The sequence below is a fragment of the Nicotiana sylvestris genome, chromosome 1 (genome assembly GCF_000393655.2).
Source record: "Nicotiana sylvestris chromosome 1, ASM39365v2, whole genome shotgun sequence".
In the NCBI taxonomy this organism is placed as follows: Eukaryota; Viridiplantae; Streptophyta; class Magnoliopsida; order Solanales; family Solanaceae; genus Nicotiana; species Nicotiana sylvestris.
The window spans coordinates 135,623,871-135,695,959 of NC_091057.1; the positions used below are offsets into that span (position 1 = coordinate 135,623,871).

At 35.4% G+C, this 72,089-nt stretch overlaps 3 protein-coding genes across 4 annotated transcripts; 1 reads left to right on the forward strand and 2 right to left on the reverse strand.

The window, feature by feature from the left end:
- Positions 1-11,936: 11,936 nt before the first annotated feature.
- LOC104237784 (probable protein phosphatase 2C 34) lies at positions 11,937-15,477 on the forward strand. 2 transcript variants are annotated; one of them, XM_009792005.2, is made up of 6 exons: positions 11,937-12,211; positions 12,873-13,163; positions 13,403-13,711; positions 14,294-14,411; positions 14,492-14,715; positions 15,229-15,477. In XM_009792005.2, exons 2-6 carry the CDS (start codon positions 12,912-12,914, stop codon positions 15,439-15,441), a joined length of 1,116 nt encoding a protein of 371 aa, XP_009790307.1. In that variant the 5' UTR covers positions 11,937-12,211; positions 12,873-12,911; the 3' UTR covers positions 15,442-15,477. The 2 variants fall into 2 exon arrangements, with proteins under 2 accessions (XP_009790307.1, XP_009790308.1); XM_009792006.2 differs by having other exon boundaries at positions 12,050-12,214.
- Positions 15,478-17,196: 1,719 nt separating this feature from the next.
- Positions 17,197-18,460, reverse strand: LOC104237782 (deoxyuridine 5'-triphosphate nucleotidohydrolase). Its single transcript, XM_009792004.2, has 3 exons — positions 18,156-18,460; positions 17,980-18,071; positions 17,197-17,733 (listed from the first exon to the last, which is right to left on the reverse strand). Exons 1-3 carry the CDS (start codon positions 18,335-18,337, stop codon positions 17,489-17,491), a joined length of 519 nt encoding a protein of 172 aa, XP_009790306.1. The 5' UTR covers positions 18,338-18,460; the 3' UTR covers positions 17,197-17,488.
- An 848-nt stretch (positions 18,461-19,308) lies between these two features.
- On the reverse strand, positions 19,309-32,618 carry LOC104237781 (phospholipase D zeta 1-like). The gene is made up of 21 exons (XM_009792001.2): positions 32,245-32,618; positions 30,802-30,903; positions 30,564-30,679; positions 30,319-30,460; positions 29,690-29,860; positions 28,650-28,823; positions 27,581-27,823; positions 27,386-27,502; positions 26,481-26,620; positions 26,188-26,337; positions 24,979-25,135; positions 24,661-24,907; positions 24,433-24,575; positions 23,889-23,999; positions 22,225-22,371; positions 21,960-22,157; positions 21,581-21,682; positions 20,671-20,802; positions 20,414-20,479; positions 19,995-20,056; positions 19,309-19,853 (listed from the first exon to the last, which is right to left on the reverse strand). Exons 1-21 carry the CDS (start codon positions 32,437-32,439, stop codon positions 19,604-19,606), a joined length of 3,165 nt encoding a protein of 1,054 aa, XP_009790303.1. The 5' UTR covers positions 32,440-32,618; the 3' UTR covers positions 19,309-19,603.
- Between the last annotated feature and the right edge of the window lie 39,471 nt (positions 32,619-72,089).

Here is a 72,089-nt window from a genome sequence, read left to right on the forward strand (position 1 = left end):
TCGAACTCTTCCTTTTTTTGGCGAAGTCCCTTGGACTTAAAGGGTGTTATTTCGAACTTATCGAAATAACAGCCCATCGTCGTTCAACCTAGGTCAAACTCTTCTCTTTTTTTTTGGCGATGGCCCTTGGACTTAAAGGGTGTTATTTCGAACTTATCGAAATAACAGCCCACCGTCGTTCGATCGAGGTCGAACTCTTCTCTTCTTTTGCGAAGGCCCTTGGCTTTAAAGGGTGTTATTTCGAACTTATCGAAATAACAGCCCGTCGTCGTTCGATCGAGGTCAAACTCTTCTCGGTTTTTGTGAAGGCCCTTGGCCTTAAAGGGTGTTATTTCAAACTAATCGAAATAACAGCCCGTTGTCATTCGATCGAGATCGAACTCTTCTCTTCTTTAGAAAAGACCCTTAGCCTTAAAGGGTGTTATTTTTAACTTATAGAAATAACAGGCCGTCGTCATTTGATCGAGGTCGAACTCTCCCCTTTATTGGAGAAGGCTCTTGGCCTTAAAGGGTGTTATTTCGAACTTATCGAAATAACAGCCCATCGTCGTTCGATCGAGGTCGAACTCTTCTCTTCTTTTTTGTTTTGCGAAGGCCCTTGGCCTTAAAGGGTGTTACTTTGAACTTATCGAAATAATAGCCCATCGCCGTTCGATCGAGGTTGAACTCTTCTCTTTTTTAGCGAAGGCCGTTAGCCTTAAAGAGTGTTATTTCGAACTTATCGAAACAACAGCCCATCGTCATTCGATCGAGGTCGAACTCTTCTCTTTTTTTGGCGAAGGCCCTTAACCTTAAAGGGTGTTATTTTGAACTTATCGAAATAATAGCCCATCGTCGTTCGATCGAGGTCGAACTCTTCCCTTTTTTGGCGAAGGCCCTTGTACTTAAAGGGTGTTATTTCAAACTTATCGAAATAACAACTATCGTCGTTTGATCAAGGTGGAACTCTTCTTTTTTTTTTTTTTGCGAAGGCCCTTGGCCTTAAAGGGTGTTACTTCGAACTTATCGAAATGATAACCCGCCGTCATTCGATCGAGGTCGAACTCTTCTCTTTTTTGGCGAAGGCCCTTGGCCTTAAAGGGTGTTATTTCAAAATTGTCGAAATAACATCCCATCGTCGTTCGATCGAGGTCGAACTCTTCTCTTTTTTGGCGAAGGCCCTTTGCCTTGAAGGGTGTTATTTCGAAATTATCGAAATAACAACCCATCATTGTTTGATCGAGGTCGAACTCTTCTCTTCTTTGGCGAAGGCCCTTGGCCTTAAAGGGTGTTATTTCGAACTTATCAAAATAACAGCCCATCGTTGTTCGATCGAGGTCGAACTCTTCTCTTTTTTTGGCGAAGGCCTTTGTCCTTAAAGGGTGTTATTTCGAACTTATCGAAATAATGGCCCGTCGTCGTTCGATCGAGTTCAAACTCTTCTCTTTTTTGGCGAAGGCCCTTGGCCTTAAAGGGTATTATTTCAAAATTATCGAAATAACAGCCCATCATCGTTCGATCGAGGTCGAATTCTTCTCTTTTTTTTGGCAAAGGCCCTTATCCTTAAAGGGTGTTATTTCGAACTTATCGAAGTAACAACCCGTCATCGTTCGATCGAGGTCAACTCTTCCCTTTTTTTGGCGAAGTCCCTTCGCCTTAAAGGGTGTTATTTCGAACTTATCGAAATAACGGCCCATCGTCGTTTGATCGAGGTCGAACTCTTCTCTTTTTTGGCAAAGGCCATTGGCCTTAAAGGGTGTTATTTCGAACTTATCGAAATAGCAGCCCATCGTCGTTCGATCGAGGTCGAACTCTTCTCTTTTTTTGGCGAAGGCGCTTGGCCTTAAAGGGTGTTATTTCGAACTTATCGAATTAATAACCCATCGTCAGTCCTAGTTTCTGGAGAGTTGGACATCTTCCGTTGGAGTCCTAGTCCGTTTGATATTGCTTGCATCAGAAGGTGCAATGCCGGTGAATACGAGATGTTGATGTTTCACTTAGGTTCGTGCTGTGTACGCATTATAGTTTTCTTGTCTGACTCCTGCCATCCAGCTCGGAGACGTTGCCGGCAGGAGGTATTTCAGCTGTGCTGAAGCAATTTTTGTCCTTCAATTGAGATGTTCCTTTGTGCGTTCACCCGTGCGGGTCTTATGTGCTTGCTTGGACAAAGAGTGGGAGGTGAGAATGATATTTTCCTCGCTCCCGCCCGGTCGTTCGGTGGGAGAGAACAAGTTGGTAATACTGTTTTCCTTGTTTGGTATATTGATGGTTGATGGGGCGAGGATTTCTAAGCTTGGTAATCTTACTTGGCTCTCCTTCCTTTACTGCGCTGCTATCGTGTCTCGCATGGGTTGGATTCTCCCTTCGTGCTTCTTTTGGCGGGTGATTGTGTTTCTTGGCTTTGATCTGGGAGAAACTAGGAAATTTCACTAAGAAATCCCCACAGACGACGCCAAATTATTTGACTCGAAAGATACTAAAATCTTTTTGAACAAATCAATTCAAAGATGAAGGGGTAAATCTTAGTCAGACATAATTAATTCCAGATCGAAAAGCTAAGAGTAAGGATCGCACATGGGATGAAAGAAATATGAATGATCATATTAAGATTCAATGTTGTATCTCCCATCAATCGATGAGGAAGTAAGTTTACATATTTTTCTAGAGGCCATTTCTTCTGTCTCCAGAATACACGATGAGAGCTTTTTATTTTTTAGAGAGAGGTAGGAGGAGCAGCCCCCTGTTGAAAGTTTTCCTTGGCTATATATAATCAAGGCACCTTTGTCCTTTGCTTGACTCGACGTCCTCTTGCCACCAATGTGTCTTGGTCATGATTTTAGGCGCCACTCCTACCGACTCGTCGGATGTCAGAGAGGAGAAATGGAGTGGGCTCTTTTAACTTTCACTGCCCGGTTAATTAGGCAGGGCGTAGGTCAACTCGGTCGTGACGGTCCGATTTTGACCAATACATTATCGGTAAGATAACATTTTGAGTAAAAACTGCTTATTCTTTGTTAAGTTACCGAATACTATCAAAATTTAAAATTGAATTTTATTTATTCGTAAAATGGTACGACTGAATTTGTAGCGTGAAAATTACGCGTAGGAGAGAAATCCTGGGATCAAAGTAGAGTAGATCATCAACTTGTGAAGGAAAATAAAAAAAATATGAGGATGTTGATAATAGGTTATTCGCCTAATTAAATTTTCCACAAGAGGATACAAAAGAAGGTGCTCATGTGAATCATTGTTAATTATGATAAATGTAGCACTCTGTTTCCTTTTGCAATTGACTAATTGCATGGGAGAAAAGTTCGTACCATATCATTCATCTTTTTCTTCAGTTGCTTTGACAATGGTCTCCAGCTAGTGAAAGTATATTTGAGTAAGCATAATTGTGATCTTAACTTATGAGATTTTAATATCATATATTCGGTGCATACCTTGGTAGGATCTTGTTCACTGTTGTTGACTTGTCGTTTCCACCAAATAATGAAGATACAAGTGGCTATTTTACAAACTAAAGACCCGTTTGGCCATACAAATTTTTTTACTTCTTTTCAAAAAAAAAATTATTTTTTTTCGAAATCAACATTTGACCGTGACATTTTCAATTTTCACTTAAAAATGAATTTCGAAATTTTGTGAAGGATCAAATCATAGAAATAGCAGATTTATGAGGCGGAAGAAAAGGAACCTCGGCGACTCAGAGATCGAGAGTCCGCGCCCGCCCGTGTCGAAAGTGATGAAGCTTTCCTCTCCTTTCAGTCGAGCATGCCCGCCCCTTTAGTACTTCCCTTCCTGAAGTGGGAGTAGGAGAAAGGAAAGCGCACTGGATCAATTACCATGCCGTGTCGTAAGACAAAAAGTCGAAAATTTGAAAAACTCCTAAAGGCTATTTTTCAAAATTTTCAATTCAAATCACTCACAAAATTGAAAAAACAGGCCAAAATTTTATTCATATCCAAACATAACTCTAACTTTCAAATACCATTTTCACTTAATTTTTTTTTTAAAAACTTTTTTCCGAAATTTTACAATTCTTACGTCCTAACGCCCGCTAAATATACAGTACTACACTACACTGCTGTGAGTTCTTGTCTAAATTACCAGGTTCTAATAGTTCTTTGTGCTAAAATGTCCACTTTTTTTGCAGTCGAATGATCGTCATCCAATGAATAAATCTCTAGAATTCATCATCTTTGTTATACGTTTCCACTCTTAATTTTGTTATCATTTACTTTCCTCACTCAATTGCTATTTGCCTTAGCTTGAAGGTCATTACGAAATAACTTTTTAAGCCAAAGGAAAAACTTTAGTTTTCGACAGTCAAGTAAATAAAATCAATGTGCTACATACTAAATCCATTTGATTCCCAAGTCCCCACACACTAGCTTTTTCAATTTATTATTACCCTCTCCGTAGGAAATTATTTTAGAAATTGGATGGAATTTTTGTCATACAGAATATGTCTGTTCCACATATAAACCAATGATTTCACTCCAATCTAACCAAATCTTTAAGCATTGTAATCAATTGTAATTGGTGGAGGTGTGTAGTTTTATTGTCCACTAGGTCATGATAATACAATTTTTATCGCCGTCAAGACCTTAGAGTCAAAATGTTCATGATTCCCCTTAGAATTCTTCCATCAACTTCTCCCACTTCACTCAAAAGTTCTCAGAATTTGTCTTTAAGTTAATGTTCTTAGAAAGTACGAATAGAATAATCTGATTTTTGAACAGCTTCTATCGTCATTTTTAATCAACTTGCAATTTTGGAATAAAAACCTAATTCACTTGGTTGTAAATGAGGGGTAGCGCGCTCTTGGTTAATCCAACTACAAGTACTGTTAATACTTAATAGTGTTGCCAGACGTTTGGAAGAGAATTTCATAAATCAGTGCTTTCTTGGCAACTGAAGACGAATTCATTTTTCTACCAGAAGTGCTTTTGATGTCTTTTCTCTTGAAACTTTGGTCTTTTGTCCTGTCTTTTTCATTTGATGACAATTAACATGTCTACGTATTAATAGACTCTAGTTGCTAATTGTGCATGCTAAAGTGCAATCTCAGAATAAAGTGTTAGGAAAAAAAGAATTTGGGGAACAAGGAAAACCGGCTTTAGTAATATAATTACTGATTTACTATCTTTAAGGAATTTAAGAATTTACTTGTACGGGTTAAAATCTGATAAAAGGAATTCTATTTAAGGAAGAGCAACCAAGAAGCAACCAAGCCGAAGTCGCTTATAGGAAACACTATGCCGGCGAGTAATTTAGCTACGGTCGCGGTCGAGTATTCAATTCGATCCGAACGGCTAGTTCAACGCTTAAATATTTTAGAGGAATATTCTATGGGATATTCCAAGAACTTAGGTACTCTGGTTAAGGACCGCTGGGTAAGGAAAGTATTTGGTATAAATATCATAAGAAAGTGTGACATAAGAGGGAGAACACACACATACTACAACATATATATCCCTAAAAAGATAAAGATGCTCCCTAACCTCATGCTCCTCACCGAGAAAGGAGATATATAAGAGCTTAGAATCTCGATATGCATCAATAATTTAATTTTATCAAATGGACGGAGGGCGGTTTTGTTTAAGCATGATGATTCTTTTCCTTTATGTATTCTTCATTATCATTTGATATTAGTGGAGCAATTATCTATTTCTTACATTGTGAGATTCAATCGCTGTTGTAATCAAATTTTATGTTCAGTTATGCATGTTCATTCCTGTCATCTATCTCAGATCTAGAATAAATTATTTTTGGCTAGGATTTGCCCCAAATCTTTTTATTTAATTAGGTTAACAAAAAGGCCTAATACTTTTTAGTCAAACATTACTTTCTTTAAGGAATTTAAGACTTCCACTTACATTGACGCAGGAATGGTGGTAGAATTAACCCGCAGGATTTTATAAAGCCATGAAATCTAAGTTTCAGCAATTAACTCGAATTTTTTGCGGGAACACAATTGTGATGTGCAGTGAGCAATAACAAATTAGAAGAGATCTGAACCATCGTTCTTTTTTAGGAGAGTATTTAATATTTATATACCTTTAAGCACATATTAGTATTAACATACCTTATTATACCTATTTGTTCCAATAGGCACCTATTGAGCATATCATACTTCTCATTTGCGTTCTTGTTTCTTACTCCCTTCACAAAAAATATGGTCATCATACATATGGGGACTAGTGCATCATTTTGCATCTATACTGATCATGGACCCTCTTTTAAGTTGAAAATTCTCATCACAGTTTTAATGATGGCAAAGATAATGAACGCGTAAGACCAAGTTAGACACAGAAATAAACATGTACGTGTATTAGGTTTGTTGAGGTTCTGATAATTCAGTCTCGTCAAAATGATCATGAAAAAAGGGATATGTTAGATTAAGTAGGTTTTAGTTTGGATTTCATTTGGACATTATAATGAAGTGAATGCCGCGTGTGTAATAAATGGTTGTACTCGATCGGTTCGGTGGCCATTAGCCAATGTACACATCACAGAAACTTAAAGCGGCCAACTTCCATCTCCATGGTACCCACAATTCCTACACTTTTGCAGTGCCAGAATTTAGCAGTAATTTTGTCTTGACCCACTATGGGAGCTAGGACCACCAATGTGTTTTATCTTCTTTTTTTTTGGTTTTTTTGAGGTCCCATTAATTTGGATTTGCAATATAAAGGCTTATCAAATGATGAAGCGCTCCTTATCAAAATATTTTTGTTCTCGCTGTTTCGAGTCCGAAACGTTTGAGGTCTGATTAAAGTTGAAGGAATATTATATATTTATTTCACTATAGGTCTTGATGGTTTGCCATTGGAAACTTCTCGTGAAGAGTTAGAAAGAAAAAAGTACGTACTCGGTGAAATTTAAATCATGCACTTAATTATATGGTGTAAGGTGAAATTAGAGCAACTAGAGTGTAACTACAAATTCGATAATGTGATTACTCTATTCAATATTTTGTGGTGTAATGGGACTGTTTTTGCTATTTAAAACTCGAAGACGTGAGAACTTTCAAAGACTATATGTTGTATTGTGAATAGTTGCGACACGTATACATTAGAATATAATCTTTTTACATGTGTGTGTAGTGAAAGAAAGTATGGGTAATACATTACATTGTCATTGTCTCTGTTGTCTTTGAAGCAGATGCATGGCCTTGGATAATATCCATTCCTGTCATCAGTCAAGTCCTTCTATAGCTATATACTGCTTCACCGCGTGTCCTTATTCTTCTTCACTTTTCCGACATTTCACGTGGAAGTGGTTGATGACCAAATTAAATGATGATTAATCCCGCATCAAAAGTTGTACATTTTGCATGATTGGGCCAAGTTTTTGCCTCAGCTTCGTGGAAGCATCTCTCTTTTGACAAACTTTCGTTTTTAGGTAACAATGTTGGAGGTGGTTTAGATATGCTTTTACTTCTTTTAGATCTGCTCTAAAGAAGAACATACACAAATTAAAATGGAAAGCTAATGAATATATGAGCTATGAACAGACTTAAATTTGCACTTGGCGCACAGTTTATTATATCAGCAAGTTTCCAAAGAGATCTTTTTGCGTACAATTTTCGCACGTTTTGCGGCTGGGGGAAGTCATTAATTAGACGTGGAAAGGCAAACTACCCCCTCCAATGGATAGATGACACCCTTATTCTATAATTTAATAATTTTACTGCAATTATCAAAATGAAACTATTGTTGTAAATGGCCAAATTAAAAGGTGGGATCGATGTAAATGGCCAAAAGGTTTATATGAGAGCCTCGATCTGAAGAAGTTGTTTCCACTTGCCTATTGTTGTTATTCCTATACCATTATCATACTTAGTCAACACTTTTCTCGTATTTTTATGAATCAAGAAATTTCTAGCCCATAAACTTTTGATTGAGATGAACCCGATACCTTCCTCTGGGTCGCTAAACTGAAAGAGGAGGATGAAGGGTCAATTTTGCAATGCTGGAAAGAAGTAGATCGAGAGGCCACACTTGATTGTTGGCAGCTTACGTGTCACCATCTCTTTCTCCTTCTCAAATATTAATCAATCAGGATCCACACAAAAAAGTTACTACTTTTAAACATATTATTTTCTGCCCACAAAATACGTCTGAATTAACTTTGTGTTATAAATAATTTTCCAATTCCACCTTAAGAATAAAAAAATCTATTCTTCGTCCACACAAAAAATTACTTTTACTTTATTATTTTCTCTTGTGGATTAAAGGAAATAGTAATTCTACCCATGGGCATAAAAGTTTAAAAAGAAAAGACAAAACAAAGAAGTTCCTCTATTTATTCCTATTATTATGGAACAAACACTTCTCATTATGATTTTAGAAAGTATAAAAGTTTTAATTTGTTGAGCTGTGTAGGGGTTGGGTTGGATTAATTGTTACCGACCCACCGAATCTAGTGACAAATATTAGGGTCCACGATAAATCATTGATGGGAGAGTGTGACCATCTAAGCCAAATAAAAGGAATTGCACTTTCATCAATTTTTAGTTAAAATCTTTAATTGGTCGTCAAAGTGACATCAATTAAATTAACTACTAAATTAATTTTTAGGTAAAGTAAGCACATTGGGCCCTCTTTCCGACCTTTCTATTTCCTCCACACATTTCGTAGTTGATCAATATCTCTTTCTTCGTAATCGGCACATTTTATATTTCCCCTTTGGCAACTACAGTATGTCCATTTGTAAATTTTATATTCTCCAAGAAATGAAGTTTCCTATTAAGGAAAGATAATCTAATTAGAAGTTCTTAGAGGAGTTTAGATTAAATGTCATGTCTCACCTTTTTGGCACGCATCTCTTTTAGTTGTATCATAATTGCTATTCTGCAAATATTATAAATATATTTCTATAGTTTGAAGTAAAAGGTTTATAAACTGTGTGCACAATTTTTTTGACATTATCGATTGAAGAAAATTGTGCAAAACTTAAGAGCTAAACTTTGATTTCTAGTCTTCAATTTTCATTATTATTATTATCAATTCTTGCGGCATTTGTTAGGTGTGCTTGTATTTATTTGAACTGTTTATTAATTTTGACCAAGGAACAACTGATTTTTGTTTGCCATTAATATCTTCGATCTTGGAGGCCCTCAATATTTGGAATTCTGAATAATTGTCAAAGATGTTGTACACATTCGAACATTAGTGTGGTCCTACGTTATTGTGGTCCACATGCAAAAATGCACATTGAAAACGATACTACGCACAAAATGAATAATGATATCATAATACAAGAGGAGGGTCCTATGTTATTGTCGGATCTCATTCCGGGTCCCCGACCCCACCGCTACCCGCTTCAGTCTAGATCTTGGACTAATTGCATTTCAGTCCTTGGGGTATTACCTCTCTTTTTTTTTTAACTGTTTTTCCCTATTTAATTTTCTATTAGAATTATTATTATGGACGTTACCCAATTGGGTGTTTTGGTCATTTCATAAAAAATAACCTTGTGCCTAATTCGATCCCAAAAGTTAGTTCATGAAATTTCCTGAAAACGGCCAAAGGAGACCCATTATTTAACTCCCACCTGATGTGGGACTCAACGTATCGAGATTAGAAAACTAAATTTGATAAAACAATTATATATTATAAACTCAAGAGTATAGTCTAATGGTCAATGAAGTGGGTGGAGAACCATGAGATCTCATGTTCAAACCCTAGTAGAGACAAAAATACTAGGTTATTTCTTCCCATTTGTCCAAGCCTTTGGTCGACAGAGTTACCTGATAATTGTTGCTCGTGAGAGGTGATATGTATTTCGTGGAATTTGTCGAGGTACGTGCAAGCTCGCTCGGACACCACTATTATTAAAAAAAATTATATAATATACAAAAATAATTTTAGAGATTTTTCTTAAGATTTGTTTTTATAGCACATATCTTCATTGTGGTTTGATACGTTACATTTAGTATCTTATTTTGATTAATTGTTGGATGCTTCATTTAGTTACTCAAACCTCACCCCAGTTCCCCCTATGCTATAAAACTGGTGTAATATCCTTAAGTTTACTGGATTAATGATGTTTTCGTCATATTTCATTTACTAAATTAATATGGAAGTTTAAGCATGAAGATAATGTAGCTACATCTCTTTTTCTTCCGATTAATTCAATGAACATGACTCCCTTTTTTATTTCTTTCTTTTTTCGCATTAGATTTTCATTCCTACGCCATTATTGCTTATGTCAGAAGCGCAAGCGCAATACAAACCAAGGGTTGATTGGTAACTTAGTTGTAAAACTACTAGTACTATTACTATATACGAATATGTTATAGCTGCAGGTGTTACATTTGAATCTTACTAAGCTCTTTCCTTTTCTTATTTTTACCCTAAACGACTATCCTATTCAATAGTAGAACATAAATAATTAAAAATAATTTCGACCAATTATATGTTCGCCTATTACACGGCCCTGTGATTGGATGCAATGAAATTTACATTTTATAGTATCATTTTCTAGGCCAAGACAGTTACTGTTACTTGGACACCTTTTATTTCCTTTTTATAGTAACTTTTACTAATTCATCAAATTGTTGGCTAACCTTCAGCTATCTCTACAGATGCCATCTGGAGACAAAACTCTAATTTTGTGCTTCAAATAATTACTAGAAGTTATTAAACCAACACCTAATAATTAATCATATCAACATAATTGCATTATTTTTGAACTATAAAAAATAATAATAGAAGACTCTGCGATGTGGACAGCCAAATAATCAATTAATTGACTCAATCTTGTTTGGCCTTCCAAGTTTATCCACGTATTTTATTTAAAGAACATCTCTATCTTTTAATCATTTTATAATTGTTTGTTCGACATTAGTTAGAATTGTTCTTTCGTTTTATGAGAAAAAACTTTAGTTTGACAGCTTACAAGGATTAAAAAAATTGTATCTCAGCCCTTATCTCACATGGTGAGTTGAATGGCAAAATAAATAATTAGAAAATAATGCATATTCAATAATTCTCTGCTGATTATAACAAAGTATTTGACAACCTACATGCATGACTCCATCATGTTATGAAAAATGAGATTTCCATTATTTTTAACGAGAATGTTAAAACTCAATAAATCATACTTAATCTTCACAAAAGGCATCAACTGTTGCTACATGCATATCAAAATCTTTTCTAATTTTTTAGATGAAAGAAAAAAGTACTTAGCGTTAAAGGTTTTTTTAATATCTTCTACATTTAAATATCATCATATAAAATCAAAGGAAGGAAATTAAGTTTTTTCTTTGTGTGCGTGGAAAATTACTTGTATGAGTTTGCAAAACATTTGATGTTAATTTATTTGCACATGACTTCTATTTTAAAAAGTTTAAATTTTATGGGTAAAAAATATTATTTTCACTTAAAATACTTCTTAAATAAGCTTTTACCATTATTCCAAATACTAAAATAAAGATAGCTAAGCTTCAACTTACAAATAATGATTTCAATATTGCAAGTGAGTAGGATGGTTTGATATCCTCACCATATGCGGAACCAGAACTTTCATCAATATGTGTCAAATATAAATAATTAGCTATATCGAAAAGTCAAAGGAGAACGTATAGAGAATATACATAAAAAAAATTATCCAGTAATATAGCATAATTTTCTGGCGGAGGGGTTCTGTGTGGCTCCGCCAATGTTAACATATATAAAAAGTACAGTGCCTATCTTCCTCGCACTAGGACAAGTAAAATAAGATTTGAACATCATTACTTGTATCCTTTCTTTTTTGAGAATCAATAAATAAAATGTTCACCTAAATATTCGAGTTTAGAACTTATGAGTTCAAAACAATATTTGCAAGTGAGTCATGGCCAAATAATGAGAGAAAAAGAATATCTTGACGAAATCCAGGGCAATATAGACATTTGAGTAGATGTGCATATAATTTAAGAAAGAACTACAGGAACGAAGGAAGATGGACACCACATGTTTAACGTACACTCCGTGTATGTCACTGTACACAATAACCAAACTCCTCTTAACTTGTCTTCTCTTTCCCTTAAAAGGATCTACCAACGTAATCTTCTAATGGATTCTCATCTTTTCTCTCGAAATCTCAGCTCACCTCGTCGGAATTTCGTCATTTTCCGGCAATCTTTTTCAGCTTTTCAGTCTCCTCAATAACTCCTCTGGTTCTAGTTGAACACTCATTTCTCCGACCATATTCCACCGGAAGTATAACTTTAACCAAGGTGGTTCACATGGTCTTTCCTTTTTGTCAGTTCAAATAACATACGGGTGTTCTTTGGTTTATCAAGTTTTTTTCATTTCTGGGAAAATTTCTTTTTCTTTGTTTACCATAAAAATGAAGAACAATAACTTTTTGAAATTTCTAATAGTCTGTTCCATAGCTTTTTGGGTTTTGGTTGTTATAGGAGTTATTTAAGTCCTCTGCTTATCTAATTCTGTTTGGTAATTGAGAGAACGGTAAAAAAGGACAAACTTTTTAAAGTGTTACGCATTTGTCTTTGTCTTTTTTATGCAAAAATACCATAGGTGGAATTCTATAGATTTAGTGGATTGATGGGTGTCTGTTCATTCTTCTGACATTTTTCTTCTGATGGAATTCCAAGTTGGAATTTGAATATTCTCTGCTTTTCTTGCACTGTTAAAAGGTTCTTTACTCTCACTTCAGATTCATCATTTTTGGATATTTCTGTATTTTAAAACCTTCAGATGCTTAACTTTCTGAGTCAGATCACATCTCTTTTTACCTCAGCTAAGTATATCCAATTACTTGGCTTCATGTGATGGTGTATGTGTATATTAGTCACTTTTTTACTAAATATGATACGCCTAATTGAGGGTTGTTGTCCCTATAAAACTCAAGAATTTTTTGGCTTTCTGCTGCAGGGGTATTTCATATTTGAGTAGCTAAGGATTAAGCTCTAAATGGGGCATTTTTCTTCAATGTTTAATGGATTGGCAAGGTCTTTTTCCTTGAAGAAAAGAAAGAACTGTACTGGGAATGGGAAATATGATGGTAGAGAAGCTGTTGAAGCTATGGCTAAAGAAGCCAAGAAAAATGACTTGATATTAAGGTCTTCAGGGACAGTAAATGTTGTTGGCTCTAAGAATTTTACTTCATTATTCTCTAGGAGAGGTGAAAAAGGAGTGAATCAAGATTGCTTCATTGTTTGGGAGGTATGCTTCCACTATTATCCTATTTATGATTACTAAATCTCCTCTTTGTTTTATACTAGTCTGTGGATCTTTTTAATTGTGATATCTATGATTGTAGCAGTAGCTTTTGGTAAATTCTTTTTGGTAATGGGTGACAGTAAATAATCAAACTCAGGACCTACGTCTTGAAACTATATTGAAACTATAATGTCTCAACATTATATCCTAACCGATTGTTTTTGTCATTGTGGGAATGGCAGGAATTTGGATGCCAAGAAGATATGATATTCTGTGGTATATTTGATGGGCATGGTCCATGGGGTCATTTTGTGGCAAAGAAGGTTCGAGAATCGATAGTATCATCGTTGCTTTGCAATTGGCAAGAGAGTCTAGCCGAGGCTTCAGTTGATCCAGATTTAGATTTAGATTCTGATAAGAAACTTCAAAGGTTTAATATATGGAAGGACTCATACCTAAAGGCATGTGCAGCTGTAGATCAAGAGCTGGAACATCATCCTAAGATAGATACATTTTACAGTGGAACCACTGCTTTGACAATAGTCAGACAGGTAATTCTGTTAGCTCTAGTGTTTTTTTTTCCCTCTTCCTGTTTGGGAATCATCAGTGTTGTAATTCTTGTGTGGTTATCCTTTTTTTACCAGCTTGGCCTTGTAAAGTGTAAGCTTTTAACCTTGTTTTGTAAATCCATACTGTGTTTTTTGGATGTCCCTCTTGCTAAATTAGTTAGAACTGAGACTCAATGTAAGAAATATACTGAATTATTGTATTCTCAATGTGTAAAGGGAGCTCTTTTGCAATGCCAATAAAGACTAGTGTATGTCAGTTCTTTTTTTTACCCCTTTCTCTTTTTGAGTGCGGAAATGGTAGGCGAAATGATGTTTTCTCTAGAACTGTTTGGCATGTTCACCCTGAAAAATAGCAAAGCCAGCATCCTTTTTTGTTTTTACTTTATCTTTTTTTTAGCTTTTGGATGATGGGCATGAAGATAAAGATTCATAACTTTTTATGTCTATTTAGCAAAATATACTCCATAGTCCGCAGTTCTGCGATCAAGAATATTTGCTTAATTATTTGTAATGCCAATATATATAAGCTATATTCTAATTAGATTGGTGTTCGTTGTGTTGCAGGGCGAGGTAATTTTTATAGCAAATGTAGGTGACTCGCGTGCGGTATTGGCTACCACTTGTGATGACGGCAACTTGGTACCAGTTCAGCTAACTATTGATTTCAAGCCTAATCTACCTCGTGAGTCCTCTATATACCCCTCTCTGCTCTACTAGACACAAAACAGCCATATATAAGCTACTTCAATGTTTGTTTTGCAGAGGAAACTGAGAGGATAATACAGTGTAACGGTCGAGTGTTTTGCTTAGATGATGAATCCGGGGTGCACCGATTATGGCTACCCGATGAAGAATCCCCTGGATTGGCGATGTCTAGAGCCTTTGGGGACTATTGCGTTAAAGATTTTGGTCTAATTTCAGTGCCTGATGTGACTCAAAGGCGCATCACAAGCAAAGATCAATTTGTTGTGCTGGCAACTGATGGGGTATGTTTTGTGCATTCTGGGTTGTTCCTAATTTTAGAATTAGTCTAACAAGGACAATCATGTCTTCATCACTAATAGTAGTACCTTATTTCTTAATTAGGCACATAGAACAAAAAGTAGGTAGGTCAACAATTGTAAGCATAAGTCAATAGATCATCAGTTATTGCCCCTAGGGCTTTGGTTATCTCAAAGAAAAAAGAAACACGACATGTTTTGTGTTGGTTAGGCGCACATCATGTGTTTCGGACAAAATTAGGTATTAAGTCAGGAAAATGATAGAGGGATGTGCTCATAGTTGCCTGAGTTTGGATCCTGCGTGCCAAGTGAAGTTGCACCAGAAGCCCACAGGAGATTTCTCCGAGATAAAAAATTATATAGAATTGATTGAGATTCATCAGTTTAATATAAGGGCTTGGCCACAGTAAACGAACATTGTATTACGTAGGCTCGAGTTATCTTGTTTTAACTGTATATTCTTTGTTGACAACTAACGAGTAGACTTCATGTTTGCAGGTATGGGATGTTGTCTCCAACCAAGAGGCTGTAGAAATTGTATCCACAACTCCAGATAGAGCGAAGGCGGCCAAGTGCCTGGTTCAATGCGCTGTCCGCGCTTGGAAACGCAAGAGGAGAGGGATAGCTGTGGATGATATTTCTGCTATTGTACTCTTCTTTCATTCTAATCATTTCTGCCAGCATATTTACCCTGTAACTACACCAAAATAACTTAAATAGCAAAAGCTATTCTCTCTCTCTTGCTGACATTCTGCCTCCAAGAACTCATCCACATGCTTACATGTTAGAATTAACATAAAACCTTAGATTTAGGCGCTCTTTAAGTGAACCTCCTACTACATGAAGTATGAAAAAGATGAATCATTTATCGTTTCCAAATGGAGTAATAATTAATTGAATCTTTAACCTATCGGATGTAACTTCATTAATTCAGATATTGTTGTAGAGGATGCACTCCACTCCTAGTCCACATGGTTTGTGACAGAAAGAAAAATTGCATAAACACCATTAGTGGCAGATCCAAATGTAGGGTCGTTGTTCGGCAAAACCCAAAGTTTTTGGCTTGTACCCTATGAATGTGTGAACCAAATATTTATAGAGTTTGTTTTTTAACTTCAAAACTCATTCCCCTTCAGAATCCATAACATTTGAATTCTGAATCCGTCACCAAACATAGTTCCCGAGCAGTATTAATTGAGTTAAGATTGTATATATTATTCTAAAAGGCCATGTTAATATGGATCAGATCCATTTTTCTCCATTTAATAAAAACAACAATCACGCACTGATTAAGGCAGGTTTGAGATAGGCTTCAACCTCCTTGATTATGTTCTTCGACTTTTTCTCCGTCATTTCTCTTGCTAGTATCGGCTTTACAATGCTAGGAGGCTTTCCTAATTGGTCCTGCCAAGTTCTACTTACATAGTCTATTTTCAGTTGAAGAATACTTCCAAGTGGTGCAGAAATGATAGAACTAGGCAACTTGGATGATCAAGCTAAAGTTTAAAGAGCCGACATTCAATGAAGACTAACTGCAATTGGAGGAGAAGTGCCAAAATTTCCAGCTCCACAAGTTCAAGGAAGACTTCCAAACAACCCTAACATAGGACCGGACTAAATAAAGAGTTAAATGCACGTCTGGCTGAAAAGTCATTGCCCAAGAAAGTAAGAAAACAAATGCAATTTTGCTGCAACCTTTTGTAAACAAGTATTTTAAGGCCTATACTTGTATAATTCAATCATCCAATTCAAACAGCTATGATAGTGATAGTATTTGTCTTACACCATTAACACATCCTATAATATCAATACCTACATTCAACTTGGTATCTTAGAAAAATCAGAACTCAAAAAGTCCTATTCTGGCCACTAACTTCTACAAGCAACCCTTCTGATTCTATCACATTAGCTATATGGGTAGGAGTGGCAAACGAGCTTGTTAGGTCGGATATGATTCGGGTCGAAAACAGGTAATGAAAAAACAACTCAATTATCCGACCCAACTCATATTTAATACGGATAAAAAAGGGTTAACTTCTTGCATGTGATCACTTTTGGGAGAATTTTTGGTCTCAAGATACCCAATTTAAGACTTTACAAGTGTAAAAGTTAAACCCATTGATTAGGATAATATGATTCTTATCCATATTTGACCCATTTTTAAAAAGTTATTATTCAACCCATGTTTTAGTGGATAACATTTTTAATCATTTTGCCACCCCTAGCTGTGGGAGAGTTTAATGCTGAACCCAATTGCTTATCAAGTTGCTAATTCGATGTGCAATTTTAAGTCACTTTCTTCAAGAAGCATATTTTCACTTTGATGTTCTTATCTCAAAGTGTTGAAATTACAAATATGGCTCTGAATTGCAGCATTTAGCAGGCTGGCAAAAGTTGGAGCCAGGAATCAGAGCAAAGGGCACTTCTCACTCAAGCTCAAGCAGGAAAATGAAATGAACCAAACTATATGCGTAACAATTGTAGAACTTTTGATTAAAACAAATATAGTCGAGTTGAATGTGACTGCTCATAGAACAAAAGAGTAGATTACTAATTGATACTTACTATTTAAGATGAGTGAGATATACATTTGATCCCAATATACCTTCCAAAATCTCCCACTGCTTCATCACTAACCAAACTATTGGTTGTAGACTTTTAGTACCTAAGTAGAACCCAAATAACAGCCAAAACCTACAAAATCTAAAACTGGATAATACTATAATACCACCATTTTCTAAGTTGAGGACAAACTTTTTTATACTCCAGTGGATCCAAAGCCACCAGATCCTCTCACAGTTGAATCAAGATCATCAACCTCCTCGACATCTGGTGTCATAATTTTCTGAATAATAAGCTGTGCAATCCTATCACCAGCCTTAACTTCAAAATCAACATCAGAATGGTTGAACAAAATAACCCCAACTGGCCCTCTGTAGTCTGCATCTATAACTCCAGCTCCAACATCTATCGAATGCTTCCATGCCAAACCAGATCGAGGCGCTATTACCAAACAAAGAATAAAAAGTAACAGAAAACACAAGTATCAGTCCTGGTAAATCAGCACTTTGAGGGTGCCATGGGGGATATGATTACAAAGTAATACAGGAAATAACAATAGTGTTTTATATAAAATGTGTACAAGTTAAATGACTAAAAGTAACCAAACACTGGAAATTAATTTCATAAAAAAATGTTTTCCTGATAAAAAGGTCGGGAAAAATATCTCAAAAATGTCGAGGAAATTACCAATACGAGCATAGGCTCCTTGAGGAACAGCGATGCTGAGATCTGTGGGTATAAGAGCCTTGCCTCTGGCGGGAACTTTAGCCTCTGCAGCACTGTATACGAAGAAAACAAACAGTTTAGAGAAGTTTTTTGATCTTGCTAAATGGGTTCAATTAAAATAAAATCTGAAAACGAACCTGGAAAGATCGTAACCAGCAGAAAGAGGTGAAGCTCTGGAGGGCAAAACAGCATTTTCAGAGAGTTTCTTGACTCGGAAAAAGGGGATTTCAAGGAGAACGCCGTTCTGGGGTTTGTCCAATTTCTGGATTTTTGGAGAAGGCTCTTTGATCTCAGGGGAGTTTATATCATTTTCTGCCATTTTTGGAATTTGGTTTGTTGAAGAAAAGTTTCTGAGAATGCAAGGACTTTGAAAAGTGAATGGGAGGTTTATGTGGGGAATTTCAGCCGAGAAAAATGAAATGGCGCCAAATATTCCCGCCTTTTTCTGTATAGGGAAATGGGGATACAAAATTCCCATTTGCTCCACCTAGTATTTAATTCACAAACCAGAATGAAACTGCAATCAAATTTTGAGGCTGCTTCGAACTCTATTACTCCCTCCTCCAGTCCAATTTGCATCGGACACGCTATTAAGAAAATACTAAATTCTAGAAAAAAAATAGTTAGTGTGAATGAAGAGTAAAAAACTTTTTAGAGATGCTTATGTAATTTTGAAAAAATAAATTGAATACTTTTTTGATTATATAAATGAATACTTATTTTGGACCAAAATAAAAAAACAAATTGGTCACTTATTGTGGCCGGAGGCTTAATTCTCAACCAAAGGTCTTAATTTGTTTTTTTTTTCTGTTTGAAAAGTCTCAATCTATAAAAGCTGGTATGCTCAAGTCACTTATAACATGGTACAAATGTTTTTGTAAATAGAAGTGTCTAATATTTATTTGCTCAAAGGGACGTCATATTGCTTTTCTAGTAACCCTTGTATATTATAGAAAAACTAATCTATCAATTCCTAATATAAATCAATTTACCTTGGAGAATATCAAATCAAGCTGTTATGTTTTTGGTATTGTTCATGAGATGACGCCTCAATGATTTGAAGTTGCTTTAACCGAGCAACTTATTTCTTTTCCTTTTTCCCATGAAAAAGAAAATAAAAGAAGAGAAAAATAGAACCAGAACCAATAGCAGCTTCAAGTTACGCAAGCAAGTTAACGCAGTGAAGATTTTGGGGGTTTGGGTTACCAGGGATATTGTCATGTTTACACTTTACATGAGAAAGCATAATGTATACTGTACCATAAACTGTAAAGAAGATCTGAACAGCAATTCACATATATTTTTTTTTCATAAAACACAATTAAGTATAATGTAGGGTACAAGTTATAAACAATACTAATTGGAACCAGTCCGATACTAACTCTAAAAGAATATGGTTGGTTTCTAAAATACCCAGGGAAGACTTACAGCTTGATATCTTGATACAAAAGAATTTTCAGTCTAGTTTCCGTCCTACAATGGCTGCTAATATACACAAATAGGAATATCTGTACACTTTCGCACACACAAAGCCTATATCTACGTTTCGTTGCTGTACAGATGCTTCATGTCTTAAGTTTGTAGCTTAATGGAACACTTGAGGAGAAGTATAAAACTCAGTCTCGATAAACCCCGGTCTCAGATCTTCTTCACGCATGAACTCCAATGGAAAAGAAACAAGATGTCCTTTGACTGACTTTAACCTCTCTTTCGTATTCTCTACAGTTACTAGCCCATTATCGTGAAATTCAAGTTTATCAGGAGCGACACCTAAATCAATAGTAGTGTGCCCAAGCTTATCTTTCCAGTGATTCCTACATTGTCGAAGTTCAGATCTGCATTCCAGGATGACATTAGAAAACATAAGCAATTGAGCCTGAGTGAACAAGATCAACGAGTTATATCGCCCACCCACACCCCAACCCCCACAAAAGAGAAAGATAGAGGTGGAAAGTCATAGTGTGGCTGTCAAGTACCTTGAGTGAACAAGATCATTTGGGATGCAAGAGAACACGTCTTGGTAAATTGTGGCATTCGACTGTAACATAAAAAATACAAAATTAAGGAGTTATTGAAGCTTTGAGATGAAAATCTGAAAATCTAGGGGACCAGATTGTGCAAGTCTGGACAAGATCTCGCGCATGGCATACATAGAAATGATATTCGGTAATGGGCAGTTATAGAAAGACCAACTAAGTAACTAAAACCAGAAGAGAAGAGTGATAATGAAACTGCTGTTATACCAGAAAGCTTTCTTCCTATGTTAGTATGTCCATGCATCTCTACCAAAAGAAATTTTTTCTCTTTTTTTTTCTTTTCAAGAAGTAGTACAATCTTGTTTTGGTAGTTCTTTTAAGCACTTAACATACAGCAACATAAGAAATACCAGTCTCACCTCTGCAGTTGCCATCCATATATCTTTGTAAGAAGAGTCAGCAACGGGATCTTTGATTTGACAAATCTGGAAAAGAAAGGATAGCCTTTAGTTGCTATATCTCAAAACATATGCAAATGAAAAAGTATTGCATGTCAGGGCTAACAATGGCAAGTGCCAAGGAGCTCAGGCATTGCTAATTTTTAACGAAGATATGGTGACATCCAAGAGAGGAAGTTTTAACGGCATTCAAAGTCTGACTCTGCAACATCACTTACCTCTTCAGCATGTAAACCAAGGTGCTCTGCCCACAAAGAAATCCGAAGGCTAAAAGAAAATTTTCCAGCCTTCCAAGGCTTTCCGTCCATGGATGAATCAATGAAATCTTTATCTTCAATGACTACACAAATCTGGAACAACCGATTTTCTGTCAGAATTTTCTTTTTTTCTAAAAATACTTTTTTTTAAATCAAATGTTTAAAAGTATCTAAGAACAAGATACTGCTTTTGCAGATAAGTAGCGGAAAGAATTCAAGTGCAGATATCCAAGGTCGAAGTTAATATGTGCAGTCTCATGCAATTGAAAAGATGGAAAGGTCATACTTATCTTTTGACTATGGACAACTTTCATTCACAAGCAGCATGCATGGTATAAGCAGCATAAATGAATGAACCAACTATGTAAATCGACAGCCAGCAATTCAAGGTGGAAATGGGATGAATTTACAGTTTCCCATGATAGATGAACAAATTCACAAATGAAAGCAGAATTTATGCAGGTAAACGCCATATGTGCTTTCTTATTTTTGTGCAGTTTCTAGAGTTTTACTTCTACTTACAGGATAAAAGCATTGATTAGCCCTAAAAGCTGTATTCATTCCTATTGTTCTATTTAAAACATTTCCTTCAACGAAGAAAAAAGTCTACAAACTCCAAGTGACAAGTTCTTGTACACTACATTAGACTGCTAGCAAACAAAAGTCCGCAAGGGTTATAACTGCTTGACTAACAATTATCCCCATATTTATTTGTCCTACCACCTTTGTGAACTTAGACAAGCTATTCCGGGGAGTAATGCTTGTTTCTCTTCTTCCTCGAAGAGGAAAAGACTATCTTATAGAGACTAAGATTTCATGTTCTTCAAATCCTAAAAGCCTAGAACAGTAGTCTTACAGAAAAAGGATTTACCTCAGAGTCGCGAGATCCAAGCAAACTTCTGTCATTTATATTAGATGATCCAATCAAGGCTATACGGTCATCCACTATCATCACTTTACTATGTACATAAACCTGTGGTGAAATTTGAGAACTTTAGGTGCAATTGAACACCAAATCTCCGAAGTCCGAACAATCAAGATCAAGAGAACTTGCAATACTACATGATGCATATCAGAAAGTCAAGAGAAAACATTGACAAATGATGATGAACATTTCCTACGAATAAGTAGAAGGACATTGACTGGCTCTTAGCAATTCAAAGATAATAATTGCTAATCTATGGACAATCTTACTATATAAGTGAATTGCAGTTAATTGATTTTGTAAGTGTTAGCTCTTTAAGAATTACCTGACTGGTGAACATGGGACCAACATCAGAAAGCTGGCCATACGTCCTGAGACCATAAAAAGATATGTAATCACGGGTTTCTGGACCCAACAGAGCATTAAGATTGTGCAATATTGAACTGTTGCTCTTGGAAATTGTCCGGTATTGCCAGTGCATTAAGGCTCTCACTGTTGCTGCCCCAATGTCATCAAGACCTCCCTGTAATTTTGAAGCTAGATCAAAACCAACTTATAGTCAGTCCCCGATGTGAATGGAAGATGCCTACCTGAAAACCAGGTAATAGTGGGATGACTATTATAACCCTGAAACATCTATTTTCTTTGTGTGCTCGCCGTATACGTCTGTATAAAGCATCAGCTACACGATTGCTTATAGTTTCATCTCCAGCAAGACCCGAGATAAAAAATTGATTCTGAAAGTTTGCAAAAAAAAAAAAAAGGTTTCATTTAACACCATTAAGTGAGCTTCTTTACTAGAGTTTTGTACATAAAATCATAAAACATCAGAACTAAGAAAAACAAAAAGATTGTTATCAGTATTTAGGAAAACAAATCACAATTTCATATTGCTTCTCAATGAAAATAAACGAGAAATGTAATCTTCCACATTTGTGGCTTGACGTAGCTACTTGGTTAACAAAAGAATCAGTTTTGAATGACGATTGACATCAACCATAATTATCATAGGTTCCAGCTCATAAACTACTAGCTAAAACTTTGAGTAAGCTAGCAGCTGGAAAAAGAAAATGACAAAAGATCGTCATCACTAATCCATCAAGCTGAGAGAAAGAAATTGCTTGAAAAAGTACAGAAGCAAATTTGGAAGATCAGGTCAGCTCATGTTCTCATGGTTTGATATGTGTAGGCTGCTATAATATAATAGCAAGCACATGTGTGAAAACCCATTTGTATCAATCAGTCAGAAGCAATCAGGTGTTGTACTATTTAGTTAGTGGCTATATGTGACAGCCGACAGGGTGTATATAAAGGCCATTAGCAAATATTATGTCCAGCAATCCTCCCATATTACTTGGAAAGTTAGAGGAGGCTCCTATAAAGCACACACTTTCTGGGGCTGAAGAAGATCAATGAACACAGAAGAGAACATCAATTGACTCTTATTTGTGAATCTTCTTAAAATTGTAATGACTTGCAGATGCACATTCGGACATGTGCTTCCAAACAATGGTGTCATGCTATCTGACATCCCCTCTTGAAGGAGTAAGAACAGTTAAACTACATACTTTTGTGTAACTCTATCAATAAAAGGTTGATCCAGCTTGACTATAGTGTATGGGTAAATGAAACGTACTTTAGGAAAACTTTTTCCTGGTTATATTAGGCTATTCTTTTAAAATTACTTTTTATTGCTTGTACCTTCTACTTGATTCTTTTGCGGCCACAGAATGATTTGTCAATACTTGAGCAATCAGGGAAAACATGAAGGTGTTTGACTGAAATTTGAAGGAAATACTTGATTGTTCCTTACTACGACCTCTTTTCCAAATTAGTGGGAGTGCTCAGTGTAATTATTTATGATTGTACCTTATTCTAGCTTCCAGATTTCCATAACTCTTGTTTTTTTCCATGGCAAACTCACTTTAAATGTACAAACTTGTTATAGTTCTTTCTCAAGTATTTTTCTCTAGCAACTGCTGAATGGAGTAATGGTGCAGTCTGAACAAGAAGATTACACTTGTGACTTGATAGTAACAACAGGAAACCTACTGAAGTCACTGATGGCAGTCAAGATAATGTTGACGACAGATGGAGATTACCTTTCCATAGTCTAGAGATTGAATCAGAAGAAAGCATTATAAACTCGGCATAGCTGGAAATAGTGTGTGCTGCCCTATAGTATCTCAAAGAGAAAAGCTCTGACAATCAGTATTATCTTTGTGGTTAATTATCAGCTGTATTTAGTGGTTACCTCAATGAACACAAAATGTTCTGCTTCCTCAATAAGAGAACAATAAGCTTTGTGAATGCTCTCTTCAGTTTGAGTTGTTCCAGCAGACCATTGGCTAACACTTCTAATGACCTAGGACATGTTAGCCATATGAAATGTCATGGAAAATTAACTGAGACATATGCGAAACTGAAAAAACAAAAAGATAATTGTATTTTCGAATCATCTAAAGGAAATAGTTTGAAGGAATATTATGAACCGAAACATTATCAGCAGAAAGTATAAATATTCGAAGTATTTTTTAGCTAAATAGCTGCTACTAATCTCTACCTTCATTTGCTCACAATATCATTACCCTATAACAATAGCACCCGGAGGGGGTGGGGTGGGTGGGGGGGGGGGGGGGGTTCTGACTGATACTTCCTCCACCTGATTTTGTATTTCAGAATTCTTCAAGTTTCTAATACTAGCTGATATTTTCTCCGAGTTTTGGTTATCCTTCAGCAATAAAGACCAGCTACTTAACATTGTCACATCCTCTTTGTACTATATTGTTAGAGCTAACCTGACAGTGACAACGGACCCGAGGACCAACATCTGCTAATTCATCTGTTGAAACCACTTCTGCTACACGCTCTTGTGTCTCCCACCAATTATCTTGTTGGTAAGTTTTCATTTGGCTTTGGAGATCTGGGCGATGAAGATCATCTGCAAAAAAAAAATATCTTCAGATCTAATGTCACAATGCTAACTTAAAATAAATCAAGCTGAAGCAAGAGACTAGACATCAGACCAGCCAACTTCTCATCCTCACTGGAGGCCCCCTTGTCACAATCAGCTTCCTGGGGTAAAAGTAATGGGATGTCTTCTGGTGGTGACCCAGACGGAAATGGATCTTGTCCATTCAGGTCTTCAGGTTTCAGCTCAGCTGTCTTAGTTTCGGCCTCAACTTCTCTGCTTCTCCCCATGTAGTGCGGAAGAACCATGTGATGCTGTGGCATAAGCAGTGGTATTGTCTGTTCATTTGGAGCTTTGCTTCTCTGCATCAATTATCAGAAATATTAGCAACTTGAAATTTCTTAAATAAGTATGCTGAAGACCAGAAAAGAACCTTAGCATGATTCCAGCGCTGAACGAAGTGTCTGGCAATGTCTCGGCAAGGTGGTCCCCATAGAGCACAGTGGACATCATGCCATGGCATTCGGGGATATTTCTCTCGATCTAATTCATCTTTCATGGCATCTTCCCAAGAATTTGGCTCGGATTCTCTGCATAATAATGATTATTCATCAAATTTCAATATCACATTTGCTGCATATTGGTTTGAATGCCTTCTATAGGCAGTCAAACTTGAGAGAATGCTCTAATTCTTTCCTTTCTCCATCTATGAAATAGATATTAACTTGAAGCATCTCACTCTAAAATAGATTTTCATTTGAATTAGTTGGAGGTCTAGAATATTACTCTTACTGATACTCTTACATTTTAGGACATCCCAAGATCGTTGCCACCACTACTACTAATATTATTGATATGAGTTTCACTAGTTACATGAATTGAAATTTATTTAATCAATCAATTCAAATTTTGATAAGACGCTTTCCCTATCGAACTAAAATTTAGTACTCCATTACTTTAACATTTTCTTTCATTATCTCTTATATATAATATAATTCACATTAACATCCTAAATTGCACGCTCATAGGACGGAGATAGTAAAGTACAATCATGTAACTCAATCGATTGCTTCAATATTTCGTCCCCCCCCCCCCCCCACCACCACCACCACAAATAGTGCTCATAGCACTAAAAACGCGTTTCAATTTTTTACACACGGTTTGTTAGGAAATGATGAAAAGAAGAGTACGAAAAGGAAACTTGGGGACAAAGTGAAGAGAATTGTTTGCATCTTCACTTAACCTCCTTCTTTCACATTAAACTATGTGAGTCCTAGAGGGAAGTAATTTTCTCCTCTTCATGGAAGGGACAGAAATTGTTCAACTTTTCACTAGTTTCCTTTGCCTCCTCATTACCAAACACGATAATGTAATCTCTCAAACTGTCACATTGTCTGGGCGATTTAATATAATTCACCAAGACATTAATATAATTCATGTTCTATGTCATGGTGGATTCTTTTCAAAATCTACATAGTCCATCACCTGAATGCTAATGGAAACCTATTACTCGAACACATACCAACTACGGAGTTCGAGAAGAATTCTTGTTGACAAAATAATGGCATCAATATAAATCCAAACTTGCCAAAGGAAACTTCAATTTTATGACCTGGTCGTATACATATTGAAGCTAGATTACCTTGGGTTATAGTAGTCCTTCCCAGGCCAAATAGAAGGAGGCAGATCAGCCAAGTTGTGTTCTCTTGTGTCATAACGGCCAAAACATAAATCTAGCCCTCCAATATAACAAATCTTGTTGTCTACAATGACAATCTTTTCATGGTGCGACCTGCATGTGGCAAGCACGTTTTAGTTTAATAAACTTATCAAGTAGAAGGAAAAAAGAATATTGAGCGTAGATCTGATGGAAACTCCATTCTATATCATGATTACATCAGAGTTTATGTTGTATAAAAAAAATTAACTGCTTACCACAAGTAGATCCCCGCAGAGAAATGGTTCGGATATCGCAGGACTTTAACATTTTTGTGAATTTTCAGAAGCTGTCTTTTACTGTATAAACTGTTAATCTTTAAAGCAATAGAAACCTCCTTGTAGAGAAGAATATAAATCTGCATAACATATATTTAGAAGTTAGATTCCATCTTAAAAATCATAATGGAAGATCTGTAGAAAAAAGCACATCTCTTGGTATCCCTTCTAACTTAAAGAAATCTCGTAGCGAACACTGGAAAAGAGTAAGCATGATCTCTTCTTTTATAAGAACAAGAGAAGTCAAGATCATTATCAAGCGAAATATTGTCAACCATTTATTGCACCCAGTACCATCTACCTTTTCTCTGGTCAAATAACACATAAAGTACTTATATATTTACTTTTTGAATGTAGAATATAATAACAGATACTACGTTCTCTGGAAAAAAATAAAGAAAGAAAATACATAGACATTTGCTATAACTTCTCGATATACCATCTTTTTAAGATTAAGCAAATGGCAATTGTTGACTATCTCCGCAAGATACTCAAGTCGATCCATTATATTCGTTATAAATTCAAAAAGCAAGTAAAGCACTAGAAGTCTTAGTATCAGCAGAACGCATATTAAAATCATTTGGTACAGCTAGTCACATATTATACATTCTAGGTTCATTGTGTCTCTGTTGAAAACAATGTGTCTAGACACAAGACAAAATGCTCGATTCCTAATATTTATTACAAGTGACTGAGCATGATGATTTGAGTAATATCTCTCAACAAAAGTGCGACTTATAAGACTGTGGGCGAATATCACAGAATAAGAATTATACTTGCAAAATTCTATTCAATTATTTGTAAAGTCAAAACATGTTACTAGAAGAGATCGGTTGCATATGCACCTGGACCCCTTCTTTGGCTTTAGTCTCAAGTAATGCATCAAGTCTAGATGAGCTATGGTTGTGAAATGGACGTCTCAAGTACAGTTCTGGGCAAAGCCACCATCCAGTTATATAGATCTGCATAAAAATTAAATTAGGTGGAACTCTCTGCAGCAAGAAAATATTTGATTGAGAGTAACAAGTTGAGAGATCAACCTCAGATTTTGCACTCTCTATTGAAGAAGCAATTGCCTCAAATGCTGCTTTACCATCTATAAACCACTGAGCTTGAGTGGCATCATCATTTGTCCCCCTCAATGGAGCAAAAGAACCAAAGCGGTGAGGGTTACACCATCCTTCCGGAGGTTTAAGAACAGCATCATTGATTGCAGATATCCAATCATCGACTTTGGCATTGCTCGTGGTTCTAAACTTTACAATGCGGTTGCCACAACAAACCTTTCAGACATTACAACTGTCAGTTTTATGTAAAAGGAAACAAAAACAAGATGCACTCGTTGAGAAGTAAGTTCAGTGATTATAAGCTAAATTAAAAACACAGAAAGATGTAATTGATGCACTCAACATGTAACTTCATAATTTGACACACTGATCCATTATGAATTTATTTGGTTGAGAGTGTAGTAACAGAAAATGGATTTCCCAAGAGAATGGCAAAGGTACGTCAAGGAAAAAAGTGATTTTCCCACAAATCTTTGTTAGCCAAGAAGTTACTGGACAGTTAACCAGAAAATCCATTAGCTTGACTAAATTTATTTCGCAGCTTTCCTGAATCAAACTTCCTAAGAAGTAGTAGAATCTGTCAATGCATAAACTTGAATGGTGGAATTATGGGAAGAAAGAAGTAAACAGTGCAAACTGTGAAACAAGCTCAATCATTGCCTTATGTTATAATGCAGAGCTGATTGAATCTGAATTATTTATAATCTTCATTCAAGCTGACAAATTCTTTTTTAAGTATCTTACTGGTCCAGGGACAGAACATCTAATTGATTAAACTTAAACTAGTACTTCAGTAAGTGTCACGAAATCACTTGCTTGAATATCAAAAACTAGATAACTCTCAGCTTCAGGCATATTCAGGTGAGCGTGGCACGATGAGCACCCGAAATACACAACTTTGTTGCCCATATATGACATGTGTTTTTAATAATAAACTTAGCACTGTGTAGTAGTAGAGCACTCATAAAATGAACAAGTAACCAAGAATTAAGAAATTGTAATGGTTGAAATTTGAGATTAGACAGTTTGAATGGAAGCAGACCTTAAATGCATATCGCAAAGGATTTTTTTCTCTTATTTCCTCTGCTAAGTATACTGGATTCTCTCCCTTCTCATTAGATGTTGGAAGCACATCGAACACAATAATGTCCAGTAATTTTGCATCAAAAGGATTGTTTAGTAAGGCCAAGTAACCAGGTTTTAAAACAGCCCAAACCTGCATAACATAGCATGAATAGTTAAGACAAGGAAGCAAAAAAAAGTTTAAGAGAGTCAACCACTGTGGAGGACACAACATATTCAGATAACACTTGCTTCACAGACACGTTGATGATTCAGGAGAGCACAAAAGATAAAAGATCGCCTTAGCCTTACACTTACGTGTACCCAATTGGTGTCTGCTATAGTCGCAATTTTTTTCATCAAAATTACAACTCCCGATTTTCAGTTAACAAATGTTCACTCATGCAGCGTTAAATAATGTGTTAGTCCAACTATTGGGATGTTCTCGATTGGACGTAGACAAATTGGTAATGAAAGTGGACAATGTTAGTAGATGCAGAATCTTAGTCAGATAGAACATGATAACAACCATGGAACTGTGGAGACCTGAACGTTGCCAAGATGAGTTCTTAAAATACATGTGTGGCTATCTATCTTTAGTGTCTGACCACCTCCACTCATTCATGACATTCCTCATTCACTATGTTACTTTGAGTTCAAAAGTAACACGAGTGATTTTCAGTCTTGTTCTTAACAAACCAAGTGTCAATTCATCTTGTCAGTAAAGAGGAAGTATGCTTTTCAGGTTTCTATATTTGTGTCTGTCTGGAAGGAATTGAGGAAGGGATACATTCTAAATGTAATAACATTTCTCGAATCTGAACGCAACATAAAATGAGGTATGTCCATCTTCATGCCAGAACAAAATCAGCTCTTCAACTGTACCTCTGTAAGATAGTACGTGTCAATAAATAGACTTTCAGATAGACAGAAAACCTTATGTGCATAAAAGTTTTTGTATAGTGTGCATTCACATATATCCACAAATGTTGTCAGCAGACTACTATGGTGATTGTTTACCTTTTGCCACTTGCTCTTGCAACAGCCAGACCAATAACATATGCAACATCCCGCATCCTCCTCGTCTTTGGGAACTTTCAACAAATGCTTAATCATTACGTAATTTTCTTTGAGCTTTGGGCCATATTCTGGTAAGAATGATAACTTGGATACCTCCAAAAACTTGCACACCTAAAGTTTAAAAATTCTCTATATGTTACAACCAAGGAAAATAAGCATTAACAGCAGAAACTCTCAAAGAACCAAATATACTGTTTCTTAACTATGAATACCAAAAATTGCTCACTCCCCACCCCCTACCCACCCAGGGGGAGATAATTCCAGATTCAGGCTATAGAGAAATGTATCATCACTTAGAGGCAGTAGCTAATCCAAAGGAAGTATATGACGTAATAACTTACATAGACATGTAAGTTGTCCCCATGCTTAATTCAAGATTCAGGCATAATAATTTGTATTAACATGTAATTTCAGAGATTAACTAGTCTACGGCTTCCAAGATGGTAGTGAGTACCCCTGCCAACAGTTTACTTTTGCAACAAATGTCAATATCCCAGACAAACTTTCTAGTCAAAAGGTATCTGTCAGAGAACAAACTACTGGAGATTGAAGCAGAATACAGTACACACCTCTCGAGAATTTACAATGTCCAAATTCCCCAAAAAATGATTCAGATACTTTTGCATAGCGATTTTCCCTTTTTCTGTAACGGTTTGTTGCCTGCCCAATGCTGGACGAATGATTGATAAAGCAGCCCGGGATGGAACATACCTGCAAATAACCCATGGGCAAGAATCATATATGCTATTTGCAGAACGTATGCAAGGTCCCACCTGCTAAGCATAACTATATTCACACAGAAACCTTTTGACACCTGTTTCTAATACTATCTTCACTGTAAATTTGCACGGCACCATCATCGGGTTCAGCATCATCATGTATGACAGCTGTTTGTTCTCCTATACCAATGTGGTGAAGCCATTCTTTAACCTTTTCACAAAGGATTTGAGAAGTAAGACTCTTAGACAGTTAGCATTATTATACTCATAGAATGAAGAAATAAAGAAGGCGCAGAAACGTCTCATATTTGTGAAAGCAAAGAGAGATGAAACCTGCTCTTGTTTTTCATGGAGTTCCTCAATTATTGCACGTTTCCTCAATGCAAAGTGCAAATAAATAACTTGTGAGGCCTTCTTCACTAAGCGCCACTTGAACTGCTTATTGGAAAAGTAAAAGAGGAGATGGTCATGTAATGCGAACAAAAATGATAATGTGAATACGAGATTTTTTCTCTAGAAAATAAATTTTATTGACTAGTTGTTATCAGGGAATGCACTAATGGAAGAAGAATACAACAACAACAACAACAACAACAACCCAGTAAAATCCCACACGTGGGGTCTGGGGAGGGTAAAGTGTAATGGAAAAAGAATCAAATCTACAATTAAATAAAGACTTCACAAAAAAACGAGTTCCAAAATGTTAACTGCTCACTCTTTCATTATTTTAGCATAAAGACTGATAGACAACTAAAGGCTTAGCTAGCAGAAGAGGCATTCTTGAATAGGGTCACCCAAAACTTTATTCTGGAAAGGAATATTTTCTAGTAACTTAATTATTGAACTTCAATACACCAAGTATCATAGGCCTAACTAATTAGTTTCTATATCCACACATGCCGTAGTTTATTAAATCCGACATTCCCACGTCACAAAGTTATTTGATGACTCAGTATATATATATATTTCCATCGTCCCTTCCACCAGAAAAAATTGATCGCATTTTTTTTCTCACTTTTCCTCATAACCACCACAACCCGTCTTAACAGTATAGATGATGCCCATTTCAGTAACTACACCATTACAAAATGATCTAAACGCTAATCCGCATGTTGTTCCCAGTCACCAAGGAAAAATACTGTACCAATATGCCCATTTAAATACCACCTAGTAGTAAAATAAATCAACAAATATATATTCTAAACGCTTTTCCCAACTTAGACCACAATGATCGCATTTTCTTAATCCAATTAAACCGAACTGCTTCATACACGAGATTTTAAAAAATCATTGTAAAATCATGTACTCCCTCCGTTCCATTTCACTAGTCATGTTTTCATTTGGCAGGGCCCTTAAGAAAACATTAATTAAAAGAATAATTCGACTAAGTTAACCTTACTTATTCTTTGATTTCAATTTAATACTACTTCTTGCTTTCACCGCATTGATCTCTTGCCACATTTATTAAAGGTAAAATTGGAAGAAAAAAAAAAGGTATCTATTCTCTGTTGTTTTTCTAAATCGACAAGAAATTTGGAACAACTAGTTTTAGTAAAACCTGACAAGTAAAACGAACAGAGGAAGTGCTTCCTTATTCATGGATTATAACAACTACAATATTAAATTAAATGAAAAGAAAAGAAAAGCAGAAACACAAAGTTCACGACATTCAGAGCTATACATAATAACTACTCCTAGTATTTAAAGTAAAAGACATGATTAAAAAAACATGCACGCCGGCATTAAATAAGAATTAAGTTTAAAAAGAGTCCGCACCTGCTTGTACTGGACTTCAATTGTGTATGACAAAAGCAAAGGGCTTATATCACTAGCATCTGCTCTTGAAACCGCAATGATAGTCGCTTTGGGCAATTCCTCAAAGATCGTCGCCGGCTCAGCGTAGCAACGAAGCGAATGCATCGATGACATTGCCGACGCCGGCGCGTTTTCTATCAGTTTCTCCGTCGACATTGCTACTGCTATTTGCTACTTCAACTTGAATTAATTTCAAATTATCCAACATAAGAAACTCCTTTGGCATTTAAAGAACACAGAATTTGTACGAATATTCTCTTATACGGATAGTATATTAAAAATTTGAAGCTGCAGGAGAGAGAGAGAGAGAGTTTAAGAAAGTTATTTCGTCTTTCGTTTTTCTAACGGAAGCAAAAAGGCGTAATATAGTTGGAGAACAAGTGGCGCAAGTTAGGGGAGGGTGACAGGTGAGTTCATGTATTTCACGTGAAGCTCTCTTGTGATGGAGACACGTGGATGTAGGTTTTGGTGGAGTGGGGTCAGTGTATACGTGGTAAGTGTTTATTCGTTTGCGGTAATGGGTTTTGGTTGCTATAGTGCAATTTGGAAACTGATGCTGTCTTGTGTTATATTGGGAGTATTTTGTTGTGTGCTAATATTATAGATAGATAGTTGGTCCTAACCATATAACAAAATGACAGAATTACCCCATAGTATATGTGATTAAATATAATAGGGCAGAAGCATAAGTGATGTTTTACTTGCACGTTATATTTTGTTTTTTGTTGTACATTTTTATAAGACAGCAAAAACAAGGAACTTTCAATTTTCCTTTCGTTTCTTTTTTCACTTACGAACTTTATGGCATTGTACGTCCATAATATTTTCTATCAACGAAAAGAACATCATAATTCGATGAACTCAGAGCCGGCTTAAAAGGCTTGGCAAGTAAGGCATATGCCTTAGGCCTCAATTTCGAGGGTTGCAATTTTAGAAGAAATAAATTATCGTTATGAAGTTGATGTGATTATTGAGGAATGAAAAAAGTCCTTTAATAAAGTAAGCATATTTTTATAATTTCCTTAAACTTGATGTAACCTTCATTTTATTTTATTTTATATTCTGACCACTAAAACCTATAAGTATTATATTAAAAATTGAGATTGCTAGATTATGAAAATTTGAAGGGGAAAAAAGTTATTGTATTAACCTCTGATGATCCTTAAAGCATAATAGCCACTCTAATATTGATGGCTTAGACTTGTATTTTGAGTTAAAAGTGCTAAGGGAATTAGTACAAATAGAAGACAGTACTCTAATCGATATAATTAGTTACATAAAAAGACTTGATTCATTTTCAAATGCTTAACAATTGCCTCAACGGAAAGAAGATTTTCAAAATAAAAATACATAAAATCAACGTCTCAAAAATAATTAAATCGGTTAGCTATATTATTAATTGAAAAATAATTACTAAAAAGTCGATTATGAAAATTTGAGGCTTTAATTGCAGTTACGCTTTAGGCCCTCAATTATGTCAAGTCGTCCCTGGATGAACTATCTAGTACTAACTTTCTTCTAACATTTTTAAATATAAAATCCTCTCAATACAAAATATGACAACTGAAGAGGAAAAAAGAAATTAAAATAATTCAAGGCGCGAAATTTCGTACTGCAAATGGCAAAATGTATACGTTTCACAAGTTGGACTTTGACAAGTTAAACAAAGGGCACGTTCGTCATTTCAATGTCGATGGACCTAACCTTCTCCTTAAAGCTTGTATGTCCCATAAGAGAATAAATAATAGAATATCCAACTTAAATGGAGTATATGCTAAAATAGCCACCAAACACTTGTCAGAGGTATCAAAATCATATTCCATAGATTATTCCTAATAACAAATGATAATCAAAACCCAATTATTAGGACAATCTTATAGTATTGCTTAGCTGGATAATCAGATGGTCGTCGCCAAGTGCAGTGATAACCTTGAAATACAATAAGAGTGATAGATTAAATGATTTGCTAATTTATTAGCAATAGTGTACATTTTCTTTAATCGTTTTTAATTTTTTATTAACTCGGCCCATATTCCTTACTAGAACACGCCACACTACAATTGAAATGAGCATAACTTTTGGACGATGACGTTGTAATTCTTTTTTTAAACTTTCAAATTTAGCAGTAAAAGAAATTCCCAATCAATTATCAAATTTTTTAGAAGCATACTTATTTTATAAGAACTAGTATTAGCACCCGCGCAGATGTGCAGACACTAATCATGTTAAATATTTGATTTTTTTGGATTATACGTAAAAAATCTTAAAATTTAAACTTTCTCGATAAATATAGATAATCATTAGATATTAATTAAGACATGAAAATGATTAAACATTTCTCAAATCTCCTAGTTATAATTCTATTTTTCTTTTTTAGTACCATTCTCACCTGTGTCATTGGATCAAAAAAATATTCAGGAAGCAAAATAATAATTCATATTTATGGCAAAACAATTAAAGGTTGAGACTATGAAGGACTCTTTGGATACGACTTGACTCTTTTACTACTGCTTGAACTCTTATTTGGTGTGTTGATATATTCTAAAATTATTTCTATTTTAAATTTTCAGTTTCTAAAATTTTATTTTTCAATAATAATTATTGTTATAACAATAAAAACAACAACAACAACCCAGTGTAATCCCACTAGTGGGGTCTGAGGAGGGTAGTGTGTACGCGACCTTACCCCTACCCCGAAGGAGTAGAGAGGTTGTTTCCGAAAGACCCTCGGCTCAATAAGTGAAAATATTACCCTTAATTCAAAACTCATTTTAGTCGGCTATCTAAAATTTAAAAAGTTCTTTAGCCAGTGATTTTCTTTCTAGTATGACTCCTTTTTGATATTTGATATTTGATATTAACCATGTTAAATATACGAGTTATTTGAATTATATGTAAATAACCTTAAAATTTAAATATTCTAGGTAATTACAGATAATCGTTAGATATTGTTTATGAAACACTACATGAAAAAAGGCTAACATTTTCTCAAATCTCGCAGTGATAATTTTATTTTTGTACCATTCTTATTGGTGTCATTGGAACCTAAAAATAGTCACGAAATAATAACTCGTATTTATGAGCTTTGGAAAAGCACAAAGGTTGACACAATATGAACGATTCTTTGGTTACGACGTGACTTTTTTACTACTACTTAAATTCTTATTTGGTATGCTATTATGTTTAAATGAAATATTTCTATTTTGAAATTTCAATTTCTACAAAATTATATACTATATTTCAATAAAATAATTATTTTTATAATGATGCAAGTGAAGATATTATCCTTAATTTAAAATCCACTTTAATCAACTAGCTAAAAATTTAAATGATTCTTTAGACGGTAAATTTTATTTCAGTATGACTCCATTTTGAGTTTATCGATATCTCTAGCCACAAATTTTAAATTTTGAATACCCTATACATATACAAATTTTTTGTTCTTTGAATCACTAAATGTTAGATTAATTGATTATTATTATATAGGCGAAATACATAAACAGCCCCTCCAAGTTGTCCACAACGGTTATTTGAACACCTTAACTTGTCATGTGACTAGATGGACACCTCTGCTTGGTAGAAGTATATTCTCTTAAACCCCTTACGCTGATATGGCAAATTTTGTGTGTTACACTTACGTTTAAGCGCGTGAAGATCTTTAAAATTAGGCTTATCTTCTTTTTCCCCCTAAAATCAACGTGGACCCCACTATTACACCACCCCATAACCACGATTCTGGACGGAGAGGCTATTACCGATGATGGAGGGTGTCGGAGAGAGGGAGGATCTCGGCGAGGCTGTTGTCGACGATGCTTGTAAGTGTAATATTGCTCTCCCTTTTCTCTCTTCTTTCCTTCATTCATCACTCCCTTTCAGCTCCTCCATATATTGCTCTCCCCCTCTCATTTTAATTTCCTCATCAAGTCTCTCCAAACCTAACCAAATTCACCAGCCAAAAAACTCTCAGTTCTAAACCAAAAGCTTTTACTTTTTCATTCTTTTTGCCCTTGTTTTTATCGCCTTCTCTCCAGTTTTGTCGCCGGTTGAATCATCAACGTTAATCTCATCAACTAGGTAATTAACGCTTACCCAGATGAGCAAAATTCACATAGAGTTCAAATTTTTCACTTTCAGTTTGAATTCTTGATTACATAGAAAAAATGGAGTCTACATGATAGAAACTTTCTCCTTTTGATTCAATTCCTAGAAGGTGTTAAATAGAAATTAATCAATTATATAGTCAAAGTTTTGTTATTTGTTTGATGTCCATTTATATAAATTGACTCTTCAAACAAACATTTTTCAAAAAGAAAAAAACAACAACTTGTGTTGAATATTGATTGATTTTTGTAATGTTTCTTTCTCCAACATGTAGGTTTACTTCATTATATATGCAAGTAAATTTTTATCAACTTTTAAACTTTTTTTTTGTTATAAACATAGACGTGTACCTTATATATTATATTTAAAAATTCGCTTTATTCAAATCTAGCTATAGTGTTTTAAAGAATTATAATTATAGGATTTTAAATGTAAAAGAGTTTATAGTTATGTGGAGTATTTTTTTATTTTTTTTGCCAGAGGCGACGTAGTATTTACATATTTTGAATTAAGATAACAAAAGTTCCTAATATAATTGCATATGATCACTAACCGAATTAAGTATGATAACATGGTATGATATTTTTTTTTATTTTAATTCAAATTTAAAAACTTTATATATATATATATATATATATATATATATATATATATATTTGACTAACATAGTCAAATATAGAATAAAGTTATCATATACTATTGATATTTATTAGTTTGCCACTTGGCTTAACTACATAATCAATTATATATGGCAACTTTATAGCTTTAATATATATATAGATATATAAAAGGTTTTATTAATCTTAAAACTTTCTCTCATCTCACTAGCTGTTAAATAGCTATTGCCCTAATAGTGATTTAAAGTGTATGTCTAGCATAAAATTGTGTTTGTATGAAATTAAACTCTTTCAAGTGCATCAGTACATGAAACATATATAAATGACGAAGCAACACATCCTTGATCGAGTTCCATCATTTTGTTTGTTCTTTATTAATTTAAAGGAGCACTACAAAATCGCGTTGGTTACAAAGATAATGTCTGCAGGTTATAGGTAACAGTGAGCCATCTTTAAAAAAGACAAATGACATCAAGGCAGTAATAAAGGGAGCATATGCGATATTCATTTTTCAGTTTATTAATATTCTCGTGGGTCCTAATAATGTTTGGGCAGAAAGAGATTGATAGACCTATGGCTATGAGGCCGAACAAGAGCTGGAATTGTAAAATTATGCTTCAAATTTCCCTTAGTTTACTTCAAAATTGCACTTGTCATAACCAAGATCAAATAGTACCCACTAAATACGGGTTAATAAAAGGAAGGCAAATTGAAAGTCATTATGAAACCAAATTGTGAAATGGGTGTTAGAGTTTCTTTTTAATATAGAAAGGTATTAAAAAGAGGGTGAACGGAAATGGAGGGAAATGAAAATTTTGAGTAAAATTTTAAGTTTCTCTCTCCTTTTAATGAGACATTGTCCCTCATTGGTAGAGGAAAAGGAGTTTGGTGGGTTTATATACAAATGCAATTCATGTAGCTCTTAAAGAGTTAGGAAGAAGGCAAGCCTCGGGTTTATATACAAATGCACTTTGTGGTTTTTGTGTACTCCCGTTTGGAAAGTAAAGCCTTCGTGGCGTTTTGTTGGAGATTAAAATCTACGTGATTTTTTACTCCAATTTTAAACGTTTGTTTGTGTCATTTTTTTTCCAGAAAAAAAAAATCGCGAATGACAACGGAAATCAAGCTGTTTCGATGGTGACTGCCAAAACATCGACAAGCCGAACACCGGCAGAAAAACCCGAAAAATTTTCCGGGATTGATTTCAAACGCTGGCAGCAGAAGATGTTCTTCTACCTGACTACGTTATGTCTACAGAAGTTCATCAAGGAAGATGTTCCTGATCTGCCAGATGAAACTCCAGAGAATGAAAGCTTTCTCGTGATTGAGGCGTGGAAGCATTCCGATTTTTTGTGCAAGAATTATATTCTTAGCGGACTGGATGATAATCTGTATAATGTATACAGTGGCGTGGAGACATCAAAAGAATTGTGGAATGCGCTTGAAAAGAAATACAAAACTGAAGATGCCGGGATGAAGAAATTCGTCGCTGCAAAATTTTTGGACTACAAAATGGTAGATAGCAAGTCTGTTATTACCCAAGTCCAGGAGTTACAAGTGATTATTCATGATCTACTTGCTGAAGGTATATTTCAAAAGAATACTGATGTTGAAAGTAAATTTTTTAGTAATTTTACTAACGGAATTTTCATTGAAGGTCTTGTCATCAATGAAGCAATCCAAGTAGCAACAATAATTGAGAAGTTGCCTCCATTGTGGAAGGACTTCAAAAATTATTTGAAATACAAACGAAAGGAGATGTCCCTTGAAGATCTCATTGTTCGATTGAGAATCGAAGAGGACAATAAAGCTGCTGAAAAGAGAGGCCATGGAAATTCAACAATAATGGGAGCAAATATTGTTGAAGATAACAAAAAGAGAAAGAAGGCTTCTGGTCCAAAATACAACCCAAGCAAGAAGCGGTTCAGTGAAAACTGCTACAACTGTGGGAAAACCGGACACAAATCTACGGAGTGTCGTGCTCGGAAGAAAGACAAGAAAAGGAGTCAAGCAAATATGGTAGAAAAGCATGATGATGTTGATGACTTGTGTGCCATGCTTTCTGAATGCAACCTCGTAGGAAATCCTTAGGAGTGGTGGATTGATTCTGGAGCCACTCGCCATGTTTGTGCTGTGAGGGAAGCATTTTCTACCTATGCTTCTGCTGGACCCGAAGAGACGCTTTCTATGGGAAATGCTGCTACAACAAAAATTGAAGGATATGAGAAGATATTTCTCAAGATGACTTCTGTCAAGGTCATGACTTTGAACAACGTCCTTCATGTTCCCGAAATTAGGAAGAATTTAGTCTCTAATGGACTTCTTGTAAAGCACGGTTTCAAGTGTATTTTTTTTATCCGACAAGGTTGTAATAAGTAATAATGAAATGTTTGTAGGAAAAGGTTACCTCACCGAGGGCCTTTTCAAGCTCAATATAATAGTTGTTGACAATAATAATAAGACTCCAGCTTCTTCTAACTTACTTGAGTCAAATGATTTATGGCATGTACGTTTGGGTCATGTCAATTATAAAACCTTGCGGAAAATGATTAACTTGGAAATATTGCCTAAGTTTGAATGCGAAAAATCAAAATGTCAAATATGTGTGGAATCTAAGTATGTTAAACATCCTTATAAGTCGGTAGAAAGGAATTCAAATCCTTTAGACTTAATTCACACAGATATTTGTGATATGAAGTGTAAGCACGTGATTTTTGCCCTATGAAAGAATTACTCCCAAAAAATTCAAAAATAAAACGATTTTTCCTTGGTGTGCAATTTTTGAATTTTTGTGGTATTTTTGTATAATTATTTGTATTTTTGTCTGTGCATGTTTATTTGTTTAAATTAATAAAAATATAAAATATGTCACATTTTCATTTAGTATTTAAGTTTGTTTTACAAAAAAATGAGAAAATCATAAAAAATAATGTATGTTGCATTTTAGCATTTAACGTCTAAATTGTGCGATTTTATTGTTAATTGCTATTTAAATGTGCGATAATAGTTATTGGGAATTATTTAGTATTTTTGATAAATTAATTTAGTTTATAACTTAATTTAGAATTTTAGTTTTATTAATTAGAAAATAGAAGAAAATAGAGCAAAAAATATAAAGAAAATAGGTAGGCCTCTTTTCCAAATTTCAAACCACAGGCCCAAAAAATACCCAACCTTCCCCATGACCCGGTCCATTTCAACATGGGTCGACCCGGTCCGCCCCATAACTAAACTATCCGCCCAACCCCCTCCCATTTTTCATTTCTTGTTGAAACCCAAACATAAGAAACCCTAAAACTACCTGCCCCCATCTCTTTCTTCTTCTCCTTCCAAACCTAGGCTCCTATGGCTTCCCCCCCCCCCCGCTGCATTGCTGCTTCTTCTTCTGCTCCGACCAGCAACTGCAGCCACCCAAACGCTGCTGCTGCTCGACAACCACCACGACCACCCCTTCACCACCCTCATCGACCACGATAACTCCAGCTGCCATGGCTGCCCCACCACCGCTGCTGCGTCGTCTTCATCGCACCACCATCCGTCGAGCTCCAGCCATCGTCGACGAACATCGTCGTCGCGTCTCAAGAAGCCATCGCTGCTGCTTCACCTTCTCAAACGACCCCTCCAGCAAACCCAAACAACCACAGTCCTCACGTCCACCACGACCATGTCAGACGACCACCTGAACTTCCAGCCCGTCGCTGCTGACCATGGACGAGCTGCAAGCTCGTCGCTGTTGCTTCTTCTGCTTTACTGCCTCCCGGTTAGCCATGGCTTCCCCATCTTGTTGCTGCGTCTTCTTCAGCTACCTCCAGTTGCTGCTGCTTCTGCTTCACCTCGACTGCTGCTGCGTCTTCTTCATCCTTCACCTCGACTGCTGATGTCCGCTGATTTCCTTCTTCAAGTCCATTTATGTCAAGGTTTCGTTGGTTTCGTTTAAGTTCGTTCGAGTTCGTCGTTGGTCATTTACGGTCAGTTGTTCTAAGTTTTATTTCTTCCGTATTTTTGTTTGATATTTTCAGATTTGAAATTAGTATAAGTTTGATTCTTTTCTTGTTCGTTATTTTCACTTTGATTATTTCTTCAGTTTGTTTCATTTTTTCTTATTTATTTTTTGATAGAAATTGATTAGCTTAATTATAATGTTGCTAGATTTAAGTTGAAGATTCAATTAATTATTTTCAGTTTGTTTTATTAATTTAAAAGGATTTAATTTTAATGTAGAAGAATGTTAGTTTAAATCACTTGAATCCGTTGTTTGTTGTTTAATATAGATTTAATTCGTGTTCATTTTGTTTAAAGTTCGTTTTTAATTCAGTGATTTAATGTGAAGTTATGTTTTGGTTTTTAATTTTTTGATTCAATGTATCTTTGTTATAATTTTGTTGGATTTAATTTAAAAAGATCAATTGATTATTTGAAGTTTAGTGATTTGAATATGTTTATTTGTTTTGTTTAAGCTTAATTCGAGTTTAATTCGAATTTGAATAAAACTTGCTTGTTATTGTTGTTGAATCTTTTCATTTATGTCCATACTTTGTTTGATTGTTCTTGAATCCGAAATTAGTATAAGTTTGATCTTCTTGTTTGTTGATTATCATTTTTGATTATTTCTTCAGTTTGTTTCATGATCTTGTTTAGTTTTAATATAGAAATTGTTGGTTGTAATGTTGTTAGATTTAATTTTAAGTTCAAATGATTATTGAATTTAGAAATCTGAATATACTTGTTTGTTGTTGTTGTTGTTGAATCTGAAAGTAGGTTTGTTTGTTGTTAAAAAATATTGTTCAATCAAAATAATTTTAGTTGTTTCTTTGTTGTTCATCATTTAGTTTGAATTTGTTGTTGAAAATTGTTTAGAAATTGGTCATATTTGTTGTATTTTGGTTGAAATTAATTAGGTGAATTGGTTATAGCTGATGGGGGTAGTTTGGTAATTTGCAGTTCGTTTAGGGGTAAAATGGTAATTTCAGTAAGGTTAGAGGGGGTATTTTTGGAATTAAAATTTTGAACAATTATTTATTTTGAGTGCGCTGTCAATTAGGATTAAAATAATATTAAAATAATCAAGCATGGGGGACAAGACATAATGGGGGAGAATAATGTATTTGTTTAATATAAGCATGGGGAACAAGACATAGTGGGATTGCGGGGCTCAAGAAAAGTTGTTTAAATAAATAATAATTGTATTTTCTATATAGTAGTGAGTTTGGTAGGAGAAAGTGGTTGTTTTAATAATTGATTAAATGGTTTGGGATGTGAGATAAATAAGAGACTTGATCAGATTTTAGAGAGGATAGAAAAGAAAGAGGACAGAGAGAGATAAAAAAAAAGAGAGCTGAATATTGAAGATAGAGAGAAAAATTCCGAAAATACTAAGACTCCAAAAATAAAAAGAAAAACATTCTGGAAATTCAATAGAAGAATAGTATACACCTGATATACAATCTAAATATTCTGATATACGGATTCGGAAATTAAGGGTTGGACAATTAATTAGTCTTTCAAATCTGAAAAGATTCCCTTGGCTTCTGTCCGTTGACTGTTGTCGGTGTTTCTGGATTTTTATCTTGATTTCAAAATCTGTCACTGATTTCTCGTTGCTGGTTATTGGTTGCTAGGTGTTGCTGTTGTTGTATGCTACTGAATTTCTGCTGATCTCACTTTTCTTTTGCTTCCAATATCAGGCACACAACTGACACGTTGATTATTGTAAACTGAAACATGTAGCATGAATACGAAAATGAAGAGTTGAAGTTCTAAATTTATTTTAATTATATTATGAATTTTATTTGTATATATAAATTATTTAGCTTACTCTAATCAGAATCATGTAGCTGTTTAATATATATAGTGAAACATCTGACGATAGCTTAACGGACGAACTATCTATATATTCCCTAAAAATAAATAAATGGTGTAGTAACCTCGTCTAGTTAATTCGTTATTGTTGGATGATTACCATGTCTCAAAAAGCACGTTAGTTCATCAAGCGAATAGACCATTTTGGAACTTGTAGAAATGTTGTTTAGTTAAATACTATTGGTTAGTTTCAGCATGTAAATGGTTTAAAATTAAAATTAGATTGCTAAGTTTTTTTTTTTTAATTTGACAAACTGTGAACATGCCTAGTATAATGTAATTAGGTAGTAACATGTGAATAAGATGGCCCAGGTCTAGTTTATGCCATACACGTTGGGCCTGGGCCCGCACTGGGAACAGACTGTCATGTTTGCATCATTTTCAGATTTTATGAATCATATTCGAAACCCAACTTTAATAACTCAAGCATGTAAATAAATTAAGACATTTTCTCTTTTATTTTGTAGAGACAAATTTAATAGAGAAAAATGTAGGCATTTTAGGATTGTCCTTTAAAAATAAATGAGATGAGCCTCGCCCGATAAAATGCACCAATTGTGGGGCCCTCAATAAACGTTTAATTGAATATTTAGAATTCGGGATGGACTGTTTAGTGAATTTCACTGCCTTCCCCAAAGATAATAACGCGTTAGACTCTTTAGACGCATTTTAATAATCTTACCTTCTTAAACTCGGGTGTGCATTTCATGCGACCCAAATCCAAATCCCAAAACATTGAATAAAATATGTTCCGGATTGCGGGTGCATTTCATGTGACGCAATCCAAAGACATGTTTTTTAAACGATGTTCACATTCCTTTAAAAATATAATAAAAGCGGTAAAGAGTTAAAATTTGCACATGAGCTCATAATTGTATAAAATCAGATAAACAAGCCTAATATGACAGTTGAGCGACCGTGCTAGAACCACGGAACTCGGGAATGCCTAATACCTTCTCCCGGGTTAACAGAATTCCTTATCCGGATTTCTGGTTCACGGACTGTAATATGAAGTCATTCTTTTCCTCGATTCGGGATTAAATTGGTGACTTGGGACACCCTAAATCTCCCAAGTGGCGACTCTGAAATAAACAAACAAATCCCGTTTCGATTATCCTTTAATTGGAAAAACTCTTTCACCCCTTGCGGGGGCGAAAAAAGGAGGTGTGACAGCTTTGACGACTCTGCTGAGGATATAAACCCAGAACCACTGGTTCAGGGTTAGAAATTCGAGCTTAGATAAATTGTTATATTTGGTTTTATCTGATTTTGTTACATGTTTGGGCTCAATGTGCTAAATGATGCTTTTACCGCTTTGATATTATTTGAACTGTATATAAACTGTGCCGAAACCCTTCTCTTCTTACCTCCGGGGAGAAGCTCACTGGTCGAGACTCCCTATTCTATTAGTGTCAATACCTGAAATAAGAAAGAGGCCGGACAAGTTACAAAGCCGGACAATCCCGCGGGTCCCCGGTACGTAACCCCCTCCTCGACTCGAGTTGTCCGCTCGGGTACACAGTCTAGAACAAATACCCAGGTTATGAACTTAGAATAACTCAGCTTCATGCTGGATCCCTAGTAGGAACGTTTGTTTGCATCACGTGCATCTCACTTTGGAGGCTCAACACAGGGGTTGGGTCTGTCTAGGACAGGTGTACCAAAAAATGAAAATGACCATCCTGATGCATCTTACTTGCTACTACTTGTGCATTTATTTGATTCGGAATTGTGTGTTGACCAGCTTTTGAATATCAGAAATATTGTGCAATTGAGAAAAAAAGAAATAGCGATTAGGGAGTTAATTGTTTATTTTGGAAAAACCCAATGCCCAAATACTGTCGAAATTCTGCCGAAAATCTTGGGAAAAAATGAAGAAAAGAAAAATGTTTTATTTTATTTCACTCAAAAAAAAAGAGTCTTTTATTTTAAGTTTGGAAGAATAGGTCGGTCATTTTGGTGAAACGAAAAGGAAAAAAAAATCTTCACTTTGTCTTGTTTTCAAAATAAAGAAAAAAAATAGTTTGCCTTGCCATGAAAATGAAAAAGAGTCTTGTTTTTAAAATGGTTTTTATTTATTTATTTGTTTATGAAAATGCAAAAAATGAAAATAAAAAGAGTCGTGCGTTGAACATGGTTTTATTATTTGTCACACATATATATATATATATATATATTTCTTTATTTCCTTTCTAGAAAAGTTCTTTTTTAGACACCCAATTTTCAAAAAAAAAATCCAAAAATATTGTCCACTATTGATTTCTTTGGAAAGTCTTTTTAATTGTTTTTTTAAAAAATAAAAATAAAAATAAGAATATTTTCTTTTAATTTCTTCCAAAAAATCCAAAAATATTTTCATTCTTCTTTCAAAATTGAAAAGAAAATTCAAAATTCAAAAATATTTTTTAGAAGTATTTTCATAAATTGAAAGTAAAATTCCAAAAATACTTTCTTTCTTCTTTAGAAGTTTTTTTTTCGAAATTCAATTTTTTTTTTCTTTAGAAATCCTTCTTTGCAAAAATGCTCCCTTTCTTCTTTATAAGTCTTTCCTTCAAAAAATGAAATTTAAAAAAAAAAAGAAGTTAATTTATTTACTTTATTCGTGATCTCCCGAACTACGCGGGTTTGATTCTCACCGGATGTGAGATACGTAGGCAACCCTCATCGGGTCCAACCTCCTCTTTTGCTAAAATAGCCAAAAACAAATAAATAAACAAAAAACATGTCAAAATTTTAATTTGTCATAAATAAGTCGGGTGATGTCCAACCTCCCTCTTAAAAAATAGCAAATATATATATATATATATATATATATATATATATATATATATATATATATATATATATGTCAAATTTTAATTTCATCATAAAGAAGTTGGGTGACGCTGTTTTGTCAAGACATAGCTGAATGTTCCCGAAAGAGACGCCGGAAGGCTGACTTTGCATAACGGTCACTTTTTGGGTCATGTTTAAGATTTGGTCCAGTTGACCCACACAGCCTTAAAGATCTTCGTCCCCGAGGCGTTGAAAGGCCGTGTTTGTAATATTGAGTTTTCTAGTTTGAAAAATGATAAAAAGAGTCATAAATAAGTTATGTGATGCTGTTTTTGTCAAAGATAGTCTAATGTTCCCGAAAGGGACGTTGGAAGGCTAACTTTGTATAAACAACTACCTTGGGTAATTTTTTTTTAGGATTTTGGTCCAGTTGACCCACACAGCCTTAAAAATCTTCGTCCCCGAGGCGCTGAAGGGTCGTGTTTGCAACACCAGGTTTTATTGTAATTTGAAAAAAAAAACAAAGAGTCAGCGGTCAGGTAAATACCGTTTGGGCTTTTGGTCAAAATAAGCCAAGCCAGCTTTGGCAGTGTCTTAAACCGTTCTTGCCGAAATAGCCTTAGAGTATCTTTCAGTTGTCGAAAGGCTATTTTCGTAGAAGAACGGACAAGTTTGTAAAGTGTCATAAAATAATCATCCCCGGCTTCAAAATTCATGTGAAATTTGGAAGGGGCCACAATTGCAAAAAATAACCGTTTGGTTGCATTTGTCAAACGGGGAAAGGAAGCTGGCCGTTTGTTTTTGAGTTTGTAAATCTTTGGATTAGAATATGCGGGTTGTTTGATTTTCAAGTTTGTAGGTCATCTTTAAACCTTTGAAACCCAGTTTGTTTTATTATGAAAATTAATAAAGAAAAAAAAATGTTTCATTATTGTTACCTTTCATTTTGGTCCGAACTACGCAAGGTCTGATTCATGCGGGATCATGATACGTAGGCAATCTCCATAAGATTCGACCACAACAAAAAAAAGGAAAAAAAATGAAAAAAAATCGAAAAAAAGAAAAAGGAAAAAAAGGAAAAAAAAGAAAAAAGGGAAAAAGATGTTGTTAATAATGAGGACCGACTGAGTCCATTCTAACCTGTTTTGTTTTGAATCACAAATAAAGTTAAGGTGGTTGGTTTGTGGTAAGCCGGACAAGATCCAGAAGCACACTTTGCGGGGATCAGGCCTGATGACAGAAGCACTCGAATCCTATTGGGGACTTATTGACTAAGGTTGATGATATTGAAGTTGGCAATGGTCTGGGCAATACTGATGCAAGGCTCAGTGGCTAAGATGCCAGTTTTGACAGAGTGGGAGGACGCTCCGTTCCTTGGTTAGCAAGAGAGAAGCTTTTGGTGGCTTATTTTGTTGTCATTTCTGTTCTCCGGATTATTAGGGTTGTAATTCTGATACCGTCTTGTGTCAAACTTTCTTATCTTGTCATAGCGGTCTGTTTAGTTTTGTCCAGGTTGTTTTAGGATTTTATTCTGGTTTGTTTTGTTTGTTTTGTTATTCAAACCATTTTACCGTTAGTCTAATGCAAAATTGGGTCTTTTATTATTTCCAGTCATCTTTTTGTTTAGTCCTTTTATCATTTTGGTTCAGCGCCGATTCTAGTGACATGACATGCGCACACAGTTTGGGCCTAATCTTAAAAGTTAATCATAAAACCCCGGAAAGGTGATCAAAATATTTAAAGGAAATAAGGACGGTTTGAGATTATTCGGAGCTCGAGTCATGCAGAACTAGGGCAAGTAAAACATAAAGAAAACCGTTAAAAGCAAGATTCGCCAAATTGACATGAGGGTCGTTCATGATAATGAGAGTGAGAGTATTGCCAAACGGTGCTTTAGAGAGGACAAATGAAAAAGCAAATGTGTGAATATAATTGTCAAGTCCAGCACCATCAGAAGAGGCTACAAATCTTTGTTTAATTGTGTTGTTTGAACTTAGCGTGTTTTGAAGACTGGAATGACGAAGACATTTTGTTCTGTTACCTAAACACTTTATCCTTCGTTACCCCTTTTGAGCCTTATTTATTTTTCTTTTCATACCCCTCATTCGGAATCGGTAGCAACAGGTTAGAAACACAAACGTGGAAGAAAAAAAAAGAGAAAAGAAAGCAACAAAAAAAAAAACAACAACAAAAGAGAAAAAGAAAAAAAAAGAAAGTCAGAAGAAAACAAAGGAATTGGGAACTACGTTTGACCTGATTCCTCAAAAAGGACACGTAGGCGCCTCACGGCTCGGTCATCATGTAACAAAAATTAGAAAAAAAAAATAATAATAATCCCCAAGCAAGAAACTGGGGCAAGGGTTACGCTTGCTGTAGACAAATATGGTTCCGAAGGTTGTAATTTTGAACCCCAAATTGACTTATTTTTTGAGCCTTTAATACCCTTTTTTTTAGCCTGTCCAAAAACCCACATTACGATCCAAAGAAAGACCTTCTGATCAGTCTTCAAAAGATGCCAAGTCAGACAAATGAGAGTCTTACCGGTGAACATAACACTCTGATCCACAACAGAAAGGACTCTAATCCCCAGCAGAAAAAGTCATATCGGCAACACTCCAAATCCCCAGCTGGAAAGTGATACAAATGAGAGAGTCTTATCGGTGAAAATCTTCACGGGCACCATAAGACGATGAAAGCTGAGAGAAACACCAAAATGAGAGAGGCTTGATAGTGAAAACCCTTCGGGCACTACAAGTCGAATAAGATTGAGAATCAGATGGGGAATCGCCAAATGAAGATCTTGAAAGACGATTGACGGCGGAGGATAGGCCACATGTGCATGTCATGACCATTAGAGTCGGTATCTGCGTTTGATAGGTTTTTATTTATAGTTTCTTTTGTTAAGGAGTCATCTTTTTCCTTTGTCTTTTATTCTGTTCCCTTTTTGTTTATCTTTCTCCTTTCATAGAAAAATTCCCCAGTAGAGTTTGTTTGGTCAGAACAAGTGAGAAATGACTTCAAAATCTGCTATCAGCTTTTCAATTATGCAAGACCAGATCCGATTAGAACATCCAAATGGTCTAAGTCAGGAAGGAACAAGCGCGAGGCTAGTGTCAAGAAAGATATCCCCCCGCAAAAGGAGATGGACAAAAGGATGGGCGAGTTCCAAGAAGGATATCCCCGCCGAAATCAAAGGTTATTAAAACTCAAGGCCAAGGCCCGTGGACAAAGCAAAGAGAGCAATGAGCATGATTTGGGAAATTCATACGAGACTAAAAGGTCGGGGAAATGCAAGTTTCCGAGCTATACCACAAAAGAAGAGGGATATCCCCAGCAGAAAGGGATTATCCCCAGCAAATAATATCATCCCCAACAAGTTTTGGAACGCAGAGCAGGGAAGGAGAAAGGGAAAAGCCATCCCAGTAGGAGTATCACAACCAACCACCGCGTTTTAAACTAACAAATTTTGTTTGATTTGAAACAGGTAAAGGAAATGGCATTGATGACGGAAATGCCTGCCACAAGAAAGATTATCAAACTGGGGCAGAAAATTTTCCTTCCATTTAGAAAATTTTCTGGAAGTCAGGTACCCATTCGGGGAAGAATAAAGATAACACCAGTCTCAAGGGAAGTGGTCTTTGAACCAGTGTTGCCCCCAATATAATAAGTTTCAATGGAGGAAGTTGTTCCCCAGGGGACAGAACAAAAGGATGAAACTTGTGCTCGAAAAAAGCAAAAGGCCAGTGTCATTCCCAGCAAGCTTCCGAAGAATGAAGCACTAGTTTTGAAGGAATCAAAATCCCCAGCAGTGTTATCCTCGACAGCGTTATCCCCAGCTGATAACATTTTATCCCCCAACAGGTAAGTAAATAATTCCCCAGCAGTGTTATCCCCAGCAGTTTCGAGGGAAGACAACACAAGTTTTTAAGGAAAGCAGTTCTGTAAGAAGGTAATTCAGGAAGAAGGAAATGGTTCACGCATAGGAGACGCACTTCCTAAATTAAGATTTCATTAATAGGAGACGCACTTCCTAGTTCAAAATCATTAAGTTTTACCCATAGGAGACGCACTTCCTAAGTTTATTTTTTCCCATAGGAGATGCACTTCCTAAGTTTAATTTCATGCATAGGAGACGCACTTCCTAAATTAAGATTTCATGCATAGGAGACGCACTTCCTAAATTAAGATTTCATTCATAGGAGACGCACTTCCTAGTTTAAAATCATTAAAGTTTTACCCATAGGAGACGCACTTCCTAAGTTTATTTTAACCCATAGGAGACGCACTTCCTAAGTTTATTTTTACCCATAGGAGATGCACTTTCTAAGTTTATTTTCATTCATAGGAGACGCACTTCCTAGTTTAAATCATTAAAGTTTCACCCATAGGAGATGCACTTCCTAAGTTTATTTTTACCCCTAGGAGACACACTTCCTAAGTTTATTTTTTTACCCATAGGAGACGCACTTCCTAAGTTTAATTTCATAGGAGACGCACTTCCTAAATTAAGATTTCATTAATAGGAGACGCACTTCCTAGTTCAAAATCATTAAGTTTTACCCATAGGAGACGCACTTCCTAAGTTTATTTTTTCTCATAGGAGATGCACTTCCTAAGTTTAATTTCATGCATAGGAGACGCACTGCCTAAATTAAGATTTCATGCATAGGAGACGCACTTCCTAAATTAAGATTTCATTAATAGGAGACGCACTTCCTAGTTCAAAATCATTAAGTTTTACCCATAGGAGACGCACTTCCTAAGTTTATTTTTTCCCATAGGAGATGCACTTCCTAAGTTTAATTTCATGCATAGGAGACGCACTTAAGATTTCATGCATAGGAGACACACTTCCTAAATTAAGATTTCATTAATAGGAGACGCACTTCCTAGTTTAAAATCATTAGAGTTTTACCCATAGGAGACGCACTTCCTAAGTTTATTTTTACCCCTAGGAGACGCACTTCCTAAGTTTATTTTCAGGCATAGGAGACGCACTTCCTAGTCTGGTTCATTTAAGTTCATTTATAGGAGATGCACTTCCTAGTTTGAATCATTGAAGTTTTACCCCTAGGAGACGCGCTTCCTAGTTTGGGTCTTTCAGGTTATATTTTTGCTTTAGAAGACGCACTTCCTAAAAATGAGAGTTTACCACTAGGAGACACACTTCCTGATTTTGGGTTCATCCGCCCTCGAATAGGATATTTTGGGTTCATCCACCCTCGAATAGGATATTTTGGGTTCATCCGCCCTCAAAATAGGATATGTTGGGTTCATCCGCCCTCAAATAGGATTTTATTTTTCAAAGTTGTTGTTAAGGTCAGGAGCCCGCCTGAAGAGAGGAAAGGCGTTTTACTTTTTTTTTGAAATCTCGCCAGCCTAAAGAAAGGAATGACATTTTATTTCCAAAATTGTTGAAGTCAGGAGCCCGCCTGAAGAAAGGAAAGGCGTTTTATTTTTAAAAGTTGTTGAAATCTCGCCAGCCTAAAGAAAGGAATGAAATTTTATTTTCAAAGTTGTTGTTGAGGTCAGGAGCCCGCCTGAATAGAGGAATGACATTTTATTTCCAAAGTTGTTGAAGTCATGAGCCCGCCTGAAGAGAGGAAAGGCGTTTTATTTTTAAAAGTTGTTGAAATCACGTCAGTCTAAATAAAGGAATGACATTTTATTTTCAAAGTTGTCGATGAAGTCAGGAGCCCGCCTGAAGAGAGGAAAGACATTTTTTTTAAAAAAGTTGTTGAAATCTCGCCAGCCTGAAGAAAGGAATGACATTTTATTTTCAAAGTTGTTGTTGAGGTCAGGAGCCCGCCTGAAGAGAGGAAAGACGTTTTATTTGTTGAAATCTCGCCAGCCTGAAGAAAGGAATGACATTTTATTTTCAAAGTTGTTGTTGAGGTCAGGAGCCCGCCTGAAGAGAGGAAAGACGTTTTATTTGTTGAAATCTCGCCAGCCTAAAGAAAGGAATGACATTTTATTTTTAAAGTTGTTGTTGAGGTCAGGAGCCCGCCTGAAGAGAGGAAAGACGTTTTAGTTGTTGAAATCACGCCAGCCTAAAGAAAGGAATAACATTTTATTTTCAAAGTTGTTGTTGAAGTCAGGAGCCCGCCTGAAGAAAGGAATGACGCTTTATTTTCAAAGTTGTTGTTGAAGTCAGGAGCCCGCCTGAAGAAAGGAAAGATGTTTTATTTTTCAAAGTTGTTGATGAAGTCAGGAGCCCGCCTGAAGAGAGGAATGGCGAATTTATTTTCAAAGTTATTGGTTGAAGTTGAGAGCCCACCCATATAATAGAGGAATACATTGAAAGTCAGTAAAGCAGAAGAATCCAACAGGAATCCCCAGCGGGAAACAATAAAAATCCCCAGCACAGGAAAGCGGAAGGTTGCAACAAGAGATCCCAGCGCAAAATCAAGCGCATGAGTCAAAAGGAAGAAAAGACGCATCTTGAAAGAAGCGGCCTGTGAACATTGAATTATGCCCAGCATAACAAAGCTTAATGAAGAAAGCCATATCCCCAGCGGACCAAACCAGACAGTGAGAATTGGTATTCAGAGTAGCAAATGGTCGGTGTCACCCCCGTCAGTTCTCGGAAGAAAGAAGCACCGGAATCGATGCAAGCCGACAAGAAAGCAAGGCATCAAGAAAAAATGGAAGATAGATGGGATCTTGTAATCTGTAGTCTAGCCTAACTTCTTGATTTTTCTTTTAAGCAAGGTGTAATAAGGAGGTCAGCAAACAAGTAAAAGTAGCATGCAACAGCAGCAACATTGCAGTCCCGCGGTAGTCCCAACTACCAAAACTTCCCGAACTACATTGACCTGATTCCTGTTTTAGCCCAGGATATGTAGGAAACCTCTGAAGCAAAGGTTCAGTCAAATCTTTCAAAAAATGCTTCACACGGAGTACTCGGATGGGCAAAAATCGCTCACTTTATCTTTGCACGAAAACCCTTCGTGTCTTCGGGAAAAGAGGGGCAGCTGTAAGCACGTGATGTTTGCCCTATAAAAGAATTACTCCCAAAAAATTCAAAAATAAAACGATTTTTCCTTGGTGTGCAATTTTTGAATTTTTGTGATATTTTTGTATAATTATTTGTATTTTTGTCTGTGCATGTTTATTTGTTTAAATTAATAAAAATATAAAATATGTCGCATTTTCATTTAGTATTTATGTTTGTTTTACAAAAAATGAGAAAATCATAAAACGTAATGTATGTTGCATTTTAGCATTTAACGTCTAAATTGTGCGATTTTATCGTTAATTACTATTTAAATGTGCGATAATAGTTATTGGGAATTATTTAGTATTTTTGATAAATTAATTTAGTTTATAAGTTAATTTAGAATTTTAGTTTTATTAATTAGAAAATAGAAGAAAATAGAGCAAAAAATATAAAGAAAATAGGTAGGCCTCTTTTCCAAATTTCAAACCACAGGCCCAAAAAATACCCAACCTTCCCCATGACCCGGTCCATTTCAACATGGGTCGACCCGGTCCGCCCCATAACTAAACTATCCGCCCAACCCCCTCCCATTTTTCATTTCTTGTTGAAACCCAAACATAAGAAACCCTAAAACTACCTGCCCCCATCTCTTTCTTCTTCTCCTTCCAAACCTAGGCTCCTATGGCTTCCCCCCCCCCCCCGCTGCATTGCTGCTTCTTCTTCTGCTCCGACCAGCAACTGCAGCCACCCAAACGCTGCTGCTGCTCGACAACCACCACGACCACCCCTTCACCACCCTCATCGACCACGATAACTCCAGCTGCCATGGCTGCCCCACCACCGCTGCTGCGTCGTCTTCATCACACCACCATCCGTCGAGCTCCAGCCATCGTCGACGAACATCGTCGCCGCATCTCAAGAAGCCATCGCTGCTGCTTCACCTTCTCAAACGATCCCTCCAGCAAACCCAAACAACCACAGTCCTCACGTCCACCACGACCATGTCGGATGACCACCTGAACTTCCAGCCCGTCGCTGCTGACCATGGACGAGCTGCAAGCTCGTCGCTGTTGCTTCTTCTGCTTAACTGCCTCCCAGTTAGCCATGGCTTCCCCATCTCGTTGCTGCGGCTTCTTCAGCTACCTCTAGCTGCTGCTGCTTCTGCTTTACCTCGACTACTGCTGCATCTTCTTCATCCTTCACCTCGACTGCTGATGTCCGCTGATTTCCTTCTTCAAGTCCGTTTATGTCAAGGTTTCGTTGGTTTCGTTTAAGTTCGTTCGAGTTCGTCATTGGTCATTTACGGTCAGTTGTTCTAAGTTTTATTTCTTCCGTATTTTTGTTTGATATTTTCAGATTTGAAATTAGTATAAGTTTGATTCTTTTCTTGTTCGTTATTTTCACTTTGATTATTTCTTCAGTTTGTTTCATTTTTTCTTATTTATTTTTTGATAGAAATTGATTAGCTTAATTATAATGTTGTTAGATTTAAGTTGAAGATTCAATTAATTATTTTCAGTTTGTTTTATTAATTTAAAAGGATTTAATTTTAATGTAGAAGAGTGGTAGTTTAAATCGCTTGAATCCGTTGTTTGTTATTTAATATAGATTTAATTCGTGTTCATTTTGTTTAAAGTTCATTTTTAATTCAGTGATTTAATGTGAAGTTATGTTTTGGTTTTTAATTTTTTGATTCAATGTATCTTTGTTATAATTTTGTTGGATTTAATTTAAAAAGATCAATTGATTATTTGAAGTTTAGTGATTTGAATATGTTTATTTGTTTTGTTTAAGCTTAATTCGAGTTTAATTCGAATTTGAATAAAACTTGCTTGTTATTGTTGTTGAATCTTTTCATTTATGTCCATACTTTGTTTGATTGTTCTTGAATCCGAAATTAGTATAAGTTTGATTTTCTTGTTTGTTGTTTATCATTTTTGATTATTTCTTCAGTTTGTTTCATGATCTTGTTTAGTTTAATATAGAAATTATTGGTTGTAATGTTGTTAGATTTAATTTTAAGTTCAAATGATTATTGAATTTAGAAATCTGAATATACTTGTTTGTTGTTGTTGTTGTTGAATCTGAAAGTAGGTTTGTTTGTTGTTAAAAAATATTGTTCAATCAAAATAATTTTAGTTGTTTCTTTGTTGTTCATCATTTAGTTTGAATTTGTTGTTGAAAATTGTTTAGAAATTGGTCATATTTGTTGTATTTTGGTTGAAATTAATTAGGTGAATTGGTTATAGCTGATGGGGGTAGTTTGATAATTTGCAGTTCGTTCAGGGGTAAAATGGTAATTTCAGTAAGGTTAGAGGGGGTATTTTTGGAATTAAAATTCTGAACAATTATTTATTTTGAGTGCGCTGTCAATTAGGATTAAAATAATATTAAAATAATCAAGCATGAGGGACAAGACATAATGGAGGGGGGGGAGAATAATGTATTTGTTTAATATAAGCATGGGGAACAAGACATAGTGGGATTGCGGGGCTCAAGAAAAGTTATTTAAATAAATAATAATTGTATTTTCTATGTAGTAGTGAGTTTGGTAGGAGAAAGTGGTTATTTTAATAATTGATTAAATGATTTGGGATGTGAGATAAATAAGAGACTTGATCAGATTTTAGAGAGGATAGAAAAGTAAGAGGACAGAGAGAGATAAAAAAAGAGAGAGCTGAATATTGAAGATAGAGAGAAAAATTCCGAAAATACTAAGACTCCAAAAATAAAAAGAAAAACATTCTGGAAATTTAATAGAAGAATAGTATACACCTGATATACAATCTAAATATTCTGATATACGGATTCAGAAATTAAGGGTTGAACAATTAATTAGTCTTTCAAATCTAAAAAGATTCCCTTGGCTTCTGTCCGTTGACTGTTGTTGGTATTTCTGGATTTTTATCTTGATTTCAAAATCTGTCACTGATTTCTCGTTGCTGGTTATTGGTTGCTGGGTGTTGCTGTTGTTGTATGCTACTGAATTTCTGCTGATCTCACTTTTCTTTTGCTTCCAATATCAGGTACACAACTGACACGTTGATTATTGTAAACTGAAACATGTAGCATGAATACGAAAATGAAGAGTTGAAGTTCTAAATTTATTTTAATTATATTATGAATTTTATTTGTATATATAAATTATTTAGATTACTCTAATCAGAATCATGTAACTGTTTAATATATATAGTGAAACATCTGACGATAGCTTAACGGACGAACTATCTACATATTCCCTAAAAATAAATAAATGGTGTAGTAACCTCGTCTAGTTAATTCGTTATTGTTGGATGATTACCATGTCTCAAAAAGCACGTTAGTTCATCAAGCGAATAGACCATTTTGGAACTTGTAGAAATGTTGTTTAGTTAAATACTATTGGTTAGCTTCAGCATGTAAATGGTTTAAAATTAAAATTAGATTGCTAATTTTTTTTTTTAATTTGACAAACTGTGAACATGCCTAGTATAATGTAATTAGGTAGTAACATGTGAATAAGATGGCCCAGGTCTAGTTTATGCCATACACGTTGGGCCTGGGCCCGCATTGGCAAAAGACTGTACTGTTTGCATCATTTTCAGATTTTATGAATCATATTCGAAACCCAACTTTAATAACTCAAGCATGTAAATAAATTAAGACATTTTCTCTTTCATTTTGTAGAGACAAATTTAATAGAGAAAAATATAGACATTTTAGGATTGTCCTTTAAAAATAAATGAGATGAGCCTCGCCCGATAAAACGCACCAATTGTGGGGCCCTCAATAAACTTTTAATTGAATATTTAGAATTCGGGATGGACTGTTTAGTGAATTTCACTGCCTTCCCCAAAGATAATAACGCGTTAGACTCTTTAGGCGCATTTTAATAATCTTACCTTCTTAAACTCGGGTGTGCATTTCATGCGACCCAAATCCAAATCCCAAAACATTGAATAAAATATGTTCCGGATTGCGGGTGCATTTCATGTGACGCAATCCAAAGACATGTTTTTTAAAACGATGTTCACATTCCTTTAAAAATATAATAAAAGCGGTAAAGAGTTAAAATTTGTACATGAGCTCATAATTGTATAAAATCAGATAAACAAGCCTAATATGACAGTTGAGCGACCGTGCTAGAACCACGGAACTCGGGAATGCCTAACACCTTCTCCCGGGTTAACAGAATTCCTTATCCGGATTTCTGGTTCGCGGACTGTAATATGGAGTCATTCTTTTCCTCGATTCGGGATTAAACTGGTGACTTGGGACACCCTAAATCTCCCAAGTGGCGACTCTGAAATAAATAAACAAATCCCGTTTCGACTGTCCTTTAATTGGAAAAAACTCCTTCACCCCTTGCAGGGGCAGAAAAAGGAGGTGTGACATGAAATAAATACCATCTCACGGTGGAAAGAAGTATTTCATAACTTTTATTGACGATAGTACTCGATATTGCTATGTTTACTTACTTAATAGTAAAGATGAAGCAATAGACGCATTCAAGCAATACAAAAATGAAGTTGAAACGCAACTTAACAAGAAAATCAAAATGATAAGAAGTGATAGGGGTGGTGAATATGAATCTCCTTTTGAACAAATATGTTTAGAATATGGAATTATTCATCAAACAACAGCCCCTTACACTCCCCAATCCAATGGGATTGCGGAAAGAAAGAATCGTTCATTAAAGGAGATGATGAACGCATTGTTGATAAGTTCTGGTTTGCCACAGAACTTGTGGGGGGAAGCCATTCTTACGGCCAGCCGAATACTAAATCGAGTACTCCATAGCAAAACACAATCCATTCCATATGAAAAATGGACAGGAAGGAAGCCCAACTTGAATTATTTAAAGTGTGGGGGTGTTTGGCAAAAGTGCAAGTTCCTAAACCCAAAAGAGTAAAAATAAGACCGAAAACAGTTGGTTGTGTTTTCATAGGATATGCGACCAATAGTAAAGCATATCAATTTCTGGTTCATAAATCAGAAAATCCTGACATTCATAATAATACGGTTATAGAATCAGATAATGCTGAGTTCTTTGAAAATATATATCCGTATAAAAAGGAATGTGAGTTGTTTGGTGAAGGATCTAAACGACCCCGGGAAGAAACAAAAGAAAGTACATTTTATCAGGAGGATCCAAGACGTAGTAAACGTCAAAGAACGTCTACTTTGTTTGGACCAGATTTTGTAACTTTCTTATTGGAAAATGAGCCTCGAACATTTAAAGAAGCTATGTCTTCTTCGGAATCATTGTTCTGGAAAGAGGCAGTCAATAGTAAAATAGAATCCATATTGAACAACCATACATGGGAATTGGTTGATCTTCCTCCTGGAAATAAACCTTTGGGGTGTAAATGGATTTTTTTAAAGAAAAATGAAAGATGATGGCGCTATTGATAAATTTAAAGCAAGACTCGTTGTCAAAGGGTACAGACAACGAGAAGGTCTTGACTACTTTGATACATATTCTCCAGTGACGAGAATTACGTCCATACGAATGCTAGTAGCTTTAGCTGCAGTTTATGATCTTGAAATCCATCAAATGGATGTAAAGACAACCTTCTTAAATGGAGATTTGGAGGAAGAAATTTACATGGAACAACCTGAAGGGTTTGTAGTTCCAAGTAAAGAAAAGAAGCTATGTAGACTTGTTAAGTCCCTCTACGGACTAAAACAAGCACCCAAACAATGGCATGCGAAATTTGACCAAACAATGTTGTCAAATGGTTTTAAGATAAATGAATGTGATAAATGTGTGTACATTAAAAATGTTCTAAATCACATAGTCATTGTTTGCCTATATGTGGATGATATGCTGATAATGAGTAATGACATTGCCAACATAAATGCGACTAAGCGTATGCTAACTAGCAAGTTTGATATGAAGGACTTGGGAGTTGCAGATTTAATTATAGGGATTAAGATCCAAAAGACTCCTCAAGATCTGACATTGTCACAATCTCATTATATTAAGATAGTACTTGAAAAATTCAAGCACTTAGGCTTTAAAGTTGCAAAGACTCCACTTGACGTGAATCTTGCATTAGCAAAGAACAAAGGCCAAAACATATCACAATTGGATTATGCTCGTGTGTTGGGATGCTTAATGTACATCATGAATTGTACACGACCAGATATAGCTTGTGCTATAAGTAAACTGAGTCGATACACGAGCAATCCAGGTCAATCTCATTGGATGGAAATGAAACGAGTTTTGGGATATTTAGAACATACCCAAAACTTTGATTTGCACTACAGTAAATATCTTGCGGTGATTGAAGGATATTGTGATGCAAATTGGATCACCGGTTCAACTGATTCGAAGTCCACAAGTGGATATGTATTCACTATTGGTTGAGGAGCGGTATCTTGGAAGTCGTCCAAACAAACATGTATTGCCCGCTCTACAATGGAGGCTGAGTTCATAGCCTTAGATAAAGCCAGTGAAGAAGCTGAATGGCTCCGAAATTTCTTGGAAGACATTCCATTTTGGCCCAAACCGTTGGCACCAATATGCATACATTGTGATAGCCAAGCAGCAATTGGAAGGGATGAGAGTGTTATGTATAACGGTAAATCTCGTCATATACGACGAAGACATAAAACCGTTAGGAAACTACTCTCTAGAGGAATTATCACGATCGACTATGTAAGGTCAAGTGATAATGTGTCGGATCCACTTACAAAAGGCCTAACTAGAGAGATAGTTGAGAAATCATCGAGGGGAATGGGACTATGACCGAGAACAAGTTATTGTGGCGGTAACTCTACCTAGAAGACTGGAGATCCCAAGATCTAGGTTCAAGGAGATCAAACAAAGTCATTAATGACGGTTCAACATTGTCAACAAAAATTTTGGTCCATTCTCGTGATGAGACAATGTTCAGTACCAAGGATAAAACATTAAAGCATTTTAATGATTTCTAAATTTGATACAGGGTATATCAAATAGTGTATCTACGGGATGACACGTTTAGGAATCACCTATGTAAGTGTGAAGTGTTAGCCGCTTCAAGGAGAATTTTGCAAGGCCAATTCTCTACGCACTTATGAAACCAGGCAGTGTTCATGGCTGAAACGAACACAACAATGAGAACCAAAGACGGTTAAAAGATTGATTATGTGACTTATGGTTGTCTAGGTATACACTAAAGTTCGACGGTTCAAAGATATCAAATCTACCGATTGACCGAGTATATCCGACATAAGTTCACTACGGAAAGTTCAAAGGGAAATCTACTTATCCAGATGCAATTAATCCTTGCTTGCAAATCACACAAGTTTTTCATGCATACTTCCATGATATCGCCATTCCCCATTCATGTGGGGGATTGTTGAGTTTCTTTTTAATATAGAAAGGTATTAAAAAGAGGGTGAATGGGAAATGGGGAAAATGAAAATTTTGAGTAAAATTTTAAGTTTCCCCTCTCCTTTTAATGAGACATTGTCCCTCATTAGTAGAGGAAAAGGAGTTTGGTGGGTTTATATACAAATGCACTTCATGTAGCTCTTAAAGAGTTAGGAAGAAGGCAAGCCTCGCGCCGTCGTCGCTCGCTCGCTCGCTCGGCTCGGCTTCGGCTACGGCTACGGCTACGGCTTCGGATTTGGTCAAATGATTGATTGATTAATTTTTTGGACCAAATTTATTTGTTAATAGTAAATATTAACGTAATAATATCCGTGTTTGTAATGGATATGTTCCAATCCGTAGATTTGTTCCAGTAGGCTAATGCGTCTCCCACCATTGCCAAATGCTTGCTCCATAATAGCAAGTGATTGCTCTATTAGTTAGCAGCCTGGTGCTCCGTCCACCATGGCCAAGTGCTCCACTAAATGAGTGGGAACAGGTCCGTGTTTAGCAGCTAACTGCACTATAAATAGATGGTGCAAGCAGCTTGTTGAAAACACACAGAAAGAAATCGTTCCTCTTCAGTTTACAGAACTACTGATATCCTCTTCAGTAAGAACTCAACATCGGCTATAAATTGCATTCCTTCCTCTCAGAATTTCCATTCGATTTCTGAGTTCTCTTCCCTTGTTCTGCATTGTTTTAAACTATAAACAAAGTATTCGTAAGTGTGATTTGCTGCCGAACTTTGTGTTCGCTGAAACACTGGGGTTTAAAGTACCGCTACACCAGTGTGTAATTCGTTCTATCCTGGGAGAAAATAATCCATAACCTTGGGTACTAGGAGGGAAGTAAATTCCTTAAGGAAACACTGTGAATTCAGTGGGTTCGAATTAATTTCTATTTTATTTATATTTACGTTTATAAGCTAACGTTCTAATTTCCAGAATCATTATTTACAAATACAGGCATAATAACAATGGGTAGCTGTTGTTATCATCTAGCAGACTACTTTGAGTTCTAATATCACTCGGAAAACCAACTTTTGGGGAAAGAAATATATATATATATATATATATATATATATATATATATATATATATATATATATAGAGCTCGAAAAAGAGTGAAGAAGGTTTCTCATTTTTGGCAAAAACTGAAAGCATGGCTGCAGTAAGCAAAAACTGGAGAATATTTTCTTTAATGGTATTTGGTTTGAAAAAAGAACATGTATTCTTGCAAAAGCAAAACTGAATAAAAAGTTTAGAAATCTTTTTCACCAACTTTTGAAACAAATTTTTTTGTTTTTTGTTTTAAAAGTTAATTTTGTTGTGTTATACCGACGACGCATATTATATATACTAAAACTGCATTCATTATGGAACTGACGAACAATTTTGCTAAATTGAAGGAGCAGGCAAAATCGTGCAATTGCCTCTTAATTTATAATTTAGTCACACCAAGTTTAAGAGAAGAGGTTTATTTTAACTTAAAAGCAAATAAAAGATGAGTAGTATGTATTAGATGCCGAAATCTCATAAAATGTGAAGATAATTATTGTCTTTATCATCATCTAACTAGAGAATAATAATATGTAACAGACTCCCTGCCAAAGCTAGAAAGCACGAACCTTTCTTGTGTTGTTGTGCAATGAAGTGAAGAAGTTATGCATTACTATATATACTATAATAGGAACTTATTTACCAAATTTTTTAAGGTTTTGTAGTTTTTAAAAAGTATCTAAATTTTACTTACAAATTGTATATGTTCCCCTTAAAAGGCTCTCACCCCATTAATAATGCCTTTAATTAAGGAATTTAATTATATCATTTCCTTTTTCTCTCTTCTCCTCATTCCTTGCATCCTAATTTCTTCAGTAAATCTTCTTTTATCTCTCTTTGATAGCTGTACGTCTTCAATAAGAAGCTGGTAATTTTGCTTCATTATTGAATGGTTTTGGTTGGAACCATCCAATACTGGGTATAATGTCATAAAGGAAAATTCTATGTTCCTATTATCCTTAAAATATTAAGAAAGTGATCCCTAATCTAACAAATCCAATAACACGGGATTGCTTTCCAAAATAGAATCAAATTTTCTTTTTTGTGCAGTTTCAAATCTATACACACGGAAATGTCAGCGATATAACAAATATTCAGTTGCTAACCAAGCTTCTTCAACAATTCAAAAATCCTTAAACTCTAGCAAAACTATTATTAATAGGATAATGGCTCGTACAAATCCAAATGTGAAATTGGACACGAACTTACCTCATGGCCATATATAACCAATATAAAATTATCATACATTTGATATACAATTTTTGCAACAATTATGATACAATCACGATACAATTCTGATCTTCATCTTCTTCAAGTTTCAATCACAACTCTAAACTTAAAGTCTAATACAATATTATATTATAATTGTATTAGTATTGTATCATGTATTATTTTAGGTATTGATGTAACATATACAACTTTGATACAGTTGTGATATAATTATGAAACAAATTTGGTACAATTATGATACAATCGTAATACAATTCTAAAACTTCTTGTTCTTCTTCGAGTTTCGATATAATTTTACCTAAAATGAACTCTAAAGTTAACCAAACTCTCTCGATATAAATTCTAAAGTATATTCTCAATTGTTTGCAAGAACACTCAATTCAAAACAAATCAAAAATTCATAAAACCCGAATATTGATACAATTGTGATACAATTATCATACAATCATGATACAATTATGAAACTTCTTCTTTTTTCGAGTTTCAATATGAAATTTTATCTAAAAATACATCTAAACTTAACCAATCTCCCCCAAAATTGAGATATAAACTCCAAGGTATATTCTTAATCATTTGTAAGAACACACAATCTAAACAAATCACAAATTCGTAAAATCCAAATATTGAATTCAAAGCTTTTTAATAGTTGTCAATGGAGAATACTTTGTTGCTATATTTTTAGAAATAATGTTCATGGAATTGTGTGAAGAGGGAGAGATTAGTATGGAAGATTAAGAAATTTTTTGAAATCTTTTTGAAAATGGGATGAAAACGAGATTTAGGGGCCTTGTATGACTAATATATATGAAAGTGAGAGGGGGACTATTTCAGTTACATCCTAATTTTAAGGGACTCTCTTTATTAAGGTTTTGTATATAAGTAGTAAATATAGATAGAGAATATAATTTTTAAGGAACTTATAGAAAAGTGGTAAATAAATTTCTATTATTTCCCCTCAAAATATGTGGACACATTCCCCCCCCCCAAATACCGGGCAAGTGACCCATAATCGGCCCACTTTAAAATGGGTTGATGGCTATGGTCCAATGCAAGAGTCAGTTCCAGGAAATTATTTATCCATTGACCATAACTAAACAAAAAAATTGATATTAGAAAAGGACTCAAGATCAAAGGACAAAAATTAGAAAGAAACAATATCTGACTTACAACAACAAAAATAACAAACCTAGTGTAATCTCACAAGTGGGGTGTGGGGAGGATAGTGTGTACGCAGATCTTATTCTTACCTTGTGAAGATCGAGAGCTTGTTTCTGATACACTAAAGAAACGATATCAACTTGAAATCATAATTCATGAAAATAGTTGTCGGTATAACATATAAAGCATTTTTTAAAATGTTTAACATATTACCCGTAGAATAACTTTAGAATTATATTATTTCTTTGAGGTAAAATAATTAAACCAAATTTGGGGAGTAGGGTGCTGCAGATAAGTTCAATTAAGGCTCTTCACGGTTTCCCGAGAAACTTTAAGTTATTTCTCTTCTGAAATGGATTTGGAGAATTATTCGAATAAATAAATGTTACTCACATATGATATTTACGCCAATATAATGAAAATGTAACAGTTATTTTATATAATTGATATACGTTCTCACTTTGATTAAATCACACTCTCAACTATAGTAAAATATGTCTTTTTTTCTTATGAGAATTGCTAAACTTGTTTGTTTAGATCGATGATCCTAAGCTGTAAGAATAGTAAGCGCCTAAGCGGTGCGATGCTGTTCCGCGCGGGTTCTATTCCCGCGCGCTTTGCTTAAGTTTTTTTTGTTTCTTTTATTTTGTTAGCTTTTTCATGACCAAGTCTCTTCACCATGGAATACGATTGACGTAAAACGACATGCTTTTCAGTTCTGATACAATTGGAAATGAAATTAAGTGCAAATACCCATAGTTTTGGACTTTAATGCATGCATTAAACTATAGGAGAGATGATAGAATGATCTAAATCCTAATAAACCAATGAAGAACTCAAAGAGTTTGGATAATTGAAGTGGAAGGACAGAACTTTTTTATTCCAGTAACATAAATCTTAGCACATCCCTTCAAATAGAATTCGTCACTCTACCTATCAACATGTTCAAACAAATATAAATAAGCAAGCCATCTTCAATGAAAGTGTTAAAGAACAGTAGCCTGAAAAGCTATAGTAATATAATTTTGTGAATTTTTGAATCCTAACACTAATCCGCACCTGCTCCAACAGAAAATTAATTTTTGAATCCTAACCCTAATCCGCACCCGCTCCAACAGAAAATTAAAAATGTTTACTTTGCTTTGCGGATTAAGTAGGTCAAAATATAAATGTATGAACCATTATGTAATGGACTAAGAGTTTCAAAAATGGGAAAAAGTTAAAATAAATGAAGAAAGAAAAGCAGAATCAGAAAATAATGGCATGATATCTCTTTCTTTTAAAATGTAAAAACATACGATTTATGAATCCTAAATGTTGATTCTTTGTCAATCTATTCTCGGCACATGATTTTATAAAGATTTCCAAGTATATTCAAATCAATCAACCCCACCTCGTTAAAGGCAAATCTAAAATTTTAACTTTATGAGCTCATATTCGAAATTCTACCGTATCACATTTAATTTAATGAATTCAAAATACATTATTTGTACATATTTAATAAATTTTTAGATAAATATGTACAATTTAAAGTTCAGATGAACTCATAATTTCTATATTAGATATGCCCCTGCACCTCCTCCATAATATAACTAAAGTTAAGATCTTATATAAATATCTCTCTTTTCAGCTGTAAAAAAGAAAACTCCATAAAAACGTTGGCTTAACTTAAGACAGAATTAGAGTACTGATACATTGATACCCAATAATATAAAATAGTTAAAATGCACATTTAAGCAAATTTATATGGCCGAGATGAATTTAGTTTGCACAGAACAATCTCAACGGTAAAATTGAATGATTTTTAATGAATATTTTATCATAATATTGTACATTGATTCTGCATTTGCTTCAGCTTATTAATTGGATGCTTCTTAAGGCAATAAGTCTTTTCCTTATTGTAAGAAAGGAGATCGTCTGGAATTAATTATATATACTACAATTTACAAAAGGCAATTATAGCGAATTAAATTACAGAACTATTTTCTCCTAGTGTTATATTAGGCAGTACCAGAAGGATTTGTATAGTTTCCCTTATTAGTCCTTGATTAGGTCAATTTTAGTAGATTTAGAATTCAGAATGTCACCCTTAGTTACGTTACTCGTTGAGTTTAGTATTGTTCAATGTCCTATATATGAGTAGAATCTTAACTACATGGAATATTAGTTACCATTTCTATGAGGTTATCAATTAATGCTTGTCATAAATAACTATAATATGTAATTTTAAACGGTGATGAAGCGTACAACTTAAGCTTTTGTTATATGACACGTTCCTTTTTTGTCGGTGCTATGCTTATCAACTCTTCAGATCGGATAAACCAGCATCGATGACCCAGTACAAATTACTTGAACCCTCACGTTAAAGTAAACTAAACTATTAAAGGAAAAAAAAACGAATTCAAATGCTATGCAAGAGTGGGTGTTTGATGATATGCTATAATTACGTATTTTAGTCACTTATTATACTCTAATGTATTACACTTTAATTGAGTTTGAACTTTAATCGCTAGTATTTTGCACTAGTTGTGTTTTTATGCTTTGTAGGAGTGATTTTGTCAAGCTGTGGCTTTGGAACCTCAAGCTTCACCATTTGTTAGAGACTCCATAGATGAGTTCTAGAAGCTTCACATGAGCCAGAAGAAGAAGAAGATCGATCTGGGAAAGAGAATGATAGAGTGTATTGTATTACAATCTCTAATGGTGCATATATACACGTGGGATACCACTTCACTAATTAATTCCAACTAACTTGACAACTAGGACACAACTAACTACCAACTAACTATGATTAACTAACTAAGCTAGCTAAACTAACTATGGTTATAAGATACAATGGAGGAAAAAGTAAATACATACACAGTTTTATTTCAATACCCCCCGTCAAGTTGGAAGTGAGGTTCTCACACCCAACTTGCTCAATATCGCAGAATGCTTGACACCAGTAAGAGCTTTAGTAAGTACATCTGCTAACTGCGCACCAGTACCAATATGATGAAGAGAAATTTACTTCTCTTGGAGCTTATCTCGTACAAAGTGACAATCAACCTCGATGTGCTTTGTCCGTTCATGAAAAACAGGATTGCGAGCTATGTGTAGAGCATGTGTAGAGCAGATTGACTATCACAAAACACTAAGACATGCTTAGGATAGGGAATAGTGAGTTCATCAAATAATCTGCATAACCAAGTTAGCTCACAACAATCTTCCTCAAGGATTTGTATTCTGCTTCTGTTTGAAGATAGGGGCACTGTTTCTTGCTTCTTGGACTTCCAACAAATTGGATTATTGCCCAACATGACTATGTAGCCAGTAACTGACCTTCTAAAATGTGGACAAGCAGCCCAGTCTGAGTCGCAATAACCCTTTAGACTGTAATCATGATCATTGGATAGAAAAATTTCTAGAGTTGGATCACTCTTCAGGTACCTAAGTAAGTGAAAATATGCTTTCAAATGTGGCTCCCTAGGATCTTACATGAACTGGCTGAGGTGCTATACACTAAAGGCTATGTCAAGTCTGATATTAGTGAGGAAATTTAATTTGCCTACCAACTTTCTGTAGTAAGTAGGGTCTTGCAAAGTTGCTCCTTCCTTGGCTCGGAGTTTTTCATTTGGATCAAGGAGAGAAGCAAGATGCTATAAGAAAGACAATCATATTCTTTTAGTAAATCCAGTGCAAACTTCCTTTGAGATATTATTACCCCATCATTGGTGTAAAGAACCTCTAAACCAAGAAAATAGTATAGTTTCCCCAAGTCCTTTATTTTGAATTGATCATGCAAGAAGCATTTAACTTGTGCAATCTATGAGATGTCTGTTCCAGTGATGATAACATCATCTACATACACTGCTATATAAATGGTAGAATGGTCTATTTTCTCATAGAAGAGTAAGTAGTCATTGAGAGAACACACATAGCCCATTGAGCAAAGTGCATTAGCCAACTTAGAGTACCACTGTCTGCTTGCCTGCTTAAGGCCATGCAAGGACTTATTTAACTTGCAAACTAAACCTGCAGAGCTGACTTCCAATCCTGATGGTATTTGCATATAAACTTCTTCATGCAAGTCTCTATGAAGGAATGCATTGTTCACATCCAATTGAAAGATGTGCCACTGCTTCTTTACTGCAGTAGCTATAAGAGCTCTTACTGTTGTCATTTTTACTATAGTACTGAAGGTTTCTGTATAATCTATGTCAGCCTGCTGGGTGTACCCCTTCACTACCAGCCTAACTTTGAACCTTTTTACTATTCCATCAACTCTGTGTTTAATTTTGTATATCCACCTACAACCAATTGCCTACTTTCCACTTGGCGAAGGCATTATGTCCCAGGTGTGAATTGCCTGTAGGGCTTCAAACTCCCGTGTCATTGCTGCTTGTCAAGCAGGATTAAGAGCACCTTCCTCATATGATGATGGCTCAGAAATATTGCAAACATTCATAACAAGTAACTGACTATCATGGACTAAATAACCAGTAGGAATATGACTATGTAAAGAAAATAAGGCATCAAGGGAAGTTGGAGTGGTTGATGGATTAGTAGATAGAGGAATGGAAGTTGGTTTTAACTGAGGTATGGAATAAATGTAATCCTGCAAGTGTACATGTAACTTATGTTCTCTACCAGATCTCCTAGGCTCTAAGACAAGAGGCTCACTTTGTGAAGTGGAATCAAGAGGATTTTCTGGCAAGGCTTCAGGAGAATGAAATTGTATTTCTGGGGAACCAGGTGCAAAGTGACTAAGTGGTGAATGATCAGATAAAGAGTGATCATGTCCTATCTCAGGATTGCCTAGGCTTGGTGGACTGCCTATTATAGGTTAAGATGTGGTAGTGTATAGGTCAGAGATGAAAGGTGGTAAAATTGGGAAAGAAGAACCTGTGACAGGTGACACAACAAAAGGAAAAACATTTTTATGGAAGGTTACATCTCTGGAAATGTGAATTTTTCTGGTCTGCAAGTTCAACACTTTATATCCTTTAGTTTCAAAGAGATATCCAATAAAGACATGAGGCATAGTTTTGGGATAAAATTTGTCCCTGTGAATCTTTGGTATAGTGGAAAAACATAGGCAACCAAAACTTCTCAAATGTGAGTAATTTGATTTCTTTTTATATAGGATTTCAAAAGGACATTTGTTGTTGAGGTACGTGGTAGGTAGTCTGTTAATAATGTATGTGGCTGTCAGGACACATTCACCCCAATACTTTATAGGTAGTTTTGATTGAAACAAGAGTGCTCTAGTTGTCTTTAGAAGATATCTATGTTTTCTTTCAACTACACCATTTTGCTGTGGTATGTATGGAAAAATTCTTTGGGGACAATTCCTTGAGTTTGAAAGAAAGAATTTGCTTCTGTACTGGTGAACTCCAAACCATTATCTGGTCTTACTGACTTAATGGTCAGGTGAAACTGAGTTTTTACAAAAGATATGAAGGCTTTAAGGATTTTCAAGGCATTACTTTTACTAGACAAAAGGTGAATCCATGTAGACCTGCTATAACCATCCTCTATGATTAAGAAGTACTTATAATTGTCATGTGTGGGGGCATGATAGGGTCCCTACAGATCAACATGTAAGAGATAAAAAATTTGTTTAGTGTTGCTGGTTTTGCTAGGAAAAGGCAATCTGGACTGTCTAGCCATGGGGCATATAGAACATATAAAAGGTTGTTTATTAGAGAAGACAACAGGTATAGTGGTGATATTTCTCATCTTTGCAAAAGGAACATGGCCTAGTCTATTGTGCCATAACACATTAACATCATCTTTATGAGACAAGAAAGAATCACAATCATGTGTTTTACTGCAAATGGAATTATTTACACTTGAGAAGAAAAGACTCTGTGAGGGACTGTGATCACATATACAAGATGGAGTTTTCAAGCTATGTACATCACCAGCATGACATGAAGTAGGAAAAGAAGAAACAGATGTAGAACAAGTACTTACATTCTTCAAACAAAGGGAACACAAGAGATACAGACCATCCTTGATTTTACCAATCTCCAGAGGCCTCTTCATTGAAGGGGCCTACATCAGACAACATGTGTTAGTAAAGGCTATAAAAGATTTAAGCTATATAGTTAAAGAAGATATGGAGATGAGATTAAACTTGAAAGAGGGAACAAACATGACTTTGTGTAGAGTGATTTGAGGAGCAAGATTCACATTGCCAATTTCTATTACCTTAACTTTATAGCCATTTGGAAGAGTGACTAGCAAAGGATAGGGTAAAGTCCTAATATCAACTAAGGTAGTTTTATTAAAGGTCATGTGGTTTAAGGCTCCTGAGTCTAAAATACATGTGTCAGTCCAAGTTCTGAAACATTTACAAGATAACTTGCCAAAATCAATAGAGGATGTACAAGTTATTATACCTGCAAAGTTCACATTTCTTATAGCAAGGTTCATAGATCCATATCCATGACTTGTGTTTTGAGAACCTTCTCCTCCACTACTAGTGTTGAAGTGCTGAAGTATGTTGATCAATTGGCTGTATTGCTCCTTGGATAGCTTCAGATTCTGATTTTTATCCTTGGGTCCAAATTCCTCAACTTATCAATTAAGTATTTTAGTTGCTTATTATACTCTAATGTATTCCACTTTAATTGAGTTTGAGCTTTAATCGCTAGTGTTTTGTACTAATTGTATATTTTATGCCTTGTAGGAGTGATTTTGTCAAGCTGTGGCTTTGGAACTTCAAGCTTCACCATTTGTTAGAGACTCCATTGATGAGTTCCAGAAGCTTCACATGAGCCAGAGGAAGAAGAAGATCGATCTGGGAAAGAGAATAATAGAGTGTATTGTATTACAATATCTGATAGTGCATATATACATGTGGGATACCACTTCACTAACTAATTCCAACTAACTTGACAACTAGGACACAACTAACTACCAACTAACTATGATTAACTAACTAAGCTAGCTAAACTAACTATGGTTATAAGATACAATGGAGGAAAAAGTAAATACATACACAGTTTTATTTCAATACCCCCCCCCCATCAATTTGGAGGTGAGATTCTCATACCCAACTTGCTCAATATCGCAGAATGCTTGACACCAGTAAGAGCTTTAGTAAGTACATCTGCTAACTGCGCACCAGTGTCAATATGATAAAGAGAAATTTACTTCTCTTAGAGCTTATCTCGTACAAAGTGACAATCAACCTCGATGTGCTTTGTTCGTTCATGAAAAATAGGATTGCGAGCTATGTGTAGAGTAGATTGACTATCACGAAACACTAAGACAATCTTAGGATAAGGAATAGTGAGTTCATCAAATAATCTGCATAACCAAGTTATCTCACCAACAATCTTCCTCAAGGATTTGTATTCTACTTCTGCTGAAGATAAGGACACTGTTTCTTGCTTCTTGGACTTCCAATAAATTGGACTATTGCCCAACAGGACTATGTAGCCAGTAACTGATCTTCTAGAATGTTGACAAGCAGCCCAGTTTGAGTCGTAATAACCTTTTAAACTGCAATCATGATCATTGGATAGAAAAATTCCTAGAGTTGGATCACTCTACAACCTAAGTAAGTGAAAAGCTGCCTTCAAATGTGGCTCCCTGGGGTCTTACATGAACTGGCTGAGGTGCTATACAGTATACACTGAAGGCTATGTCAAGTCTGGTATTAGTGAGGAAATTTAATTTGCCTACCAACTTTCTGTAGTAAGTAGGGTCTTGCAAAGTTGCTCCTTCCTTGGCCCGGAGTTTTTCATTTGGATCAAGGGGAGAAGACAAGATGCTATAAGAAAGACAATCACATTCTTTTAGTAAATCCAGTGCAAACTTCCTTTGAGATATTATTACCCCATCATTGGTGTAAAGAATCTTTAAACCAAGAAAATAGTATAGTTTCCCCAAGTCTTTTATTTTGAATTGATCATGCAAGAAGCATTTAACTTGTGCAATCTCTGAGATGTTTGTTCCAGTGATGATAACATCATCTATATACACTGCTATATAAATGGTAGAATGGTCTATATTCTTGTAGAAGAGTAAGTAGTCATTGAGAGAACATACATAGCCCATTGAGCAAAGTGCTTCAGTCAACTTAGAGTACTACTGTCTGCTTGCCTGTTTAAGGCCATACAAGGACTTATTTAACTTGCAAACTAAACCTGTAGAGCTGACTTCCAATCCTGGTGGTATTTGCATATAAACTTCTTCATGCAAGTCTCCATGAAGGAACACATTGTTCATATCCAATTGAAAGATGTGCCACTGCTTCTTTACTGCAGTAGCTATAAGAGCTCTCACTGTTGTCATTTTCACTATAGGACTAAAGGTTTCTGTGTAATCTATGTCAGCCTGCTGGGTGTACCTCTTCACTACCAGCCTAGCTTTGAACCTTTCTACTATACCATCAACTCTATGTTTAATCTTGTATACCCACCTACAACCAATTGCCTGCTTTCCACTTGGCAAAGGCATTATGTCCCAGGTGTGATTTGCATGTAGGGCTTCAAACTCCCGTGTCATTGCTGCTTGTCAGACAGGATTAAGAGCAGCTTCCTCATATGAAGATGGCTAAAAAATATTGCAAACATTCATAACAAGTAATTGATTATCATAGACTAAAGAACCAGTATGAATATGACTATGTAAAGAAAATAAGGCATCAAGGGAAGTTGGAGTGGCTGATGGATTAGTAGATAGAGGAATGGAAGTTGGTTTCAACTGAGAATGGAATAGATGTAATC

Coding starts and splice junctions, on each gene's coding strand:
- LOC104237782 (XM_009792004.2), bottom strand. CDS start 18,337: ATGGCAGAAAATGATATAAACTCCCCTGAGATCAAAGAGCCTTCTCCA. Junction 18,072..18,155: donor GCTGGTTACGATCTTTCCAG/GTTCGTTTTCAG, acceptor CTTCGTATACAG/TGCTGCAGAGGCTAAAGTTC. Junction 17,734..17,979: donor AGGAGCCTATGCTCGTATTG/GTAATTTCCTCG, acceptor GTTTGGTAATAG/CGCCTCGATCTGGTTTGGCA.
- LOC104237781 (XM_009792001.2), bottom strand. CDS start 32,439: ATGTCGACGGAGAAACTGATAGAAAACGCGCCGGCGTCGGCAATGTCA. Junction 20,480..20,670: donor TTGGTTTACATGCTGAAGAG/GTAAGTGATGTT, acceptor TTTCTTTTCCAG/ATTTGTCAAATCAAAGATCC. Junction 19,854..19,994: donor AATGATCTTGTTCACTCAAG/GTACTTGACAGC, acceptor CCTGGAATGCAG/ATCTGAACTTCGACAATGTA.
- LOC104237784 (XM_009792005.2), top strand. CDS start 12,912: ATGGGGCATTTTTCTTCAATGTTTAATGGATTGGCAAGGTCTTTTTCC. Junction 13,712..14,293: donor CTTTGACAATAGTCAGACAG/GTAATTCTGTTA, acceptor GTTGTGTTGCAG/GGCGAGGTAATTTTTATAGC. Junction 14,412..14,491: donor TTTCAAGCCTAATCTACCTC/GTGAGTCCTCTA, acceptor TTTGTTTTGCAG/AGGAAACTGAGAGGATAATA.